Here is a 72,089-nt window from a genome sequence, read left to right as displayed (position 1 = left end):
TGTGTTTGGTTAATGAATGAGTCTTGGTAATGTGGGATCGAGTCCTGATTATTATATGTTGCGATTAGTGTTGCTATGGTTATTGCGAAAGTGGCTGGGAGCTGAGGTTTTGGTTGCCGTCAGTTCAGGTTGAGGCGGAGAGGACTCTGTGAGAAGTCTGGGTTATGGAATTTGCGTTTTGAGGTAGGGGCGCTTTCCAAAATCTATGTTTTATGTATTGGAATTATTACATATGGATACTGATGTGAGATATTGTGTATTTGGTGATTGTATCTGCCTTATGTATTATTTGATTGACTTGAATGATTATGGATGTTGGTTTGGCTGAGTTGTTGTGCGGCTTTGTGAAATATAATGTTTTGAAGTGGATTCTTTAAAGATTTGAAATCTGAGTTTAAACCGTTGAGGATTGGTTTGAATTGAGTCAATTATTTCAATGATGTGAAAAGTCGAATGCACTTTTGAATTCAGCCTGGTTTATTTTAATTGATTTGGTTTTGGACAAATGATTTGTTATTGAACCGTTTCTTTAATGCTTTGGAAATGAGTTATGTCGATCGATATTGAGTTGATTTTGAAATGGTATCCTTGAGATACGCCACTGAGGCGATTGTTGGATTTAGCTTGCTTTAAATTGATTTCTGGTTCTGAGCTGTTGAAAAGGAATGAGAAATGGTTTAGTTGGGACCCGAACCGGGTGGCAAAAGTCCAAGTTTTAGGGGAGGTGCTGCTGAAATTTCTACAAAATCCTACACTTGTTTGTAAGGTTATTTAAAAAGGGTTGGATTTGAGAAATTGTATTATTTGATTTATTAAAAGGATATTTATGTTTTCAAGCTTAATTTATTTGATAAACCTTATACGTTGAGTTCGGCTTATTTAGAACTGAACTATTTTTACCGTTTGAATCACTGAAGGAAAGAATGATGCTTTAATATTGATTTCAATATAAAAAGGAGTTTTTAGTGATTTTTAAAGGAACCTAGACTTTTGATTGAGTAATCAAGTTTGAGGCATTTTGGAAGAGTTGGAAAAATAGGTTCCAAAAAGAAACCTGAAAGTGGTTTGATTCAAATGAACCGGTTCCGTTTCAAATGAGTTGATTTTTGGACCGGGTTGGAACTTGTGATTTTGTATGATCGGTTTTATGATAAATTCAGTTTTATTTACTTGAACCGAGAATTTATGATTTTAAGAGTTTCAATGAATTTTAAGGAATTTACTTAAGTTGACCTTCCCTAAAGACTCGAGACTCTGGCGAGAAACTTTTGTTATAAAATCCCATTGTTGGATGGGTGATTTTGAATGTTCCCAAAATGAATCTTTAACTTTTCATGGTTTTGGAAGTTTTGGAAAGAGAATGCCGAGAGTGGCTTTGTTTTAAAAAGGGAACTCACCTTTAGAAAATTTGGCTTATGAGCCTGAGATGATTTGAGAAATGAGATCCTTTAAAGCCAAGGCTGAAAAGAGTTGAAATTTGATTTCAAAGTGAAATGGCTTGAGAAAAGTGATTTATGGCTTAAATGCCGGTTTTATGAATTTGATGATGTTGAATATGGAAGTGCTGTTTTGTTATGGGCCGGAAAGGCTGTGTATGATTATGAATATTGGCTGGTTCTGGATTGAACCGTGAGCCGGAATAGTTGTGTATGATATTGTTTTATGGCTGATTGCCGAATGAATTGTAGGCCGTATGGCTAACTATGAATTATGAAATTAAGCCGGATGGCTGAGATGGATGTTGATCCATGGTTGGAACTGAATGAATATATGCTTGAGATACCTGGGTAGTAGCAAGGGTTGTGGTTCGTCCCACTTGCTCCAGGTTAGAGACTGTGACGCCTGGGTAGTAGCGGTAGTAGTGGTGATTCCACTCGCTCCAGGTTGAGCTGTTAAACACCCGCCTAGGTAGTAGCCGCAGTAGTGGTTATTCCACTGGCTCTGGGTGGAGCGGGTAGTAGCAAGGGGGTTGTAGCTCAAACTTACTTGCTCCGCGATGGGTGTTTCTGTCCATGGTTAGCTACCAGGGAGTGTCGGGTTGGCTATATAACCGACAGATGATATCATCAGCCACTTGGGACAGGCATGCATCATATGCATCTATGTGACATTGTTTGGGTATGCATATTGTACTTAGTTTGCCTATGTGATTAACTGCTAATTGTTCTACTTGCAATAACTTTTGTTTGTGTTTGCATCTTCCTACTTGTGTTGCATCTGGAACTCTGTTGGATTGTGGTGGATTGGTTTTGTGGTTGGATTGTTTGGGCCTAGGGCCGTGGTTGAATGAGATGGACCGATGGTTGATTTTGGTTTTGTGGTTCTGGTTTGGAATAAGATATGAAAGGTTATTTTGGTTCAGTATAGATAAACCTTTTTGAAATGCTTTGATGTTTTGAGAATTGAACAGTTCCCCTTTTCAGAAAAGATTTCTGACCTTACTTTCATTGTAAACTGTTGTTTTTTGAAAAGAGGCATAAGATGGTTATTAATCACTGGTACGGTTTATCTTCATGTATCCTATTACAGTAATTCCCAAAAACCCTCTACTGAGAACCCTTTCGAGGATGATGTTCTCACCCCCTATATTTTTCCCCTTTCAGGATTTGGGCGCAGAAGTTATGAAGAGTTTAATTATTTGTTATTGAGATGCTCTGTATTGCTTTAGATTATTATTTTGTACCCTCGCCTTTATCTTGATATATTCTGTGAGAGGGATAGGAATTGTACTGGATAATATTTGTAATATTATTTATATATATGTATGTATATATATATGGATGTACTCTTTATGAGTTTCTGTAAGTTGTATGGTATGTATGGATGTACGTTGTATGGCGAAAGTATTTTTGGGAATGGTATTGCGGTTTAAAGTTTTTTAAACAGGCTCATATTTTAGTATTAAATAGTATAAGTGTCGTCGTAATGTCCGAGCTATCAGAGTCGCGCAGCCGGAAGCGTGAGCTTTGGTAGTTAGGGTGTTACATAAAAAAATATCTTATACATAGTCAAATAAAAATAAGTAAAAAATCAAATCAACAAAGCCAAATAAAAATAATAAAGATGTTGTAAAATAAATAAAAGATATAAAATAGAGATGTATAAATAGAAGACTTTTATTATTAATATAATTAGCTCAATAATTATTATATATATATATAATAATATTATATGTTGTATTGTGTATATATATACAAAGATAAGAAAAAGTATTAAAAATAAAGAGAGAGAGATTTGCATTTGATACTATCTCAATATAATAAAGATGGTTAATATTGCTATTAATATTATATGTAAAGAGTAATAGAAAATAGAATTTAAAATACTTATAAAATAAAAGAAGAGAAAGAATTGTAATAGTAATATAAGGAGAAGGGTATTTGATTGCAACATAAAAAGATGATTGATTTATTTGTATAGAAAGGAAGGAAGAATCTGTTGTTATTGTTGTGTGTCCATATCATGCACTGAGGATGTCTATTTATACATGCAAGGAGGCTATAATTTTCAACTATCATTAAATATAAGGACATTGATAATGTAGCCATTCAGCATGGAAAATATGATCTGTTCATGGTCATCCATTTTTATCCTTATCGCAACAAAAGACTTTCTAACAAATAACCATAAAGAGTAATATAGTAAATGATAAAAAAAACTCATGTAAATTAAGAAATAATAAGAATTTTAGAAAATAATAAAAAATAATATAAAAAATATTTATCATATAAATAAAATAAATACAATAAAAAATTAAAATATAAAAGAGAGTACTACAAGTTTTATAATGTCAAACAAAAAAATATTTTATAATTTTTTTAGTAGATGAAGGCAATGTTGCGGTAGAATATGGCAAATTTAGTGTTAGAATGAAATTTGGTTTTAAAGAGTTGGTGATCTCTACAATAAAAAACTACGCTATCTCTTAAATTTAGTATTATTTTATATTATACATTTTTATTATTTATAACTCTATTGTTACTCCTGGTTAATTTTTTATGTACTTTATCTTTTGTTAATGGGATCATAATTTATATTATACAAAATTTTTATAATAAGCATATTATATAAAAATTACAAGCTAAAGTAGATGATTACTGGTACTTTTTTATAGAAAAAAATAAAGGATAAAATTAATAGAAAATAAATAGATTTTTTCTGTTATTTTCTAACTGTAACAAGCTAATAAGGTGAACGTGAACGTCAAAATTACAACTTTTAGCTTCACCTGAACGTGTTTTTAGAGGTGAAATCACTTTCGCATTCAGAGTATAAAAAAATTGTTAAACATAAAAAGAGACTAAAAGATGTAACACCCTACTGTACGAAGCCTTTTGCCTAGGATGTAAATCAAATGTGGTGAGGCGTTACGACATCTAAAAGAAAGACGTATGTAAATATAGTTGAAAGAAATTATAATTAGGAGTCTTGAAGAAAAAGTTAAATGAAACACCAACAGAAAAACGCATCACTCATGATCGGATCAACATAGAAAGGTAGATAAGATCAAACGGAAAGATAAAACATAACTAAAGAGATTAGAGTTCCAAAAGATACAAAATATCAAGCTTCAAACTCGACCTGCGAAAGAGTCTTCAGAATGCTTAGTGAGGTGCCTCTCGACCTGCATCTAAAAAACAACAATATATGTATAGAATGAGAACCTCCGTTTCTCAGCATGGTAAAGGTGCCCGCATAGTTAAACAGTTAGGCAAACCAAAACAATGCACACTTAAGCAAAACATATAAATGCATATCATGTATGGCTGTCCTGTAGCCGATGAGTCTCATCTGTCGGTTATATACCCAAACCCGGAGCTAGTGGTGACAGAACTCAACCTTTGTCTCTTACCCGGTGTCTCGAACTTTTATCCGAAACAAGTGGACAACGCCACCATCTCTTGCCCGATCACATATATTTCAATCAAATTCAAATTTCATTTTCAAATCCATTCTCAATATCATTCAATTCATTCAAAAATCATACTTTAAAATCAATCTTCATCATCCTTCATTCAAATCATTTCTTATTATCACACTCATCTCTTCACACCTCCCATTCTGTTCATCAATAATCCAAACTCAAAACATAATTCATTCTTTTTTAAATAAATCAAACTCAAACCTCAAAACATAATTCATTTTTTTCTAAATAAATCAAACTCAAACCGTAATCATTTTCTTAATAACTCAAAATCAAATCATACAACTCTTAAGTCCAAATCTTTTTAAATAACCATTTCAAAAAAAAACTCCAATTTTTATAAAAATTTCGGCAGCATCCCCTCTAAAACTCGAACTTTGTCACTCTTACAAGTTCTATGAAAACCACATTTTCCAAACTATTCTCAACCATTTTTAATATCAAACAATTATCAAATATCAAATCCTTTCCAATTTTTTTAAATCAATTCCGACATCAAATCAGGTTCAATATCAAATCACCTCCAATTTTAACCATTTTCAGTATAAATTCACTTTTTAATATCAATTCAACTCCAAAACCAAGAAAATTACTTTTCATAATAATCAATCAAATTAACTTTTCAACTTCAATTTTATTAGCAACCACACACTACTCAAACAACCAATAATTCCATCAAACAAACAATAACATCCATAAGACTTACATAATCACATAAATACGTTTTTCACATGAAATTTAGTTATAACAATTCCGTAATAGAAAATAAGTTTTAAGAAAAACCCTTACCTCTATCGCGATTTAATTACGTGACAAGCTGGCGTGCAATAACGACAGCCACAACCACAGCTTCATTCCACTTCCGCAACAGCCGCAAAAACTCTGATCGCTACATGCAACCTCGAAAACTCAACCCTATCGCAAAAAAGCCTCAAATCCCTCAGCACATATAACAAAAATAACAACTAAAAGGTTTGGAACAAGGAATAGCTTACCGGACATGTCAGGTTTGACTATATAACCGACAGATGATATCATCAGCCATAGGGTAGACATGCATCATATCCATTTGTATGCTTTGTTTGATTTTGAATTTGTTTTGGTTTGCCTAATTGCTTATTGGTGATTAACTGCTATCTGATCTATTTGTTGTAATTGCTATCTGTATATGTGCTTCTCTTGTCTGTTTTGTTTGTGTTTATATCTGAGAGACTCCTCATATGGTGGAAGTGTGATGAGGGTTGTTTCACCTGGTGATTAGGAGGTTTGAAGGTGAAGAGTTAGATTAAATTTGGAATCCCTTAGATTACCGAAATTTCTGGTTTAAAATAAGTTTTAAGTTTGAATCTGAGTGTCGGAGTTCTAGAAATGCCTTTAAATTTTTTAAGACCTTATTTTTATCTATGTAGACACCTTTACCATACTAAAAACTCCCGGTTCTCATTCCATATATATATTATTGTTTTCAGATGTAGGACGTGATACACCACATTAAACTTGTTGGAGACTCTTGGAACACAAAAATCTGCCGTTGAGATTTTGTACTTTGTATTTTGTATATGTATATGTATTTATGTTCTCCACTTGTATATATTTGTATTTTATCTTTTTTAGAAGTTGAATTAGAGAAACAAAGTTTATATTATGTATTTTAGTAAACACTTTTGAAATTATATATATATATATATATATATATATATATATATATATATATATTCTAATTGGCATTTGCTTCCCAAGTCGAATTTAGAACTTAATTATATATTTATCTTTTAAAACTCTATTTATATATTTGTTTCTTAAATTTTTTGTATAAGCTTTCTATCTAATCGTTTTTCGAGTGTGACGCGTTTTCAGTCTTGTTTTATTCATCTTTTCTTTTAAAGTTCCCAGTTAAATTATTCTTCATATATATATATATATATATATATATATATATATATATATATATATATATATATATATATATTATTTTAAAAATTGTAGCACCTCATCTTTAATCTACGTTTTAATCGTAAAACAACTGTGTGTAATAAAATATTACATTATATCCAACACTAAATCAAACACATCCTTATTAATCGTTAATTCGTTTTATAGGCTTAGATCTAATACAAAATAATGTCAACGAACTATACATAAAATAATTCCTCATCTATTCAAACTTGACGGAAATTTTTATTATACTATTACTCAATTATTAAATAGCACGAAAATGTACTTTTGTCTATTTATATAATTGGAAAATGCTAAGAATAATGTTTTTAGAAAAAAAATAAAAAATTAATTAATATATATTAATTCAAATATAAAAAAATGCAATACTTTTATATGTCGTCCATATTCATTACGGATAAATAAGCCAAATGAGAATAATTAAATAACAAAAAACTGATAAATGCTCTTTGGAGGGATAATACAAATTCCTTGCAACAAGTTTTTAACATAGGTGATGCACATGATGTACATCTCTTCTATTAAAAATACTAAAATCCGACTGCACCGGCGACGGTGACCAAAAATATAAGTTATATCTTCAGTCAATCCAGTCAATGCAAATAAAATTATTTTTGCCGCCGCCCCCATTTTCAAATCCCACGTGCTACGGCAGAATGTAGTTAAAACAAATAAAAATATTCTATAAGATGATAATACGAATTTTTAATTTGAATATGGAACTAAAGGAAGTGTTAGATTCGAGTATGGGGAGAAGGGGTATTTTATCTCGTTGTGGGATCAGAAGAAGTAGAATTTGGACCTTTCGAGTTGTGTCCCTCCGGATATAAAAAAAAATTACCCAAAACAAACAAAATAGAGGGTCCGAATTCCATGTTTCAAATTTCAATTTTCATCGGCTGAAAATCGGACCATGCGATTTGTGAAGCAAAATTTCATGACCAAAGAACTCGCATAGTCCAAATTGTGTACTCTGAATTTTTTCAATTTTTTAACACAAATCAAACCCTCCGATTCGTATACTCCCACAATTTTAAAAAACACCAAAAATTACCATGTTAAAGTATATCACTTATTTTACTTTTATATCAAATTTTTTTTGCCTGATAATACTATAGGAAGAATTTTACCTATATCAGTGTACTTTACTGGTACACTGGTGTATATTGAATCTGTACCATCAGAATATTAATTTAAAAATATGGATGGATGAGATTTTTCATGTAACATGGGTTTATAATTAAAAGCATTGTGAGGTGTATACCAAATTTTGCATTCCACGAAGTATGATTTATGAAAATTAGACCCTACTGCCCTTTGACACAGACTTCCCTTGTTGGTGGCTTGGTGGCTTGGTAACTGTTTTGATTTGGCTTATTCCCTTATTGCACGGCTAATGAACCTTTTTGTTCTGATATTTAAAAAAAAAAGTAATCCTTTATCATATCGGTATAATTGAAAAGTGAGATTCAACCAAATAATATTTTTAATAATATAAAAATTGTTAGAAATTAAAAAAAAAGATAAATTTAATGTATTTTTTTATAAAAAATACTAGAAAATTATCAAAATTTATTATTTTTGTCATTAATTAGTCATTAATATTTAAAAATATAGAATTAAATATATTATTAGACTATTAAACTAAAAAATTGAATTAATAACTAAATAATGACAAAAAATAATAAATTCTAATCATTTTTAATATTTTTTATTTTATTTTTAAAATAGTCTTTATCATATATATGTATATAGATAAAAAAATATTCTTTTTTCCATTTACAAAACATACTCAAAATTTCTTAATTAAAGAATAAAATATTCATATACACATCATCTTTACTAATCTTGTATTGTAATAATTATATATATTTAATAAATAAAAAGAAATTAAAAGATACTTTTATACCTACTAATTTACTAGTTTATCTATCTATATATCTACTAATAATATATTAAAACAGAATTTAAGATAATTTCTAAATGCATTGTTAATTTTTTAATTTTCTAATATTATGCTACGTCAATTTAAGTGGTTAATTGATACATCTTATCTAATTAAATTACTTTTTAATTCTTCTGTTTTTATTTGAAATATTTTTTATTTTTTTTTACAAAATAAAAAGATCTATTATTATTCTTATATTTATTATGTAATAAAATGATCTGTTATTCTATTTTGATAAATAAAATAGATAATACTAAAAAAGTTCTCTTATTCAAAATATCATTTATATTGTATATTTAAATAAAGTTTTTATTTCTTAAAAAAATATAAAAATTAACACAAGTACTAATATTTTTAAACAAAAATCGTATATTAATCAAGACACTACATAAGAAAAAAATATAAAATATTCAAGAAATATCTTCAAATAAAAATTTATATACAAAAATAAAATAAAAAGGATAGTACAAAACTCAAACAAACTTATATTTTAAAAATATTTCATTTCTACAAAAAGACATGAGAAAAAAAATAAATAAATAACTTCAATAAAAAACAAAAATAAAACGGTAAAACAAACACTACATAAGAAGATTAATAAATATGTCAACTATAATAATACAAAAATAAAAACAAAAAATAAATATGTAACTTTGTACAATTATAATATTAAATACCTATATCTCTTTTTAAAATACATAATATTTTACTTTATATTTTCTTCTACTTGAATAGCTATATTAAATTATATACAAATTATAAAATTATTACTTTGTACAATATTTTTAAATTTAAGATTAATTTATATATTATTTAATCAAAATTATAAATAATATAACTTTTAAATTTATACTATAAATTATTCTTTTTATGCACATAATGTGAATTTTAGTCTAGTTATTATAATGTAATTTATTACTGTTATGAAATTTTTACTATTTATTAATATCATGACTAATTTATTATCAATGTATCTATTTCACTATTAGCCGTAGAAATGATTCTAACAACAAAAAATTAAAAACTTGTCTTTGATAAAATTACTAGTCTTAGTCATAATAAGTTAGTGCTAATTAATTTATGACTAAATCGGTATTTAAGGAAATTTTTATGAAATATTATTTTAGTATTTAATAAATTTTAATTATCAAATCATTTTTTAAACTTTATTTTGTTAGAAAAATTAATTTTTATATTAAATTATTTGTCTATATAGATATTTATATTTTTATTAAATAATAAAAAATATTAAAAAATTATTAAAATTTATTATTTTTTATTATTACTTAATTATTAATGTTTAAAAATATCTGATAAAATATATTGTTCGATTGTATTAAAATACGTAATGTAACCAATTTTAAATACGTTAAATATAAAGAAGATAATTTATCAAAACTTTTACCAATTAGCACGTGCGGTATCTAATTTCTGGCATATTCTCAAAATACTGCTCCATGTATTTGAATTTTTTTAATCCACTATCCAACTAAAACATTTGTTATAATATGTCATTATATGTCATTCAATCAAATAAAATATATTAATTTTTATTTTTTAAATTAGTCTAAATTAAATTATTAGAGATATCTGAGTATATAGGGTATTTATAGAAGAAGAAGCAATAATCACGGTTGAAATAGTTTTACTTCTGATAGTGAATAACCGTCATTTTATCTTAGCGTTGTTGAGATCTTTCTTCTAAAAAATAAAAATAGGAAAGAGATTTACGGAAGCAGTTACTTAGATAATTATTTTGTCGATTTTTAGAAATCGATGGTGGTTCGATTTTTCTATACGAGTACCATTTTTCTAAAAGTGCATCAAAACGTCTTTGATTAGACTAATATTAAAAGTAAAGAATAAAGAAAATTTGTAAATTGATAATGGAAACTTATAAATTAAAGTTTTCGAAGAATAAATGTACGGAAAGTGAAAAAGTTTAAATTGAAATTAAAGAAAAACGATAAAATGCCCTTGATTGGATCAAAGGATTTTGACATAGAAATTTGAAATGCAGGAAGGTAAATTAAATAATAAAAATAGAGAATACTTGATAAACAAATTTACTTGAAATGTTAACAACAACAACAACAACAAAGCCTTGTCCCACTAAGTGGGGTCGGCTACATGAATCAAACGACGCCATTGTGCTCTGTCATGTATCATGTCTACAGAGAGACCGTTTACATGTAGATCTCGTTTGACCACCTCACGGATGGTCTTCTTAGGTCTTCCTCTGCCTTTCGCTCTTTGTCCATCTTCCATCTCATCCACCCTCCTGACTGGATGTTCTATCGGTCTTCTTCCCACATGTCCAAACCACCTGAGACGCGATTCAACCATCTTTTCCACAATGGGTGCTACTCCAACTCTCTCCCTTATATCTCATTCCTTTTTATCCAATCGCGTATGACCACTCATCCATCTCAACATCTTCATCTCTGCCACACTCAGCTTATGTTCGTACTCCCCTTTAGCCGCCCAACACTCCGTACCATACAGCATAGCCGGTCTTATAGCGGTGCGATAGAATTTACCTTTAAGTTTTAAAGGCACTTTTTTGTCGCATATAAAACCAGATGCACTCCGCCATTTTGACCAACCTGCTTGGATCCTATGATTTACATCCTGTTCAATCTCTCCATTATCCTGTATGATGCACCCAAGATACTTAAAATTTTACTTTTCGTAGGATGTTTCTCCAATCTTCACCTCTATATTGGAGTTTTCCCTTCTCAGACTGAATTTACATTCATATATTCCGTCTTGTTACGGCTTATGCGCAGACCATACACTTCTAGAGCTTCTCTCCATAACTCCAACTTCTTATTTAGGTCTTCCCTTGACTCTCCCATAAGGACGATATCATCGGCAAAAAGCATGCACCATGGCACAGGCTCTTGGATGCTCTGTGAGTACTTCCAAGACTAATGTGAAAAGGTATGGACTTAAGGATGATCCCTGGTGTAATCCTATACCAATAGGGAATTCTTCTGTCCACACCACCTGAGTCTTCACACTAGTTTGTGGCCCCATCATACATGTCTTTGATTGCCCGAATATATGCGATCCTTACTCTCCTCTTTCTAAAACCTTCCATAAGACCTCCCTTGGTACCCTATCATACGCTTTTTCCAAATCAATAAACACCATGTGCAGATCCCTTTTATTACTACGATACCTCTCCATCATCCTTCTTAATAGGTATATCGCTTCAGTGGTAGATCTGCCTGGCATAAATCCAAATTGGTTCTCTGTTACTTGTGTCTCTTTTCTCAACCTCCGTTCTATCACCCTTTCCCATAACTTCATAGTATGACTCATAAGCTTAATCCCTCTATAGTTTCCGCAACTTTGTATATCCCCCTTATTCTTGTAGATAGGTACCAAGGTGCTCTTTCTCCACTCATCAGGCATCTTCTTTGACTTAAAATCTCTTAAAAAGCTTGGTTAACCAGTTGATGCCTTTTCCTCCAAGACCCTTCCAAACCTCAATCGGGATATTATCAGGTCCTACTGCCCTGCCATTTTTCATCTGCTTTAGAGCCTCTTTTACCTCGAAGTCTCGAATCCTTCGATAGTAGTCAAAGTTTTGATCTTCTTCCCTTGTGCATAATCGACCAAGGCTCGGAAGAGTCTTCTGTCCCTCATTAAATAACTCGTAGAAGTAGCTCTTCCACCTTTCATTAATCTTCTCCTCTTGAGCCAACACCTCTCCATCCTTATCCTTTATGCACTTAACCTGATCCAAATCTCTCGTTCTTCTTTCCCGACTCTTTGCGATTCTATATATACATTTTTCTCCTTCTTTCGTGCCCAAAGACTGGTAGAGACCCTCATATGCTCTTGTCCTTGCTTCACTTACTTGAAATGTTAAATTTACATAAAATTAAAGTAAATTAAAAGAGAAGAAATAAAGATGGAAGGAACCCTACAAAAAATTTACTCGATTGCAGACTCAGGAATTTCCTGGGATGTGAGTGTGCTTGAGTGTTTTTTTGAGTAAAAATTTCAACCCTTATTCTCTAACACTTCTTGGTATTTATAGGTCATCTTACATAACTGACAATTAATTTACAATTAATTACAATTAAATACAAAATTACAATTTTGAAATGCAATCCCTCTTGGTAACTGTTTCTGCCGCGTGATTGTAGATATTCCCCATGATTTTCTCGTGTGATAGAAGCCACTAACTCTACCACTTTCATAACACATTCGACCAGCTCATCGAAGGCCTTACTCGATTTATCGAATCGAATTTCCTGCCCGATTAGGCTTATTCGATTAATAAAACAATCAAAATCCAAATCGGCGCCAATCACTTCCAAACTCATGCTCATGCGTATATCCTCCCGAGAGACTATACCTAACTCATTCCGAATCAACTCGCTCTTATCGAAAATATTTTTCGATCAACAATAAGTGTTAGGTATCTGCTCACGTTGAGCCCGATCTTTTTGAGGAGGTCGGATAGGCGATGGAGGCCAATTTTATAGATTGGGCCTTTTAGCTTAATTTGGACCCGGCTTATCATTTGGGACAGAATATGAATAATATGTATATTTTTTTACATAGTCATTTAATCGCATTTATTCTTTTAAATAACTATTTATATGATTATTGTAAAAGATAATGTTATTAATTATAATACATAATTAAATAGATGCATAAAATTTTTAATCTAACAGTATATCAAAATCAAATTAAAAAATATATAAAAATTTAATTATTAAAAAAAGAAAAATATTTATAAATTAAGTTTCTATTATTTTATATAAACATATTTTTCATATACAGGCTTAGCTTTTTTGGTATTTGTATATAATTCTAGTTTCAAATTATAAATACTAGTGTATTAATAGACGCTAATGTATCAATTAATTTGTTTTTTTATTATTAAATATGCATACAAGTAAATAAAAGTAAAATTAATAAAGATGATAAATTGTTTATAATTTAATTAAGAGGTTCTAAGTTTAAGTTTTAGAAATAACAAAAATATTTTTTTTATAAATTATATATGAATAGTATTTTAAGATTGAAAGTATTCACTAACACTTTTTAATTTTTATATTTCCATTATATTTTTAGTATAATTAATAATGTTCACAAAATTTATTTTAATATATATATTTTTGCTCTTACTTTTAAAATTTTTTAGGTTTGTCACTACATATTTTATATAGAGAAAAGCTTAGTATACAAGCGATTAGGGCTTGTAATTATTACAAGTTCATTAACGCCTAATCCACTAAAACGTGCTGCAACTTCTACGTCACTTACACGCGCTATACAAAGATCTCGCGTTTGTATAACTACCAAATTTAAAAGATTTGTTTCCTTCTTTGTTTTCTTTCTTTTCAAATTTCATCGTTCTTCTTCTCGCGCGTCTTCCCTTGATTTTTCGATCGTTCTTTTCCTCTCCTTTCTCATTGGTTTGTTCTTCGTCATTGACGTTAGTTTTTCTCTCTGTAACTCCAGCTTCGTTTTGACATGGTATTTTTATAGTTTTTGACATGGTGTATTCTGCAACCTCTCTGTTGTTGATGACCAGTTTATTCCGAAGGTTGGAATGACCTTTACCACCCTTGAAGATGCTGGAAAATTTTACAGGAACTATACCAAGGTTGCAGGTTTTTCTACAAGAGTTCGGAGCACAAATAGAAAGGAAAACGAGATTAAGAATCAATTGATTACATGTAGCAGAGAGGGAAAATGAAACTCTCGTAGCAAAGACTCATTTGATAGGAATTGGAATGATTTTCTGCTAAACTTTGGTCTTGTGGACAACAAGTGGCTTTCATGTAGTATTGGGTTAAAATCTGCAGCAAAGGTGTAAATTTAATTTTTTATCAGGTGTATTTATAGTCTGTGTTTGGGTGTATTATGCAGATCTCTATGCAGACCGTCATATATGGGTTTCAATCTATCTGATCACCACTTCATATTATAGTACCTGTAAATCAGACATTTTGAATACACCAAAGAGAGTTTAATTAATTTTGTGGACAACAAGTGGCTTTCAGGTAGTGTTGGGTTAAATCTGCAACAGGGGTGTAAATTTAATTTTTTATCGGTTATTTATAGTCTGTGTTTGGGTGTATTATGCAGATCTCTATGCAGACCGTCATATATCCAATCTATCTGGATCACCACTTCATATTATAGTACCTGTAAATTAGACATTTTGAATACACCAGAGAGAGTTTAATTAATTTTGGTCTTGTGGACAACAAGTGGCTTTCAGGTAGTGTTGGGTTAAAATCTGCAGCAGAGGTATAAATTTAATTTTTTATCGGGTGTATGTATAGTCTGTGTTTGGGTGTATTATGCAGATCTCTATGCAGACCGTCATATATGGGTTCCAATCTATCTGGATCACCACTTCATATTATAGTACCTGTAAATCAGAAATTTTGAATACACTAGAGAGAGTTTAATTAATTTTGGTCTTGTGGACAACAAGTGGCTTTCAGGTAGTGTTGGGTTAAAATCTGCAGCAGAGGTGTAAATTTAATTTTTTATCGGGTGTATTTATAGTCTGTGTTTGGGTGTATTATGCAGATCTCTATGCAGACCGTCATATATGGGTTCCAATCTATCTGGATCACCACTTCATATGTGTTGGTTAAAATCTGCAGCAGAGGTGTAAATTTAATTTTTTATCGGGTGTATTTATAGTCTGTGTTTGGGTGTATATGCAGATCTCTATGCAGACCGTCATATATGGGTTCCAATCTACTGGATCACCACTTCATATTATAGTACCTGTAAATCAGAAATTTTGAATACACTAGAGAGAGTTTAATTAATTTTGGTCTTGTGGACAACAAGTGGCTTTCAGGTATGTTGGGTTTAAATCTGCAGCAGAGGTGTAAATTTAATTTTTTATCGGGTGTTTATAGTCTGTGTTTGGGGTATATGCAGATCTCTATACAGACCGTCATATATGGGTTCCAATCATCTGGATCACCACTTCATATTATAGTACCTGTAATCAGAAATTTTGAATACACTAGAGAGAGTTTAATTAATTTTGGTCTTGTGGACAACAAGTGGCTTTCAGGTAGTGTTGGGTTAAAATCTGCAGCAGAGGTGTAAATTTAATTTTTTATCGGGTGTATTTATAGTCTTGTTTGGGTGTATTATGCAGATCTCTATGCAGACCGTCATATATGGGTTCCAATCTATCTGGATCACCACTTCATATTATAGTACCTGTAAATCAGACATTTTGATACACCAGAGAGAGTTAATTAATTTTGATCTTGTGGACAACAAGTGGCTTTCAGGTAGTGTGGGTTAAAATCTACAGCAGAGGTGTAAATTTAATTTTTTATCGGGTGTATTTATAATCTGTGTTTGGTTGCCAGATCTCTATGCAACCGTCATATATGGGTTCCAATCTATCTGGATCACCACTTCATATTATAGTACCTGTAATCAGACATTTTGAATACACCAGAGAGAGTTTAATTAATTTGTCTTGTGGACAACAAGTGGCTTTCAGGTAGGTTGGGTTAAAATCTGCAGCAGAGGGTAAATTTAATTTTTTCGGGTGTATTTATAGTCTGTTTTGGTGTATTATGCAGATCTCTATGCAGACCGTCTATATGGGTTCCAATCTATCTGGATCACCACTTCATATTATAGTACCTGTAAATCAGACATTTTGAATACACCAGAGAGAGTTTAATTATGGAAAAAAATTTACTTATAATTGGATCAATATATTTACACCATGTGTTCAATTTCTTAGAACAAGAAGATCAATAAAACCTAGAAGAACATAGAAGAACAGTAAAACATAGTTCTTCGATTTCGAAATCAGAAACAGAAATGTGGAAAATGTACAAGATGAGTAAAACAATAACGTACCTTGAATAATATTTTGTTGATGGTTTCTGCTATTATTCGCGACGAGTTCAAATGTCTCTTCAGTTTGGAATGTTGCTCGAAACTTGAGGATTTGTGTTATCTTTAAAGGAGAAGAGGAAGAGTGAGTCATAACGAGCGGTTTTTTCGAAGCGTAATCGTTCGAGTGACGCGCGTGAAATTGACGCTCCATTTAAAGGGAGGGAGTGCGCGTGGATTAAACCTGAGTTAGGCCAACTTGTAAGGATTGTATGCGTTATTTGCTTGTATGTGTAGCGGGGCCCTTTTATATATCTTATTTATAGTGAAAACAAATTAATTATAAATATGTCACTTTTTATGTATCACAATATATCTATTTTATTATTTAAAATTTATGTCTATAAATGAGATAAGTAATAAGATATTTTATTTTTGTGATCAGATAAGTAATAGGATATAAAAAATATAAACTGTGTCCATATATATCAATAAATAAAATAAAATATTTATTTAAAAAAAACTGTTCCAGCATAAAAAAAAAGCTCAACCATAGTTGAAATAACGATTTTTGTTCACTTTCAATTATACGACCTGCACTAAGTCAGCGCATTCAGTACAAACCAGTCAAAGCCACATTATCACTTCTCATTCACTACCCCTGGCATCATTCTATTAAAATTACAAGGATATTTTTGGAATTATACATCACATGAAGACAAAATTTTGACCAGATACCATATTGTACCTGGTACAGCGCTATACCAATAAAATAAATGGTACATGTGAAAGTTTTTCAATACTATATTAATAAAATAATTAATAAATATTAAATAAAATAAATTTAAAGTATTTTTAATTAATTTTTTTAATTATCAAATATTTTCGTTTATAAAATTTAGCATTTATTATCCAATATCCGATGGCATGCAGGGCCATTTGTCAACAAAAAAAAGTAAGCCACAATGAGTCAACGACCACATCTGAAGTTACAAATTATCATAAATAAATAAAAAGATTATATTATTATATGTATATATTTCATAAAAATTTCTTTTTTATTTTTTTATTAATCACTTTTAATATTCAAAATAAAAGTTTTATATATATGCATAAAACATTACTCTAAATTTTAAATTTTATATGTAAGGTTGACTACTGCACATTGTTTGTTACTAGACCAGTTTTATCTCTTAAGTCTTAATAGTTAAATGTTATATAAAATTTAGATCTTTTAAATTTTAAATTTTATTTTAAAAGATAAAATATAATTTTTTATTATTTATTTTATAGATAAAATAAAAAAAATATAAAAGAAAAATTATTTAAAAGTAAAAAATTAAATTTTATTATTTAAAGTAAAATTTAAAATTTAAAAAATTTAAATTTTGTCATATTTAAAATTAGTAGATACTATTATAAAGATTTTATAATTATCTTTAAGTAAAGATGCATCTTTTTTATTATTAGATAATAAATTATAGAATTTAATTTGATATACTATAAAAATATTTTTTTTAAAAATGTAGCCAAATAAACAAAACATATTTTTAACACAATTTTTTATAAAAAAAATATTTTTAACATCTTCATTTAAATAGATGACTTCAAAATTTAAGCGCCTTATCTTCTTACTTCGTCAACAAGTGTTTTGAGTTCGTTTCATCGTTAATAAGAAGATATTACACTAGAAAAATATTAAATGATTAACTTTTTATTCGTTTTATGTTCAAATTAATATTGGTTAACTTTCATATTTCCATTATATTGTTATTTGTAGTAACTTTTATTTGAGGAAATCTCAAGAATACCCATCAGTCACAGCAGATTAAAACCTTATATATATATATATATATATATATATATATATATAATAGTTGTATAAAGTATGACTAAAACTAAAGTAATATTTTTTAAAAAATATTTTGATTTAAAAATAAAACATAAAAATGTTGCACAAATTTAGAAATAATTCTATTTCTATAATTACCGACTATCATAATAATAGCCACGGTATACTCCATCTATATATTTGTGTGTTATTACTTATTACTATATCTATTATTTCATGTGCAAATAAAATTTCTTTGGCATACTAAATATTAAGATAGATGTATTTGGTTTATATTTGTTATTTTTAATATTTTTTATTTTTAAAATTTTTGTAAAAAAATTTAAAATAAAAAATAAAAGTTTTATTGGTTTCAACTTTTTTTTAAATTAAAAAAAAAAGACAGAAAATGCAAATCCAGCACACATGGTAATTTTTGTATAGTTCATAAAAGGCGTAGGGTTTCTTTGTTACTATTCATCTGGTATCTTTTTTTCTCATTATTATTAAACTATATATAATGACTTTTCAGTCTCAGATTCCCAGATTGAATACAAATAAAGGTACCTTCTATGGTACCTATTGTTTTATTGTACCTATGGTGACTACAAAAAAAATTTTTAATTAATTGTGGACATCTGGTCACTTTTTTTTTTTTTTTAAACGTATCACTAAAAATGTTACTTAAAGAGAAAGTGTTACCCTTAATCGTTAACTTGGCTCTGATACCAAATTTTGAATTTTGAATAAAAATAATTTGTAAATTCTATAGTATTGACCATTTCTACTACTTTGATGTATATTTATAACTTTTTAATCTTATTTTAGTTTATAATATCTTTTTGCATGGATTACTGTATATAAAATTTTATCTGTTGTCTTTTTCTTTAATATAATTTCTCAAATCAATTACTTCTTTTATTTCTACATCTTGTTCTAAATATCTGTTTAATTTTTCAATTTCATTCTCCATTTTTTCTTTCAGCAGCTTTAATTCTTTTAAGTCATAAATGATTTTCCAGGCATTTATAAATTTTTAAGTTTAATTCCAACTTGTTTATAGTTATTCTTATTTCTATCCTTTTTATTATAAGATCTTCAATTTCAATTTGAAGATTATTTAATTCCCTTTTATACTCCTTTACTTTTTAATTTCTCGTCCTATTTCTTTTTATTTTATTTCTGGTTTTTCTTTTTATGCTTCATTATTTAAAATTTCCGCAACTCTATCATCGATTCATCACTATTTTCTAGAGATTCTATTAATTTTCTAGCTCTTCAACTTCTCTTTTAACTTGTATAAATTTTTTTTAGGCTTCAAATGCTCTTTGATTTATTTCAGAAAACTGTAAATAATTCAAACGATTTTCTCTTTCAAAGAGCTCTTGTTTTTTTTTTGTCTTGATAAGTTACATATATTTCTTCTTTATTTATTGTCATAGTTAGTGTTAGGGTCTCATTTAATTTTTCGACCTTTTTGTTAGTTCTTTTATTTCAGAACTTTCTTCTTTAATTTTTAACTTAGATAAACTTAAAGGGCTATTAATTTTAGATTCTCTTATTTGAAAAATTCGATGAAACTAATTTTCCTGATGGTTCTTTAGTAATAGAACTGGATTTTCAATAGCTTTATATTTTGGTATTTCGTTTTTACAATTTTCTGAAATCATCAACATAAATCCTTTCTCTGTTTTTAAATATTATACTATGATGGCTGTTTGTTAAAGCATAATTTATTGCATATGTAATTGAAAAAGGTTCATCGTCTTGTTCCATTAGATTTTCTATGAAATTATAAGCCAAACTTATAGATCTTCCAAGGTTTTCAGTTGATAAAGGTATAGCATATCCAAGATGGGCATTTTAACATTTACGTTTGCCAAGTTTCCATGAACAATTCCAATGATTTGATCTATTGGGTCATCAGTAATTCTTTTATCACAGATTGCTAAGCTTATTGGTGAATTAATTCCTTTCATATATGTAGATTTGATTAAGACTTGTATAGTACTAATATGAATCCATCCAATTTTAGATCTTTTTTGTTGATCCTTAATTTTCTCAATCTGTTTACTCAATTCTTCATCATTTATCAGAGCTATTTCAAGTTCTCCATTGGCAGATTTTATCTTTATAGGGGCTTCAAGTTGAATTTTTTCATAGTATATTACATTTTTCTATTAAAAACTTCTTTTAAAAGATTTGTTTATTGAAATTTTCATTTGATTTGAGATTTAATTCTGTTTTTAGAACAGCCTGTTTTTCATTATCTAATAAAGCAGTTAATCTATAATAATCAGATTCTTCTGTTAATTCTAGACTTTCTAAATAATTCATAACTAAGAAATTAGGATAAAGTCGTACCTTTCTGGAGAAAAACTTCCTTTATTTAGTATATTTTACATAAGATGTTTTTATCTCCAGAGGGGAGATTGTAGATACTAACTCCAGATGGGAGTTTAGAATTGGTTTTTCCTAAAGGAATTCTTCTTCAAACTATAGAATCGCCTTGGCAGCTTCCTCCTTGCTCTCCTAGCATATGAGTACTCGTAGCCTCCTGCTTTCTATGGTTTGATCCCTTCTACAATTGCCTAAGCAACCTATTTATAATGGTTGGGTCTGATGGACAATTCCCATCCTTACCCTTCTTATGACGTCATTGCTTACGTCGTTGTTTATTATCTTGCACCAGCTACATTGTTGGTGCTCTATGACCTAAGCGCTTACGTCACTATGCAATAATGTTGAGAGATGCTTCAGATGTGTTGTCCTCCTCTTTCATTATGTGACATTCATATGCGTTGTCTTCTTCCTTTATCATATGGGTTGATTCCGTTTTATTATTGCTTTCTTCAGATGACTCTGAGACACATAGCTGGCACTTGTGGTCTTCTCTATCTTTTATCAAATAGCAGAGATTCCTCTTTATCCCTTCGGAGAGCTTTTCTAAGAGTCCAGATAAGTTGTAGAATGCTGATTCAAATTCCACTAAGAGTCTCATCTCTCTTTCTTCAATTTCATTCCTTTTACTGGACACAAGCAAAGTATTTCTGCTTTTATAATTGATTCTTGTGTGAGATTCCCTTGTTATCTTTTGAGTTCTTTCGAAGACCCTTGCTAGTGTGCTGGCTAGTCTTCCTTCATGAATGTAGATTGTTAAATCTTGAACTTGATCAATTGGTTGAAAATTTCCTGGGAAGACGGACATGAAGATTACTTGATGTGCTGGAACCAAGTATTCTTCTTCTTCATTAAAAATAGGTTGACTATTCGTAAATTTTAGGGATATATCCCTTGGATTTACATTGTCAATCATATTTTTAAATCTCTTTACTGCATCAATGAATCCTGCAGGAAACTCACTAATAATTTTCAAATCATTAAAAATTAAAATTGTATCAATTAATCCATACTGGAAAAACTGATAGGTGTCAGATGGGGAAGCATCTGGAAATATAACCAGCTTTGTTAGCTGTTTTTTGGCAATAGGATAATATCCCAAGATTGCCCTTTTTTCTTCAGTCCAATTCAGGACTATGTTAAGGGTTTCTCTGAGATTTGATCTACAGACCCTTTTCTTTTCCTTGATTTCAGCCCTTGTAGGAATGTTTCTTATTATTCCTGTTCTCTGGATTTGAATTGGAGCTTTATCTGCTCTTTTTAGGGTTTGCTCTGGATGAAGAGTTTCATATTCCCTGAAAAATTCATTTGCTTCTTCCAGTGTTAAAAATCCTCCTTTATGAATTATCCTTGATTGATGTGTAAATGGTGCTGCTTTTTCCCAGGCATCATATATTCCTTTCATGGGGCCATTATAAATTACATAATATTTTTTATCTTGGGTGGATTTTTTGATAATTTCGGCAATTGTTTTATTTTCTGGAATTTTTTCTTCACCTGATTTGTCCACCATGCTTAGCTGGCTGAACTCTGATGGTTTTGGTTGTTGTGTTGATTTCATTGCTTCGATGGCCTTCTTGAGGGATTGGATCTGTGTCCTTATTTGCTGACAATGCTTGCATTTTTCGAGTTCTTGTTCGTATTTCTGGATTTCTTGATCTAATGCGTTGTAGACGAACTCCATTCTTGTTAATGTATCTGCAATAACATTTTTGTCACCCTTAATATATTCAATTTTTATTGGATATTGTAACAAAAATAATTGCCATCTTACCAATCGTCCATGATTATAATCAACTTTTAAATTATATCGTATGAAACCTGTTAGGTAACTTGAATCTGTCCTTAATGTAAAATCTCTGGGTAGTAAATCAATTTTCCATTTCTTAAGAGATTTAATTGCTGCTAGAGTTTCCTTTTCATGAGTGGTATATCTCTGTTCTATTGGAGTGAAAGTCCCTGAAATATACCTGCAAAGTAATTCCTTTGGGGAATATTTAGAATCTAGTGATTCTTTTTCTTGTTCCAAACTTTTTCTAGCTTTCTTAGCTTTTAGACATCCTGACCAGGTTATGTCTGAAGCATCTGTTTCTACTATTAAGTAGTCATTTTCTTCTGGAATATAAAGTTCTGGAAATTTTTCACAAAGTTCTTTAATTCTTTGAATTTGCATACTATCTTTTTCGTCCCATTTCCATTCTTTTTTAGTACTTATTTTTGGAAATAAGCTTTTAGTGTATTCTGTTATATTCTTTAAAAATCCTTGATCAGAAATATAATTTATACACCCTAAAAATCTTTGTAATTGTTTTCTATCTTCTATTTTATTAGGAAATAAATTTACCTTTTCTAGAATATTTGGTTGAAGTTTTAGCTTACCTTGAGTAGATAGAATTAATCCAAGAAACTCTATTTCTTGTTTTGCTATTCTTGCTTTCTTTTTGCTAAGAACTAATCCTTTCTGTTTACATCTTTCTAAAACTATTAATAATTTTTGAAGATGATCTTCTTTATCCTGTTTTGTAAAAATTAATATATCATCAATGTATATTAAACAAATTCATTTAATTCTTTTAGATTTTCTTCCATAAATCTTTGATAAATACCTGGGGCTTGCTTTAATCCGAATGGTAATACATTCCATTCATAAAGCAACACACTTGTTGATTCTTTTGTTGGGCAAGTAAAAGCAGTTAATTTCTTTGTTTCTTCGTCTAAACGAAGTTGCCAATATCCTGATTTTGCATCAAGAGATGAAAACCAAGATGCTCCCTTGATTTTTTCTAAAATAGAATCTTTTCTTAGAAGTTTATGAGCATCACCAATAGTTGCTTCATTCATTTTCTTATAGTTTATTACCATTCTTCATTTTCCCCTTTTAATTTCATTATTGTTTTCAACGTAAAAAGATGGAGCCGCATGAGGACTTTTACTTAATCTTATAATTCCTTTTTCCAAAAGATCTTTACATTCTAATGAGAACTCTTCTCTATCTCTTGCGGAATAAGGAATTTTATTTGGAACATTTATCTCTTTTGTGGGATCTTTTAATTTAATGCTTACTAATTCGTTATTTGTATTTTTAATATCTAAAGGATTTTTAGCACAAATTTCATCCAAAAGTTCTTCTATCTTTATTTCAAGATTATTTTTTGGAATATTTATCTGAAAGTATAAATTTAAATAACATGTTTCTAATATAGAAAATATTTTAAATTTTAAGATCTTATCTATAGTAGTAGTTGGTATTTTTATACGTTTTGATTTTTGATTTATTGAAGAATCGTGTGGGGCTTTTAAAACTATATATGTTAATTGTTGAATGAATGGATGATATAGCTTTAAAAAGTTATTTCCTATGATAAAATCCATTCCAGAATCTAACATATATATAGATGGAACAATGAACCTATAATTTTGAATAAAAATTTCAACCATCTCTGCTTTTTGGTCAATTTTATGTATTGATTTGTCAGCTATTCTAACTCTTAATGGTTTCTTTAATTTTTTCCAATCAAGTTTTATATTTGAACTAGCAAAGCATTGTGTTGCCCCAGAATCTATGAAAGCATTTATAAACTTTTCTGTTATTTTTATAAATGTAGCATTATTACTCAGTCTCTGAGTCTGTTTCCGAGACATATTCAAAAATATAGTCTAAGTTATTATCAGATTCTTCTAATGGTTCCATGAGACAAGACTTAGCAATTTCTATTTGTTTAGTAAGATCCTTTTTATCCTTCTTTTTCGGGCATTCATTTGCGTAGTGTCCTTCTTCTTGGCAATACCAACATTTACAATTTTCTTTTTTATTCGGGCAATAGTTATTTCTTTGTCTTTTGTTTTTATTGTTATTTTCTTTCCTAAAATATCTCTTTTTTCTCCAGTTTGGATAGTATTTTCTTTTTCTAAATTGATATTTTCTTTTTCTTTGAAAATTTTTATTAAGACCATATTTTTGAGGTATCTCTTCATTATCCTGACAGCAAATTTTGATTATATTTGCAAATCTTTTTTGAGTTGCTTCTTGCATACAACGTTCTTTTATTTCCTCTTTTATTGCAGAGGTTGCTCCACCAAAATTATTTTCAATTATTCCTCTATTTATTTCTCTTATAAATCTTCCCATTATAAATTCATTAGCAGGATATGGAAGTTTTGTTATGTACATACTAAGATAATGATTTTTATCTTCTTCTTTTAATTTGTAATAATGTATTCTATATTCACATATATAAGATTCAACATTACATAAATCATATATCTGGATATTAGCTAAATGGTTTTTTGCTTCTTGATATTCTTTATTATAGACTTCTTGTCTATGATCTATAATATTTTTTCCAAAAAATTCTTTATATAGAATCATCATTATATAATATCTTATCATAAGCTGTTGTTTTTGTTTCTAATTCTTCTATTATTTGGTTTTCTATTGATGTCATATAATCTCTTATAGTTCTTTTAGTATGAAACCCTATGTAATTCCAAATGTCTCTTCCAGATAATTCACTAAGTTTTGGATTAGTAAAGGCTTCTAATAAGAAGGAATTTAACCAGTTTTCGAAAATTTCTTTTTCGTTCTTTTTGCAGTCTAAATCGAGCATTCTTTCTCCTTCCATTTCCTGGATTTTAGGAACGTATTTTGATGGTATTTTTGTATATTTTGAATCTTTATTTATAAACCCTTTTTTAAAAGCATAATTATCAAAACCTGTTTCCCATTTAAATTGAGATTGATTATCCTTAGATGTTCCAGCTTCATTTTTTACTTGTATTGGAATTGCTGGTTCTTCGTCACTTGAATAATCTAGAATGTGTTCTTCATTTTCTATATTTTCAGAATTTACTAATTCCTCTTCTATTTGAAATTCGTGTTCCATAATATTATTTTCTTGAGCCATTTTTAATTGTTTAAAAATCATTGTAACTTCTTCTAATTTTTCTTTTTTCCATTAGGTGACGCTTTTCTTTGTGAAGAGCTACACTTTTAAGTTAAAAGTGTGGCTCTAGCCACCACTAGTTACCATAGACATAGCCACCAGAGACTTGACTACAAATAACATAGCCACCAGAGACTTGACTACAAATAAATAATATGATCTATATATATTGAAACAGTATAATGTATAGATAACATTTTGTTAGATATTATACAATATATTTTTTTAATATTATGTCAAAATATACATATTTTATGTTCACTTATATTAATATTGGATATTTGATCTTTTATTAAAAAAATAAACACGAACACGCATACACGATATTCATCCAATAATAATTTAATTAAACGATCTACTTTCAACAATTTCGAAAAAATGATACTTTATATGAACTTTTAATAAAAGTGATATTAGTCTTAGAGAGTCCTGTAGTACGTAGTACAGTTTGCATGTTGAAAAATCATTTTCCTTTGGGAGCAATATAATTAGAATAAACACAGCAGTATTGTTATATTGAATTGTCTATTTTATTTTGCTTTGGGTGTCCATATTGAATTGAATTGTCTATGCAAACAGAGGGATGGGTCAAAGCCAACATCAATGGAATTTGTCCTTTACGCTGCGTTTGTTTCTAAGAATAGGACAAGACAAGACAAAATAAGATAAGATACTGAAAACAGGATAAAATAAAATACAAAATTTTATGTTCTTGTATTCTATTTGACAATAAATTAAAATAAATTATAAAAATTTAATTTATTCTCATTTTTTTATTTAAAAAATTTGAGATGAAAAATATAATAATAAAAAATATAATTATAAAAAATTAATAAGAATAATAAAAAAAAATAAAAAATAAGTTGTGTCTTTTGTTAGTGTCTCTATGTTCTTCCTATCAGAATGAATACAAAATACACTAATTCAGTATCTTTAGACACATTATCTCTATTCATGTCTTCCCTATCAAACATAATTTTATGTCTCTGTGTTTCTATTTCAATGTCCTATCTCTATAAACAAACACAACCTTATTTCTGATAACTTAGCCTAGTACAAATGCAGCTGTGATGAGAGACAACACACGCAGAGGCAATAACTTTAACTTCAATGTGGAGCCAAATTTGACTTGGCATGCGCAACATAATTTATAGAGAGTTAATTCTAATTATAATAGCAGCCGAAACTAGAGGGAGTTGTCGTTTTTATTACATGCTTGATTAATGTAGCTTTAATATTGATTGGGATTTCTTTGCATATGTGTCCCACTTTTCAAGAGAAAGTGAACCGTACTACCCGCTGCGTACTCATCCTTATGCTTATGCTTCAACTATATATTTCAGTTAAAAATAGGGACTATTTAGAGAAATATGTCTAAAATATTTTTTTAATATTTAAAATTTAATATATATAATTAATTAAATCATATTATTTTTATTAAAATTAGGCCAAATAAATTAATATAATTAAAAAAATAATAAATTCAATTTTAAATTAGTCTAAATTAATATTATTTTTTATAAAAAATGACTATAATATTATATATAATTAAGAGTATTTTAGTCATTTTTTATAATAAGGATATTGTAGTAATTTTTTATAAAAAAATATTAATTTAGATAAGTTCAAAATTTAATTAACTATTTTTTTATTAAATTAAATTGTCTGACCTAATTTTGACAAAAATAGCACAATTTAGTCGATTATATGTATTAAATTTTAATTACAAAAAGATATTTTTAAAACAGACGTTTTAGATGTCTTTATCTGAATAGATCTCAAAAAAGGTGAAAACTTAGATACAGTCAACTTTATGTGAAGTTGATAACTGAAAGTCATTAGATAAAAATTTAGTCAAATAATTCAAATTATTTAAGGGCTCTCGGCTATTAACTTCACGTGAAGTTGATTGCACTTGAGTTTTCATATTATTTATTCTTTAAAATTCAGTATTTGATTCGTTTTTTTAATTTATTATTTTTAATTAACTTAGATATTTATTTTTATTTACCAGTTATTCAAAAAATACAAAATTTATTTATTTTTTATTTTTTGGTTTTACTAAGTATACAATAATTTTTGTGAACAATGCGAATAATAAGCTCTAAAAATAATTCAATAAAATAAAAAATAATCCATCATCCAAATTACCTCCTAAACCCTAACATTAGAATAATTATCCGTAAACCTAATGAATTAAATATTCAATCATTGTTAACTGTGCATGAGTAAACCAAATCGAAAAGAATAACCATTCAATTAAGAATCAACATAATCATATGCATACCTATTAAATTGAATATCCAACATATTATATCTATTGTTTACGTTGTTTTGTATTTTTATTGTCTCCCTATATTTTTTTATTATTTTTTTAAATTAAAATATTAAATAAAAAAATATTTAAAAAATATCTAATTGAACTTATTCCAATTAAACGTTCACGTTTGTTATTGCTTTCACGTAACTGGCAAGATAGATATATTAATATGGCCGAAAAATAATTAATTATTTTTTATAAAATATATTAAAATATAAAATATACCTTAAATTATATGAAAATTTTACCATACTCAATATTTTTGCACTCTTGATATCAAGCACCACGAGCTTTAGCCTCTGAAGCGGCGCGAGAGTAAGTTCTGAATTGACGCAGCGACTCATAAGAGCTTCCAAACTCACACACTGCTTTCTCTGCACTCGCTTTCAGCTCCTTCACCTTTGCCCTCATTGCACCACCTTCTTCTTCCACCATTACCCTTCTCACAACCCTTGCTATCTCATCCCTCCCAACCACACCACCACCCTCCGCTTCACCCCTCGCCCTCACCGCCACCCCGAGCTCCTTCGACAACATGGCGGCGTTCATCTTCTGCTCCGAGTAGAGCGGCCAAGCCACCATTGCCACCCCACCAAAGATTGCTTCAAGCACAGAGTTCCAACCACAGTGTGTCACAAAACCACCCGTCGCAGCATGTCCCAGAATCTCCACCTGCGGGGCCCACATGGGAATCACCAATCCCAATTCCTTCGTCCTCTCCACGAACCCCTTCGGCAAGTACTCCGGCGACCCGTCCCCCGCGCCAATTCCGACGTCGAAATATGAGCCGGAAGCATCGCCCTCAATGGGTGGCCGCACCACCCAAACAAACCTCTGCATGCTGAGCTCCAATCCCCACGCAAGCTCCCTAATCTGAGCCTCAGACATGGTCCCTCCGCTCCCGAACGACACGTAGATTACCGATTCCGTCGGTTGCCGGTCAAGCCACCGCATAACCTTGTTGTCCACGTGTACACTACACGTGTCACGGTCCGCTAACGTCCTCACTAGAGGTCCAACCGGATAAACCGGTCCATTGGTGAACCTTCGCAAGATTCCAGAGTCCCCCAGTGCCTTCGTTGCTGAGGGCTCCAGATCTTGCCAAGTGTTGATCAGGATCCCATCAGAGCCATTTATTACCTTTGAAACCTTGGAGTATCCTTCATATATGGGCCCTAGGGGGTCCAAGAGAGCTTCGAGTGTGTCTTCGAATTGAATCGGTTCGCAACCAGGGATTGGAAGCGGTCCGCGGTTCTTGATATGAGTATTCTCCACCTGGTTGGGGTCCATAGCTGAAAGGTGTATGGTGAGAGCGGAGAACCAGGCGCTGGTGGTTAAGAAGACGAAGGGTTGCATGCCGAGGTCACGTGCCATGGGAATAGCTTCTGTACCGAACAGGTCAACGACAAGAAGAGAGGGAGGGTGCTTCATGGAGAGGATGAAAGAGCGGAGAGATGGTAAGGACTCAGTCATGGTTACGACGATTCTGTCCAATAGGGAAGGGTCTGGTCCCAGTTTGGATGAAACATCTGGTTGCGGCAATTCCACCACGTTTGGGGCAGTTTTTAGATGTGAGGTTTGTTGGTGGATTTGGGAGCGAGCCGTTGCGAGATCGGTGGTGATGAGGAAGATGGTTACGTCGAAGGCGTGTTGTGTGAGGAGGCTCTTGCCAAGCTCCACCTCCGGGATGAGGTGGCCCATCCCTGGGCTGGTCAGAATGGCGGCGTGTGGCTTCTTGTCGTTGTTTGCTGTGGCCATGACGGCTCTGCAGCTTCAGAGAGAGAGAGAGAGAGAGAGAGAGAGAGGGGTATTCTGTCAAATAATAATAACGATAATAAAAAGCTTTTATAAATGTAATCAATATAGGTCATTTTAGGAAGATGCATATTATAAGGTGGTAGCCATCTTGACTACAGTGCATGGACCATTCACCCATTGACATGCCGCAAAGGTTTCAATGTGCTCTTTAATTGGTTTGACTAAACAAAAATATTATTTTATACTAAAAATTATTTATTAAATTAATTATATTATATATTCCTAATTTCCTATATATATATATATATATATATATATATATTTATATATTTATATAAACTGTTTTACATATTTTTAATATGTATAATGTATTGTATTTTATATATATTTTTAAAAATATTAGTACTTACCTAAATATTGTTAACAATGTAAATACTTTGAAATTTAAAAAATAAAAATGAGACAAATATTAATAATAAACATGATATCGTTTACATGAAATATTCTTAGCACATAAATTTGTTTAATTGTCGTAAAAATAATAAGGAGGTGTGTTTATCTTAAGTTTAGCAACAAAAAGATCCATAATTACTTAGGCTCCTCTATACAAATTTTCTATTTGTTAATAGCCTAATTTTTATTTAATATAAGTTTCATTTTTTGGTGAACCATTTTCATACGTATTATCGATTGCTAATTTTCTAATTAACGTCTTTATACCTTTCTTAATAAAATCTTTTTCTTCTTCTTTCAAAAATCAAAAAACACTTTGCAAGTTTTTATTTTCCGGTTTTTGGCTTTCCCTATTTGGGTCTGAGTATAGCCCGTGTTATCAGCTAGTGTTAAGATAGTTGCAAAAAGGCTCCGAGTCTTGATTAGTAATAAACAGATATGTGTTATCCGAAAATAATAACGATATAGTGACAATTCTCCATTTTAGGCCCAAATTTCAATGGATGTCTTTCCAGAAACATCTTTGTTAATTGGATGTCTATATTAAGGAGAAAAAAAAACCGTTTTTGTCAAAATGCAATTCTCCATTTAGCCGCAAATTTAGCTAAGTTTGATATTAAACACATTAAAAGCAGCATTATCTCCATTTGCAGCAGTAGATCCACCTCCATTGTCTCCATTTGCAGCAGCAAATCTACTATTATCAAATTTATCCTCCTTACTAGATGATTCTGATTCACTTTCAATTTTTACTTCTATCAGACCACTAGCTTTAATAGGTACATAATCCTCATCATTTGAAGTTATCTCAACACTATTACTTTTTTTACATCCATCAACAACATATATCCAACAATGCTTAACAGTTTGTGACACTAATAATTTACCCATTCTCATGGCCTCTTTATCACTTATTAATTCTCTAAGATCCTCAGTTGATAGTCTGGTTCACAGTATCAAATCTTAGCATAACCTTTGTACCCTAACCTCTTTAATTCACTAACTATTTCTTACAAACTCCATTCATCAAGTTCAAAGTGCAAGTTTTTCAACACACACCCTCCAAATATTCTAAACCGTGTCTTGTATCATGAAAATTTCCATCTTGATATAGGTCTATGGTAAAATCAGAATCCACATCACTACACCAAAAAGAAAGAAAGAAAGAAAAAACCAAATAAATGCCTTTTTACAGCTAAAAAGCCCCCATTGTTGGAGTCATTTTTAGTAACATATTCATCCTATCACTACAACAACAATGAGGAGAAGATAGCACAGTACGTACCTTCGAGCAGCAACGACTAGGTACCTCCGACAACACAGTGCCTTTGACAGCAGAGAATGCGCTTCAACGAGGTGAGTGGCGAGGTGATCGACGGAGGCCTAGGTCAGTTGAAACCCCAGCAGACCTCAACAAGAAACGAAAAGGGTTTGGACTTTCTGAGAGTGAGAAAAAAACAAGGATGTTTTTGGAATTAACCTCACCAAGTAACCAATAAAAATTTAGCCAAACAAATATTTTTAAATTATATTTTATATTAATTAATTATTATTAATTAATAATTATTTAATTTTTATTTTTAAAAATATAAAATTATTCATTATTAATTATAATGATTTAAAATTAGTTGATTAAAAATTATTTATTTATATTTTTTTAAATTTAAAAATATTAAAATATCTTTAATTAAATCTTGTATCCTTAATTTTAGAATATTCTTTTTTTTAACATAAAATTCTATTATTTTAAACATTTTTGTAATTGTAAGAATTGAATTAAAAAAAATTAAATGATATAAAAATTCAATTAACAAAAAATAAATATAAATACTTAATTAAAATTTCGATAAAATTATAAAAATTTGTAAAATAATTAAATTAAATATTATTTTATACTTAAAATTATTTATTAAATTAATTATTATATATTTATATATATTTACGGTACCCATATTTTTATATATATTATTTTATACGTTTTTAATATGTACTCTATATTAATACTGTTTTTAATATTTGTTCCATTTATATATCTGTATATATTAATCATTATATATACTGTATACTTATTTTTTAAAATATTAATACTTACCTAAATATTGTTAATAGCCTGTTTTTTTTTAACATAAGTTTTATTTTTTGGCGAACCTTTTTCATAAGTAATATCTATTTTCTAATTAACATCTTTATACTTTTCTTAATAATATCTTTTTATTAATAAAATATATTTTTTCTTCTTCTTTTTAAAAACTTTGCAATTTTTTTTCTATTTGCATCCGAGCGTAAGACGTAATAGCAGTTTGAGTGTTAGAGCAACTCTAATGGACATATGTTGAGGTCCTGTTTCTGACAAAAGGAGAACTGGGACTCTTAGAACAAAATAAAATGGGGTCCTTGCACAAAAATCGATGGGACAAAGTCCCTCTGAACGAGACTGAGAGCAACGAATAATAACTTGCCATTTGGCAAGTTATTATTTAAATAAATAATTATATAAAATTTTAATTAATTATATTAATATAATTAAAATAAATAATATAAAATTTAGTATAATTATAATAATAATTATATTAATAATTATATTTTTTTTAATTAATGATTTATTAATTTTTATAATAATTAAATTTTATTTTTATAATTAATATAATTAATTATAATTTTTTTTTAATTAATTTTATATTTTATATCATCAAATAATATAAATATTATTTATATTTATATATTATATTAAATTAGTCGTTGTAAAACTAATTGTTGCAAAAATAGCCGTTAGAAATTAGCCGTTACTATGTTACCGTTATTATTAATAAATTAATATTTTTTTACTCTATATATACCACTTAGATACACTTGTATTCTCACACTCTCTACTACTTTTCTTCATCTTCTTCCAAGTTTACAAATCAAAATTCTGCTACTATTATTTTTTTGTTCGAAAAATGGATCCAAACCAACTCAACTCTTTCTTCAATTACTTACAAAACTTTCCTCAAATTCCAAATACCCAACAATCTCAAACCTCAAACTCTCACGTTCCAAATCAAAACTTCATACTACCAAATACATTTCAAAATCCAAATCCACAAAATCTCTCTAATTTCAATTTTCAAACTCCTTATAATAATCAATTTCCTATATTCCAACTGCAAAATCAAAATTCACAAAAACCCCATTTTCCATTTTCATCCATATTTAACCCCTCTATCGAAAATGTTACTCCAACTTCTTTGCCGTTTCCAACTCAATTCAGTGCATCAAGACATAACTCATCTGGTGTTGGTGGCTCTTCTAACCCATCCTCTCAGACTCCTATACAATCTAGTCCAAATTCGCAATATTCAGATTTTGCCAACCCTTGTGGATTAGATGCTATCGACCTTAATGATGATGATATTGAAGATCGGAGGCAAGATAGTATTCAACACTGGCATTGGAAAGAGGATGAGATGCTGATCAGTGAATGGTTAAATGTTTCAACTGACCCTGTAGTTGGTACCGATCAAAAGGGGGAAACATTTTGGAGCCGAATTCATAGCTACTGTGTAGAATTTTGCACCGACATGACAAGGGGGGTAATTGCATGTAAGAAACGATGGTATAAGATCAACAAGACTGTTGCACAATTTGCTGGTTGCTACGATCAAGCTAGTCGAAACATAAGGAGTGGTTCGAACGCTGATGATATAAAGGAGGTTGGCTTATAAACTTTATTCCACAAAATTATGGTCAAAAGTTCACTTTTGAGAGGCATTGGAACATGCTTCGGTTGGAGCAAAAATGGAGAAGCCAACTACCTACACAGAGTGGCGGCTCAAAGAGAACCAAGGTTAGTGCAACTGGAGCATACTCATCCTCGTCAAACCCAGAAACACCGTTAGCTGACGAACCCGGTGTGGACTCTCCCGTTCACCCACAAGGATCAAAGAAGAGCAAGCGAAGAGGTAAGAGAAAAGCACAGATGTCTGAAGATTTTAGCGAAAAAAAATCATCGGTTGTCAAAAAATTATCTCTCATAGAAGATATTAAAAATGTTAGAGAAAAGAAACTAATGAAAAGGGAAAAAGAAAGAGAAGAGGAGAAGGAACATAGAGCAAAGATGATGGCAATCAAAGAGAAGGAGTTACAAATTCAAGCGGCAATGAAAGAACAAGAATTACATACTCAGAGGTATATTAAAGAAATGGAGATAAAAGCAAAAGAAAGGGAAATGGATATGCAAATACTTAATGCTGACACATCTACAATGAGTGAAAAATGACGAGCTCTTCATGAGATTGCATGTGAGAGAAAATAATGGCCAAGTGGTTTACTTAATGGTTCCTTGTTTTCGTAGAGTTATGTAGTATGTTCTTATTTATTTATTGCGTATTACTGGTATGTGATGTAGTTTATTTTATTTATTTCTGATGTAAGTTTTTAAATTAGTCAATATTATTGTGTCGTTATTGTTCATGAAGTGACCGTTGCAAAACTAGCCGTTAAGTAGACTTTGCAAAACTAGCCGTTAAGTAGCTGTTAAGGAAAACTAATCGTTGCAAAAGTAGCCGTTGCAAAACTAGCTGTTACAAAACTAGCCGTTAAGGTACTTAATGCAGACACACTTATAAATATCAACTATCAATGACTCTACAACTCCACTTCAACTCTTGTTTGTCACCTCGACAGAAAACTAAAAATTACATTTCTCCATATGGCTAGAAATTTTGATGATATGTTCAATGAGGCTTTGTATGGCAAAATAAGACGGCAAGATAACACACTCATAGATAATTGGATCGATGAGTATTTACTCGAAGATTCAGAAGAAGAAGATATCGATAGAAGCCCTATCCCAATTACTAGTAGATGGATCAACAGAGATCGAGAAGCAGGACATGATCGCCTTTTTCAAGATTACTTTGCAGATGAACCGGTGTATAATGCTGATATTTTTCGACGGAGATTTCGAATGAGAAGAGATGTGTTCCTTCGGATAGTAGACGCTCTCTCAAACGTCTATCCGTATTTCCAACAGAGGGTTGATGCAACTGGAAGAAGAGGCTTGTCGCCACTTCAGAAATGTACCGCTGCGATACGGATGTTAGCATATGGTGTAGCAGTTGATGCTGTTGATGATTATGTGCGCATAGGCGAGAGCACTACAATTGAATGCTTGGAAAAATTTGTTGAAGGTGTCATTTTCGTGTTCCAGGATGAATACTTGCAAAAACCCAATCCAAATGACGTACAACGCCTGCTACAAATGGCGGAGGGTCGTGGCTTCCCTAGCATGTTGGGTAGCATTGATTGCATGCATTGGCAATGAAAAAATTGTCCAAAGGCGTGGAAAGGTATGTACATGAGTGGTTATCGTGGGGTTGCAACCATAGTACTTGAGGTTGTAGCATCTTCAGACCTTTGGATATGGCATGCGTTCTTTGGAGTTTCTGGTTCAAATAATGATATCAACGTGTTAGATCGTTCTCCAGTGTTTGATGATATTCTAAATGACCGTGCTCCGAAGGTAAATTATACTATTAATGGTAATAATTATACAATGGGATACTATTTAGCAGATGGTATTTATCCTGAATGGGCCACATTTGTCGAATCAATCTCAAAGCCACAAGGTGAGAAACTCAAGTTATTTGCACAATACCAAGAAGGGCAAAGAAAAGATGTGGAACGAGCATTCGGAGTGTTGCAAGCACGCTTTACAATTATACGTGGTCCAGCTCGTTTTTGGAAAAAGAAAAAGCTTGCCAACATAATGAGAGCTTGTATTATATTGCATAATATGATTGTTGAGGATGAAAGAGACAGCTATGCAGGAAATTTTGCTCAAGGCTTAGAGTATGATGATGTTGAAAATGGCTTATCACAACCTCAGTTGGGAGAGGAAGATTTTGCACCATACCATCAATTTCTCCAAAGAAATTCCCAATTTCGAAATAGGCAGCAGCATAGACAATTGAAGGAGGACTTGATTGAACACATATAGCAATTTCACAATGCTTGTTATCAACTATAGAGTTTAATTATGTTTTTCTTTGTATTAAGTAATTTTACAAATTAGTGTAACCTCGAATTATCTATTGTGTATTATTGTTATATATGAATTTATTTAATATTAATATCTTTTAATAGTGAATTATTTTTAAATTTAAATATTTAAATTACATTATTAAAAAAAATTAATTACATTAATTACAAGTATTTTAATTAATTAATTAAGTGGGACCACAACAGGGACTAAAGTTAGTTCCTCCTAATGGAGAAGAGGGAGATGCTTTGAGTTCCTATTTACTGTTTATGACGCAAAAATTGATGTGGAGTTACTTTTTATGACAGGTGGATCATAAACAGGAATTGGGATGAGTTTCCTACTAGAGATGGTCTAAGAGCATCTCCAATGGGTGGGTTCCCATTTAACTTTTTCTGACATTTAAGGGAACCTACCATTGAAGCATAACCAACATGAGTCCCAGCACGTTATTCAAGAAGAGAGAGTCCCTATTTAGAGGGATTCATTGTGACCAATAATAACTTGTCACTTGGCAAGTTATTATAAAAATAAATAATTATATAAAATCTAAAATAATTATATTTTTATTTGATTAATAATTTATATTAAATAATTAAAGTATAATTAATTTATTAATAATTATAATAATTAATTAGATTAAATAATTAAAATACTAACACTTACATAATTAAATAATTAAATCATAATTAATTTATTAAATAATTTTTAAAATTTAAAATGTTAACTACATTATTAAAATTAACCGTTACAATAATTTTGTTTTTGTATTAAGTAATTTTACAAATTAGTATAATCTCAAATTATATATTATATATTATTGTTATGTATGAATTTATTTAATATTAATATTTTGTAGTAGTGAATTATTTTTAAATTTATAAATTTAAAATATTATTGAAAAAATTAATTATATTAAGTTTAAGTATTTTAATTAATTAATTAAGTGGGATTACAATGAGGACCAAAGTGAGTTCCTTTTAATAGAGAAGAAAAAGATGTTTTGAGTTTCTATTTACTATTTATGACGCAAAAGCTGATGTGGAGTTATCTTTTATGACAGGAGATCATAAATAAAAACTGTGATGAATTCCTTACTGAAGATAGTCTTAAGGTAGTTGCGAGAAAAGCTCGAGTCTTGACTAGTCATAAGCAGAGTTGTCCCTTTTTCTCTTTTTGGAAATCAAGCAAAATTGTCTTATCCGGAAATAATAACGGTCTACTGACACAGTTCTCTATTTTAGGCCCATATTTCAATGGATGTCTCTCCAGAAACAACTTTGTTAACTGGACGTCTAAATGGATATTTTTCCAGATTAAGGGGGGAAATAAACAATTGTTTGTCAAGATGCAATTTTCCATTTTAGGCCCAAACACCACTCACACGCACTAACCTAACTACCGCATGCCTCAGCCACACAGTGCACTGCAATGTTGCATTGTAGTTGTTGCATTGTAGTTGTTGCCTATTGTAATAGTGGGCTTCATTAGTTAACTTGCCTAGACAAAACAAACCCCCTCCCCAGAAAAAAAAAATAATGATTCATGCATTGTGCTTTATTATTAATGATGAGTTATAGTATAACTGTATTTTTAAAGAAGTTAATTAGAAAGTCAATATTTTTCAACTAATATTAACTATTAAAATTATTTTTTATTTTAAATTTTAAATCAACTAATTTTTTAAATAATTTTTTATTTTAGATTTTAAATCCTAATTTTTGAATTCTAAATGTTAAATTATAATTTTAAATTCTAAATTTTATTAAAATATAAGAATTGAAAAATAATTAAAAATTTAATTTTTTATACCTATTATACTTATGTACGTCACAAAAAAAAAAAACATGTAGCCAGGATCTAATTTTTTTGAGAAAATTCGATGGGTTGATTTTTTTAATATAGAGAGAAATGTGGAGTTTAATGTTGAAATGGATGTCTATAAAATAATTACATTAATATGATATCAGTACAAAATGCACGTAGCGATTTGTTTTCTTTGATTTTTTAAATTTGAAGTCTGCAAAATGCAGGTTACGTTTGGTGTTTTAATATTTTTATAAACAGGCAACTTGCAAAGCGCAGGTTGCATTTTACCAATGTATTTTTTTTGAAACCACAAAACGTAGGTTGTGTTTTATATTTTTTAATTTTTTTTGAAAGTTGCAAAAAGCAGCTTGTATTTTGTTTTAAAAAAAATTTTAATCGAGAGTCTTGCCTATAAATACCATTGTCAATCCTTCTATCTTTCATACCTCAGTCTCATTCTTTTATCTTTCATACTTTTGAGTTTTTTTTGGCAATTAGTAGTGTCAAAAAAGTTGGGTGAGACGAAGTTGAAATTATGGAAGGTATTATAAATTTACGGGTATATTATGACCGTGAGATTATATCAAACACACACGAAGGAGTGACTTTTGTTTGTGAATGTCCGTTTTCCTTTGCTATTCCATGCACCATGAGTTTTATCGAGTTGCAAAATAATTTTTGTGCACATTTCAAGAAGGGTGAGCAACATTTTATACAGGAATCTTGTACAAGTATTTGGCGGCCTGATATAATTTCAAATAATATCCATGACTGATGACGCATGTATGCAGCATATGTTCTATATCTATCAACAAACTTGATTTCATGTGCCAACGATAGAGTTGTACGTTGAGTTTGGACAACATATGGAGTTAAACACGGTTTGCGAGGAGGTGAATATGGATGAGTTTGGGGATATAGATTGGGAAGAATATAACAATGATAGTGAATAAGAGTTCGAATCCAACTACAAAATCAATGACAAAAACGACGACAGAGACGAAGCAGGCAATCCGGCGGTGCAAAATGAAGCAGATGCACTTATAAACCAGCACCCCTTTGATGTTTCGTCTTTTATTCGAACTCTAGATCTCGCAGCCATGCATGCCTCAGAATTTTTTGAGTATGCGAATATGGGTATGTTATGTTTATTAATTAAAGTTACCACTACCATTTCTTTATTTAGCATTGACAGACTAATGGTGGTTCGCATTTCGTAGGTGAAGACAATGTTGTGGAGAAAAATGGTGAACTTAGTATCGGAATAAAATTTGGTTCTAGAGAGTTGGTGATCTCTGCAATCAAAAGCTACACTATCTTTAGAGGAGTTGATTAAACTGTGTATGAGTAAGAGTCACAGACATTCTATGAGAAATACAAGGGGTATGGTACAGGGTACGATTGACTTATTCGAGCTAGCTTGATTGAAAAGAAAGGTTGTTGGGAGATCAGGAGATACAATAGCAAACACACGTGCATTATGGGAACGATTTCACATGATCATGCCAAGTTGGACTCAGATACGATTGCATATACTATTAGGCCATTGGTTGAAGCAGACCCATCACTAAAAGCAAAGTCTATTATTGCAGAAGTTTAATCCAGGTTTAACTACACTGTAAGTTATCGCAAAACTTGGTTAGCAAAGAAAAAATCTGTCACAAAAGTTTTCGATGATTAGAAAGTTTCTTACCAGATTCTGCCAATGTGGTTAAAAGCAATGGGTGCGAAGATGCCAAGATCTCGTGTTCAAATAAAAAACTCCCTATTTATCATGAGAGCGATGACTGGTGTAAGAGTTCTCCATCAGGTGTTTTGGAGCTTCTATCAGTGTATTACAACATTTAGACACTGCAAGACATTGGTGCATATTGATGGCACACACATTTTAAAAAATATAAAGGTGCACTTTTAGTTGCGGTGACATAAGACGGGAACTAAAACATTGCACCGATTGCTTTTGCCATCGTGAAAAGTGAGACGGCTGACGCGTGCGAGTTTTTTCTTACTAATTTGCGAAGATATGTTGTTACTCGAGATGACGTGAGTATTATTTCTTACCACCATAACTCTATTGATGCAGCAATAGCTCGCAGTAATGGTGCATGGTCACCACCAAGAACGTGGCACGTGTTTCGTATCGGGCACATTGAGTCCAACTTCTTAAGGAGGTTCAAGGCTCTATACTTGCATAAACTCATGGTTAACACAGGCATTTAAATTTTTTGTTATAGTCTTATTAATTTGTGGTGTTTGCTTATGATTACATAGTTTGTTTTCAGGCTATTTTAGGATAGAATAGGAGTACAACAAAAACTACCAAAGGCTTAAAGAGCGGGGTACTCGATGGTGCGATAAGATTGGTGTTGAGAAATAGGTGTTGGCATTTGACAGGGGTCATCATTGGAGTCATATGACGATGAATTTGGTAGAGTGCATAAATTCTGTCCATAATGGTACGCACAACCTTCCTGTGACTGCCATCGTTAGGTCTACTTTCTATTGGCTAAATGAATTATTTACTCGAAAGAGTGTCGAGGCTCACGAGCACGTTCGCAATGGATTCACATATTCAGAATTTGCCACTAAACGAGTTGAAGAAAGTTTTCGAAGTGCCAGAAACATTATTGTCAGTCGATTTGACATGCGCAATGAGATGTTTGAGGTTCGTAAAATGCGAGACGGTTCTATGTACACTGTTAACCTTGCATAACTACATTGTGATTGTGGCAATTTCTAGGTCAAGAGACTTCCATGTTGCCACATTCTTGCATGCTGTGCTAACTAGCGTCTTGATTGGCAAGTATATATACATGACGTGTACAAGATATCTAAATTTTGCAAGGTCTACAGAGGCGTGTTTGTTTTGATGGATGACCCATCTACGTGGTCTAGATATGATGGAGTGAAGGTGATCGCCAATTGAACATTGAGGCGCACAGCTAAAGGGCGACCGAAGTCAACCTGCTACTTGAATGAGATGGATTCACGGGATATGCGTGCTCCTCACCGATGTGCTGTATGTGGACTAGAAGGACATAGCCGTAGTCGATGTCCTCAGCGTGCAGGTCTAAGCTCTGCCGGAGGTCAATAGTGGTTAACCTTCGTTGTGTATTTGTCACTTTTTTATGCCACTTTTTTACGTATTTATGCATGTGTGTTTTCTTATGTAACTTTTTTACGTATTTAAGCATGTGCACTTTTTTATGTACGTATTAAAATAAAACATAACCAAACTTACAATCATAAAGACGAAAATAAACAGAAACGTATAAATATAAAATCAGCCATACATTAATAAGAAAGACAAGAATAAAGACAAAAAAATAGAACAAACCTATTTCGTCGCCGCTTTCTTCAAATAGTATGATGGAGTGTATTTATTCGGGGGAGCAATCTGTGTCTGTAGATTATACGGACAACCCTCAAAAGCACCAGCATCCTGATAATTAGGTTCGCCATCCCCATAAGCCTCAGAAGTTCTAACATCCAGCATGCTGGCTCCGCCGGTGTCATAGATACCAAAAGCAATCATGTTTGGAGAACTCACTCTACCACAATAATACTCGTGCTGCATATCATCCTCTTTGAATCCCTCTTCTTGCTATGGATATTCATTCAAATCAAACAACTCGGTATGCGATGGTAAGGAAGGACAAGGAGGGTCAACAAGACGCGATGGTCTATCCATCAAAAGGTCACTAGCATGGGCTAAGAGAGAGTGATGACCAACAGATGGTTCAAAAGCAATAGGCCTTTGTTGAGATGACTGAAATAAATAATCTGTGCCTCTTAGTACTTGATACAAACTAATGTCATCAAATCCAACCAACGGACTAAGGTGGCCTTCTGCTAGAATTAACGGCTCTGCTGGCCCCTATGGTTGTGGTTCCGGTTCCAATTCCAGCTCGGGTTCCGACTATAGTATGTACTGTTGTTGCACATAAGCTAGAAACGGTTGTTCTTGCTCATAAATGCAGAAACTAGAGGTGGCAAACAGACCTAGACTTGCCGGATCAGCCCGCGTAACCCGCCAAAAAATGCGGGCCAGGTTGAAAATTTGGGACCACCAAAGAGCAAAAGCCTGCCTAACCCGCACCGCTTAAACCGCGGGCTTTGACGGGGCAGGGCGGGGTGGGGCGGGCTTTCCCAACGGGCTTAGTTTTTTTTACAAGGTGTATTTTTGCAATTTTTTTGCCGAAACCCAACTTCTCTCAACTCAACTTACAAGAGTATGAAGTTGAAAACTGAGTGTTTTGGATTATGTTTATGTTACTTTAGAGACAATATTTATAATTATGTTTTGGATGAAAACTTGTTTATAATTATATTTATTATATATTTATAATTACAAAGACTTTAATGTTTATGAATATAAAAAATATAATTTTTTATGCCTTTTATGGTTGTGAAATTATATATATTATTTAGTAGTTAATAGTAAAAAAGAAAAGAAGAGCTTTGGCGGGATTAGCCCGCCAGCCTGCAGTTTGGCAGGGCAGGGTGGGATTTTAGGACCGCTTCACTAGGCGGGGTGGGGCAGGGCGGGCTTCCCCGCTTGCCACCCCTAGCAGAAACTGATGTTGTTGGCCATAAGCCGGCACCTGAAATTATTTCTCATATGATGGTACCTGAAATTATTGTGCATAGCCCGGTACTTAAAACTGTTGCTCCTCGGCTGGTACCTGATATTGTTGCTCAACAACCGGTACCTAAAAATGTTGCTCATAACCTGGGTCATGAAACTGTTGCTCGGGGGGATTTGGCTGCTGAGGTCTAGGTGGTGGCTAAGGATGGCAACGGGTCCTCATGGGGACGGGGACATGCCCTACACCCCGCCTCCCGCCCCAAATATCTGTCCTCTTCTTCGCCCCGTCCCTGCGACAGGTAACAGTAGGGATGGCAAAACTCTCCAAGACACGGGGATTCCTGCGGAGACTACCCCGAATGGGGATCCGACTATGGGAAATTTTCCCCGTGGGGATGGGGACGGGGAACAAAATTCCCCCGAGGCAGGCGTGGGGACCCGAGCAAGGATCCGTGCCCCATCCCCGCTAATCCATGAAGTTCATAAATTTACTGAATTGTCCTTAATAGTTTATTTCTCATATATATTTTTTACACACACACATACCCAAAACTCCTAATTCTCATTTGCATAACTCTTCTTCAATTCAGAAATCTCTAACGCTGTCTATACTCCATCCAACCTCTCTGTAGCCACCCTCTCGCCGCTCTCCCTTCTCACCATCGTCACACCTCACCATGCCATGATCCTCACTGCGTCGTGCTCTTTGTTTGCGGCGTTCCTTTTCGTAACTTTGTCGTCGTGTCCATTCTCCTCTCTGTTGCCGCGTCTCCCACCTTGTTCATTTCTCTATCCTCTGGCTCACCATTGCGTTCCCCCACTGCGTCATTTCGAAAGAAGTCACCATCTTGTCGTTTAGATTTTTTGTATAAAATCTTGTTATTTTTGTATAGAATGGATACTTACATCTCTATTCATATGGAAATTAATAATTAGTTAGAATTATCAAATAGATGGGGAATAGAGTCCCCGCGGGGAATGGGACCCTATGGGGAATGGAGATGAGGAGCAATATTCCCCCACGGCGGGGAACGGGGGCGGAGACGGAGAGTAAATTTGAGGGTGGGGATGGGGAGCAGGGAGGTATCCCCCGCCTCCGCCCTGCCCCATTGACATTTCTAGGTAATAGGGACCCCGTACCCGCCGAGGACCTAGGTCTTCGCAAATATCCGTGGATTTTGTAAAAAATAATAAAAATTGAAAAAATAAAAAAAATTAGAAAAAATAAATAAACATAGATAATCCTCAATTGTCATTACAAACATAATTTCTATAGTCTTTAAAGACTTAAATAGAAATAACCAACAAACAGCATCCAAACATATCCATAAACATCCAAATATTCCATAAAACAACCAAATATATCCATAAACAACCAAACCAAGTTCATGACTTTGTAAACACATAATTCTCAATCCTCCTTTCATCCCGTAATAGTAGTGATGTTAGATTTCGATTTACTTGAATCCTATATAAAAAAGAAAACAATTTAAAGTTAAAATTGTATAATAACTCAACAATAACTCAATATTATAAAAAATAGTATGTTGTATATAATTTAATAGTTTACTTACATCAACATCTCCTTCAATATTATGAATTGGGTAGCACTCAAATACTATGTTAGTTGTGGTGCCATGTTCATTCCAAAGCCAATCCTGATTACACATTAAAGCCCTTAATGTATCCGAACGCAACCTACTACGATGTGGTGTAACAAATCGACCACCCCTACTAAATGAAGACTCAGAGGCAACTGTAGAGATAGGCGTCGCCAAAAATTCCTAGTAATAGCTTGCAAAGTAGGAAACTTCGCTCCATTTGACTTCCACCAATTTAAGATATCAAAATCATGTTCAGTTTGTGGCACCAGTCTCTCTTCAAAATAATAATCAAACTCACTCTTTGTATCAATAAATGCGGATTCCTCACTTACATGCACAGCAAGGTCAGCTTGCCAAGATTCATGACTAAACTTCCTCCCCTTTGAACCTAAAGGAATCGATGGCGGTGGCGGCATATCTGATTGAGCAGCTTGGTCTCTCTCTCTTTCCTTTATTACATATTCTAAAACTAAAACTTGCACTATTTTTTTTTTCACTTGACCAATTCTAACACATGCCTCAATCTCACCATATATTTTACGAAAAAAAGAAATTTAATAAATACATCTTGTACCTAGGATCCAAAAGAGTCCTAATAGCCATAACTGTATTAATCACACCCCAATACTTTTCAAACTTAGTTATCATGTTAGTAGCCAACATTTCAATTACCTTATTTCCATAATTTTTTCACTCCATCAAAGCCTTAATTAACAAATATTAGGAAAATAAAGATTTGATGTAGGATAAGTTGTTCTAGAAAATAATTCAATCACATCAAAGAACACCCTCAATCTTTGAAAAATTCTCATCCACCATATCCCAATTCCTATCACTAGGCAAAGATTTATATTGACTCTCACTCAATGACAATCTTTCAAACACATCTCTATACATAATTGCAACTTCAAGTATAAAAAAGATTGAATTCCACCTAGTTTTACAATCAAGACAAAGATTTTTTGTGTAAGGTTATTTAAGTTGCTCATATGTTTCCTTAAATTTTTTTTCCTTTTAGGTGTTGCAGTCCAATAATGAACAATATTCCTCACCCTTTCAATAGCATGTGAAATAAGTTGTAACCCATCCTTGACAATCAAATTTAATATATGCGCATAACATCGCATGTGAAACAATTTACCACCCAAAATAAAGTTTCTATGTGATATTTTAGTCAAAATATTCTCAATCATAACATCATTAGTAGTGCAATTATCAATAGTTAAAGTGGACACCTTCCTATCAAGATTCCAATCCATCAAACAATCCACAAGAACCTTTGAAAGTATTCCAATTATATGCACCAACCACAACTGTTTTCCACTAGTTGTTGAAGTTGTCTTCACCATACATTGTCTTATATCTCTAGTGGTGCGAAGCTTACACGTTTTGAAGTGATTACGCAAGTTCAAAGTTCCTTGTTTTGAGTCACCAAGTAGCTCTGATTTGCAATAATTGCATTCAACCTTCAATTTTCCCTTAACTTCGACAATCCTGAAGTGATTTCACACTTCAAAGGTTAACTTCCTCTTTTGAATATCACTTGTAGAGTTTTTTGTTCCTTCCTTGGTAGTTGTTGTATCAGTTGGAGGTTCTTGAGGTTGGGATTGCGGAGTCTCTTGAGTAGTTTGAACTTTAGTGGCTATAGGTTCTTCTGATGGAGTACTTTTCTCAAAAGTATTACTCAATGCATCAGAGGAAGATATTCTCTAAAGTCACATTCACATAAACACATAAATTTTAAAATCATCATAATCATAGAAAATTAAAATAAACAATGAAAATTTCAGAATCAGCATAATCATAAATACAAGAACTTCAAACTAAATAATGAAAGTTTCATAATCAGAATCAATATAATCATAAACATAAATGCTTCAAAATCAGAATCAACAATGAAAATTTCATAATCAAAATCAGCATAATCAGCATAACATAAACACAAATGCTTCAAAATCAGAATTAGCAATGAAAATTTCATAATCAAAAGCAGCATAATCAGAATAATCATAAAAACAAATACCTCAAAATCAAAATAAACAATGAAAGTTTCATAACCAGAATTAGCATAATCATAAACACAAATGCTTCAAAATCAGAATTAGCAATAAAAATTTCATAATCAAAATCAGCATAATCAGCATAATTATAAACACAAAAGCTTCAAAATCGAAATAAACAATGAAAGTTTCATAATCAGAATTAGCATAATCATAAACACAAATGCATCAAAATCAAAATAAATAATAAAAATCTCAGAATTAGAAATTCAAAATCAAAGTAAAATAATAAAAATGTCAGAATCATAGAAACCAGAATCAACAATTCAACATCAGAAATATAAATTATACTTAACCTAACTCACCTAAATTATAACAAATCCATCAAAATCAAAGCAAATAATGAAGAAATCAGAGTTCTGTCTTTTGTGACTTACTCGACGGAGAAGAGGCAATGACCGGCGAGGAGGCGATGACTGGTGAAGGCACGACGACCGGTGAAGAGCGACGACCGACGAACACGCGACAACGGCGAAGATGACGGACTCCCTGTTGCAGTGTGCGTGACGTGACGGTGACCTAACTGACCTCCACAATGGCGACAGTGCGTGAGAGACTGAGAGGTGGCAGTGAGGGATTGAGGGGGTGGGAGGTAGCGGTAAAGGACTGACCGACTGTAGTGGTGGGAGGTGGCGGTCGGCGGTCGGCGGTGGTGGTTGTGAGAGAACAGGGCAAGACTTGAGAGGATGAGGTTTGAGGTTGAGGGACTTCAGAGTTCAATTCAGACTTGATTAGGGATTTAGGGTTTGTGAGTTGTAAGTGTAAGTGTGTAACGGCTAGGGTTTCTCAATGTCCCTCATATGGTATATATGGGGTATTATAGTCTTTTTACATTTACGGGAGTTAAACGGCTTTCCACGGGGTAGGCACCTCTATCCCCGTCCCACCCGGTTTATTATACGGGACCTCATCTCCCGTCTCCGCGGGTAGAAAAACCTCCCCGTATCCGCCCCCATGGGTAAATTCCCGCAGATACCCTCCCCGCCAGGGGGTTTTTGCCATCCCTAGTGGTGGCAGGAGTTGCACCTTTGGTTCATTCACCTCGGGTTTTGCATGTGCAACTCTATCTGACAACCATAGGTAATTTTTGTACTAATGTGTGTACCACGCATAGTACACCGGGAGAAGATGAAAGTCGACAATCTCGTCTCATATTTACAGTGTATTATAGCAATCAAAATTTCACATGTTAACCCAAACTCTATTCCTTTTGTTCCAGTCATAGTTCTGTATTACGGTCAACCGCCTACAATGAGCATCACCAATCTGGAATGGTTCCTCTGGTTGAAGTTGTTCAAGCCCAAACTGGTGTTTTACTCGGTCTGTTGGGTGCCACTCTATACATTCAAATGACGCTAACAGAGATTTCATGGAGCACACTACCAAATTTAAGGATAGGTCCTCAGGAATCACCACTCTCATATATGGCCAGCATATAAACTGGACATCAATAAATACAATGATAATAAGTTAAGTTATTAGACATAATAAACTTCTTAACAGAAATTGTTAAAACGTACGTCATTGACTTCCATGTCATCTAGTTGTTTTCTAAAGTGCTCTGTAGACCTTCGCGTATATCTTGTTAGCTAGCGCCAATGACTCCACCTAAGTAAGTTTAGAATGGTTATAATCAACATATAATAATAACAACAACAACAATAATAATAACAATAATATTAACAACAATAGTAAAAATAATAATGATGATAATCATTAATGTTGTCCAATTAGAACACCAACAACAAAAAGATCATTGGGAGGAATAGGTGTTAAAAATAGCATACATTCCCACACCCAAACAAAAAGCAAAATAAGTGGTCGACCAACTTTTTACAGTTGTATCGCGATGTACGGCACAACTACACATACAGATGTGCCAAACTTATTACCCCCAACTGTAGAGTCGAATGCGATGGAAATCTCGAAGAGGTAAAAATTTCGAGTTTACAAAATTCATCAACTTGTCTGGAAACACAGTCGATCCAAGAACACAAAATATGTGAGTTCGGACATACCGTTCGAATGACTCTTGTGTGTCTAACGGTTCGATGTCTTTGCATCGCTGAACCTATGCAAAATTTACCTTTCCCAATGTATGATCGTCCAGACCGGGCGGCCTACCAAGAACTCATGGCTGCTGTCCATTCAGCCCGTCATGAGCTCCCCATTAACTGAAATTATAATACAACAATCGAAAAGTATGAAAAGTTCAACACAACAAAATAAAAAAAGGTTGCTTCCATTAATTTTTTCAGCAAAGCAGCCAATCAGCCATATTTTGATGTTCTCTAGCAAGATAGCAAAACATTATTCGGCAAACAAAGAACCTGAAATCAGAAACTGAGTTATAATATTAAACAACTAATACAAGAATGTTAAATAGTGATATGAATGCTTAACTAAATTAAACATGTGCCTCTAAATGTTAGGTATTCTCGATTCTCAATCCTCAAATTTTTGGATTATTTTCAAAATTAGAATCATAATAAGTTTCAGCAAATAAACACAGTTTACAAACAAAATCATTGGTTCATTTTATTAAAGCTGTAAAATCGTTGTAGTACAAGGCAACAATCTTAAACCAGAATAAAAAAGTCAAAACAGAAGATAAAAAAATATAAGGATATTATCCAAAAATAAAAACCAACAGCCCACTTTTCATCTGATCTTGAGTTATTATCCAGTATTAATTACATATCCAAGAAGATTGAGACTTTGATTTGGGATGCAAAAACCTCTGTTCTTCCTCCTACAAGCGACTTCAAGCAAAATCACACCAAAGACAAACACATTTAATTCATAGCAAAAAACAAATCAAAACAAAACCAAAACCTTAAACCAAAAATCACAACAAAAAAAATAATGAATTTAGAAATCAAAATAAACACACAAAAAGAGAAGAATAAAATCAGAATAAATCCTAAAATCTAATAAAAATAGAACAAGATCAAAATAAACCAAGAACAGAGGCATAAAACATAATCATAAACAAAAAAAACCCAAATAAGTGTTATTACCAATAATAATAACAAAATGAAAATCATTATAACAATAATCAGAAAATCAAAACCAAGAACCAAGAACCAACATTCATAACTAATAGAAAGATCATCAAGTCACAACATAAAAAAATAGAAGTCAGAACATAGAAAAAAGTTCACAAAAATCAGATTAAACAAGAAATTAGGACAAAATTTGAATAAATCGTTCTTGAGGCCGAGAAACTGAGAACTATGGAGCACAACTGAGAATGATGAAGAACCACGATGCTAAAGACGATGTGGCTGCTGAGATCGACGGTGTTGAGAACGACGACGCGGCTCATGAACGGCGTGAGGCATCGACAGACGATGGAACGAAAACGGCGGTTACTGGACGACAACGGCGGCAGATAGGAGTAGAGGACTGTGATTGAGAGAGGAGTGTGCGTGAGTGAGAGACCGTGAATGAGAGAGAGCAGTTTGTGTGTGAACGAGTATATGTGTATATATATTGGTTCTTACACTTCTTCTTCTTTCCTTCAACTTACAAAATGCAGAAACACATATTACCTCTTCTTCCTTCACATTCAAACGTAAAACGCATATATAAAGACTCTCCTCGTCTCACGTGTCGAACATGCAATCTTGCATCCTGCAAAATGCAGTTTTCGTTTTGCTTTGAGAACCTGTAAAACGTAAGTTGTGTTTAGCGTCTTTTAAAGCGATCAAAGTCCAACTCTAATCTACATGCAGGAGACAGAAAAACACGTTTTGCATTGTGGTTGCTCTTCCTTGCAAAATGTAAGTTGTATTTTGTAGCAACTAATTTATTTTTTCCCTTTTTGACCAATTTTTATTTTATTATTAAATTAATTTCTGAATTGGATGTCATACAGGTAAGAATTCTTTTAAAAAGCTTAAATTTACTGTTCACAATTATATCCATTATATTATATATTATATGGATGTCCTCTAAAATTCTTTATTTATTATCTCTGTTATCTTGTCTCTGTACTCTAACTTTTGCGTTTAGGCTTCTTTCTTAAAACAGCCTATGAAGTTATGATATTGCGGATAACAATGGCCCACTTCCCATGTCGTTTGGTTGTATGGGGTACAATCAGCACATGGATACAAATTACACATGATATATCTATTCCACTTTAAGGGAACATTGACACAGGAATATAGAGGTTTAAAATTATATTTAATAGCTAAAATATAAATAAAAATATTATATCAAAAAATATTAAATTAATATATTTTATATTTATTTTAATAAAAAATATAGAAATATTAATAAAAATATAATTTATTTTTAATTAATTATTAAAATAATATAAAAATATTAATAAAAAATATAATTTTATTTTTATTAATTTTTTAATTATATTTTTTATTTAAATTTGTTTGATAAAAAATAAAAATAAATTAAATTTTTATAATTTATTCTAATTATGATCAAATAGAATATAAAAAATATAAAATTTTATATGTTTATTATTTATGTCTTATTCCCATTACATTTTCCAACCTTTCTCATCCCGTCTTTTCTCTCTCTCCTCATTTTCTTACTCTAATTATCAATTCGTACTAGATACTAGAGTTGAAAGTGAATCGAGTTAGACTAAATTCAAGTTTGGCTCATAAAAATTAAGCTTGGCTCACAACTTGTCTCATTAACAATCGAGTCTATTTCGTAAGTTCAAGTTCGATTCAACGAAAGCTCACGAGCTGACTCGAATAATAGGAACATAATCTATAATTCTATATCAATAAATTATAACTTATATATATTAAAAAATATTTAAAAAATGAATTTAATATATTATCAATCTATCAATTATAAATTTTTTATTTATGTTCTACATCAAAATTATATATAAAAAATATCTATAAAATTTTAAACAATTAAAAACATATATATATATATATATATATATATATATATATGTGTGTGTTAAATTATTAATATGCATATTCTATATACATTTAATCTATACTTTTAATATTATATATATAATATCGAGCTAACTCACGAACTAATGAGTTGAACTTATCCAAATTCAAATTCAACTCATTTAATTTATGAGTTCAAATCCAATCCTACTAATAATAATGACGATAAAACATGTGCAAGGGGGTAGATAACAGGTGTCGATCATTCGGTCACTCACTCCTCGCCACCACTTGAGCAAGTGCGCCTCCTCTGGACAAAGCTTCCACCGCACTTCGCTGTATGGCTTTCACTCCCTCCCTTATAGGGTTCTTCTTCTTCACCTTATTACAATCTTCTTCAACCACCATGATCTCCCTCACCATGCTCGCGATCTCATCCCTGTTCACCACCTTCTTGGTCGGCAGAACCCTTGGCCTCACAGCCACCCCGAGCTCCTCCACCAACAGCGTTGCGTTCATCCTCTGCTCGGAGTAGAGAGGCCAAGCAACCATGGGCACCCCGTTAGTGATGCTTTCAAGAGCGGAATTCCAGCCACAGTGCGATAAAAAGCCACCGACGGAAGGGTGCCTCAAAATATCAACTTGTGGGCCCCATTCCGAAACCAAAACACCAACGTTGTATGTCCTCGACGAGAACCCTTCCGGCAAGTACTTTGACAGCTTACTGCCGCCTTCATCGCCGTCATCAGACCCAGTGGTGAAAAAAGCTGCGTCCGCAGCGTCTATGGGTGCGCGAAGCACCCAAATAAACCTCTGGCCGCTCAGCTCTAAACCCCAAGCCAGCTCTGTCATTTGCTCACACGACATCGTTCCACCGCTCCCAAATGACACGTATATCACCGATTCCTCCGGTTGACCGTCGAGCCAATGCGTGAGCCATTCAATCCCTTGACTCATTTCTGAATCGGGCAGCCTTACTAGGGGCCCCACAGCATAGACCGGAGCCTTCAGGATCCCACCCAATAAGTTTCTGTTTCTCAGTGATTCAAGATCTTTCTGTTGAAGAGTCTCCCAAGTGTTCACCAGCACCCCGTCACCTATATCATTAATTAATAGGTTTAAAATAGTAATCTATTATTTTATACAAGGTTTTGACATGTCTATAAAAATATTTAATCATCAAACATTTAAAATGGACACTACTCATATAATTATAGCAAAAAAATATATGTTTTTTAAACTTTTTGTTTGGACACAGTTAAAAAATATATTCTAAAAACATAGATTAATAATAAAAATATAAATTATGAATAAAATTAAAAATTAAAAAAATAATTGTACTAATAATTCTAAATGATATTAATTAAAATATATTAAATTTCTTAATTAATATAATGTTTTTTTAAATCTCAATTTTATAATAAATTTTTTAAAAAATTTTAAAAATAAATAAAAATTATTAGACTTAAAAATAGAATAATTAACAATAATAATTGATAGATTAAAATATAAATTTTTAAAAATAAAAATATTTAAAAAATTATAAATAAAAAATCAACTCGTAAAAAATTATTAAATTCGTAAAATAAAAAATATCAAAATATAATAAAATGAAAAAAATATTATAAAATTTATAAAAATAATAAAAATATAAAATAATTCTTTAATAAAATTATTATTAAAAAATTAAATTTTAAATAAATTAACAAATTAATATCAAAATCAAATTAACGATATCAAAAATATAGTAATATTTTTAATCTATACTATATGTCAAAAATTTAATACATGATAATCTCTTTAATAGATAAAAAATGTCTTTATCTCACCGTTTAAAATTAAAAATATTTTATAAGGTTGAATAAAGTTTATAAATTAAAAAAAAAACTTTCTACTATTGGATTCTTAACTTATAACCTTTAATTAATTTGATATAAAGACTACTTAAGAGAACTTTTTATAAAAACTGTCTTTTCTTGATTATTACTTGTTCCTCTTCCTTTTTCAACTTCTTTTAATATTCTTTTTCCCTTTTCTATTCTTCGTCTATACATGAGAATTACAACAATATAGTATACAAACATACATATGAAACAACCAAGTAATAACTTTAAACTTAAATATGTATTACTCATAATGAATTTTTATTTTATACTTGTAAAATATGTATGAAATTTTGTTAATGAAATATATTTCTATGCTTATTTATTTTATTTCAAATACGTATTGATGCCTTTTTTTATTTAGGCAATTCTTTTTGTTTATTTATACTAAACATATTTGTCATGAAGTGATTTCTCTTATTTTTAGATATATGTGGTAACTTTCTGCATAATAGGAAAGAGAAAGTTAGGGACCAGCAATTTCGTAACAATTCTAGAGAATTTAATGCACGGTATAGTGTCACCTTTGGGTATTCCGTTGCAAAAACCTAGGTATTCTTGGTACTGCTTGTCATTTCGGTCCAACATGGGGTCAACCACGTCTTCGGGTCGAAGCGGAGTGCAACCGGGGATCTGGAATGGTTCTTTCTGGTCAACATATTGACCCTGAACTTGTTTGTCAAGAGTTGGAGCGTATATCAACAAGGAAAGGAACCAAGCATGGGAAGCCACGAACACGTACTTACGCATCTTCAATTCTTCTGCAACACCAAGAGCCTCCGTCCCAAATATGTCTACGATGAGTGCCGAAGGTCGCACCGTGGCCGTACCTGCCAGGTTGGAAAGAGCGTCACGGATGGCAGGGACGCCTTCACGCATCATGACACAGAGGCGGGTGACGATGGCGGCGTCGGGGTCGATGACGGAGGATATGTCCGGCGGGGGGATTTCTACGATGTCGATGAAACCGCCGGACGTGGCAGTCTTGAGGACGCGTTTTTCAGCATGTGAGGTATGCAAAGTGAAGGCGATGATGGTGATTTTGAGGTTGTGGTGGAAGACGAATCGTTTTCCCAGTTCGATGACTGGTATGAGATGGCCAAGCCCTGGACTTGAAAGTAACACCATGTGCTGCTGATTCTCCATGGCTGTGTCTGAGAGAGATAACTTGAAGAAGAAGAGGGGGTTGGTTGCTTGGTTAATTTGGATAAATCTCTGCAAAAAATGCTCCCTCCAAACGCTGTATAAATAGGCAAGAAAAAGTTTAAGTAACTGCACTTTTATTAAAATTTTACTAATATTTAATCAATAAAAAAATTAATAATTTTAAATTATTAAAATAATTTTATATTATTAAAAATATTAATAATAATTAATTAATTATTACAAATCACAAAATTTATTCTTACTGACACTCCTCAATAGCCAATGCCGGCTATTTTTTTATATAAAAAAAATTGTGTATAATTCATCATTATGAATCATTGGTGTGTTTTTTTTAATATAAATTAATTTTTTTTTAAATTTTGAGTAACAAATTATATTTTTTTAAAAAAAATTTAAACCATAAATCTGACCCTTAAATCTATAGTTATTAACAAAAAAAAAATAAAACACCACAAATTTGATACTCAAATTTATAGTATTTATATAAATTAAAAACACACAAAATTTTTACTTTATTAAAAAACACCACCTTCTACCCCAATATTAAAAATACAAAGCGGCCAATGCCAAGCAGGTGTATCTAAATATCTTAAAGCATGTGCGGATGAAGATGGATTAAGAAGCGGGGTGTACACATCGAGGTATACGTATAAATAAAAATAGATATTCAAATATAATTAACTTTGTCTCAGATTGATAATTAAAAGTTACAGATAATAATTTAATTAAATTTATTAAATTAGTTAATTATTTTTAATAATTAACTTTACATAAAATTAACTAACTGAACTTAAATTTTTGAATTTTTACCATAAATAAATGTATTCAGTTAAGGAAAGGGGTAGTGATTTAATGATAGACTCGATATGAATCCGACACACTTATTAAGAGGGCAGAGAGTCTGCACATTGTACAAATATATCACTTTATTTATAATATTATTAATAGTGTAGGTGTCCGTGCGGGGAATATTTACTTTTTATTTATATTTAAAGTATTTTTTATAAAAAATATTTTTAAAATATTTAATTTTAAATTAAATTAAATTTATTATTTTTATTTATGTAAATATTAAACAAAAATACATAACAAATAAATAACAAAGAATTTCATAAAATAGTTGGATCAATTTAAGAAAAAGACGTAGTATATAATAAATTAATATTTTAATTTTTATAAAAAATTGTATATATATATATATATTTTACAAATAATCAAAATTTTAGTTTATATTTCTAATATTGATCGTTGTATATTCACCGTTTGTATCTCTATTTGAATATTGAAGTATTCTAACTTTAAATTTTTAAACTCAAAATTAGAATATAACCATAACCATGACAATTATTAAGAAAAATATAAACCTCAAATATAAAAATTTACAATCACATAATACACAAAAAGGCATATATATAATGTAAGATTAATCTACTTTAAATTAAAAATAAAGATATTCAATTACTACTAAATTAATTTAATTACCTATTTTCAGAACAAATAATAGATTGATTTAATTTGTAAAATTAAAAATTTACTCTAATTTTTAATTAATAATTTAATTTCTTATTTTATGTATACGTGCTAGTTTTTATAATCTCATAATATATTTGTTTTGTTTAAAAAAATTTAGATATTTTTTTATTTATATATACATATATATTAGCTATAGATAAATATATTTAAGTCACACACACACACACATATATATATATATATATATATATATATATATATATATATATATATATATATATATATATTAATTATTTTTTATTATGATTATTTATTTATATATGATATTATTTATGAGCCAACAATTATTCAATAATTTTTTATTTTTTATTATTAATATTATTGTATGCGTCATTTTTATAAATTACGTCAATCTTTGTTAATCACAGTAATCTTTATAGATTACGACTAAAGACAACGAACTTATATGCTAATTAATTATAGCTAATAAAATATTAGATTAATTAATTATTATTTTAAAATTATATAATAAAATAAATAATTTTAATTATGCATATTAATGAATAATCTAATTAATATATAATAATTTATTTTTAATAATGCATTCATTCAAATAGGGGTGTAATAAGAATAATAATAATCATGGATAGTATTATGATTATATAAAATAATGTTAATTATAATTGTAGATTTATTTAATAATAATAATAATAGGATTGATTTATTTTAAAATAAAAAAATAAATTTTTAATTAATACTAAATTAATTTGATATATATTAATTATAGTCATTAATTATAATTTATTTTTCTTATACCTATAATTAGTATTTATTATTATTTATTTATATATCTAAACATATATTATTGTACAGTAAAATTTTATCACGATAGTCCTATTCATGATAGGTTAATCAATTTTTTAGGCATGTAAAGTATATTCTTTGGATATATTTATTAAATTCTTTATATATATATATATATATATATTAATTGTACGTAAAAATATGTAAGTCATATGTCATTTATATGTTTTTAAATGATGATTATTTTTGAATCTACAATCATTTAATAATATCTTTATTTTTTTATTAATATCATCGTATGCATAAATTTATAATCTTCATAAATTACTAATCTTCATAGATTACTATTAATAAAAAATTAGACAAATTAATTATCACTTTGTATACTAAAATATATAATTTTAATTATAATTTCCTTCTGATAATGCATTCATGTAAATAATAGTACAATAGAAATAATAATAATTAGGATAAAACATATAAACAAAGTAAATAAAAGCCAATGCAATATCGTTACATAGTTGTTTTGATTGTGTTTATATGTAAATCAAATTTATTACACATTCTCAAGGTAAATCGAATTAATAAGATTCGAATTAATAAGAATATATATATATATATATATATATATATATATATATATTGAAACTAGTGATTTCGTTTTACTAGGGAAGTAAATCGAATAGAATCAATTCGATTTATAGGCATTGCTAAAATTGTATAGCCAAATCTGTTTTTATTTATTACAGAAGTCCAAATATATATATATATATATATATATATATATATATATATATATATATATATATGCTATACAAAACATCTATCATACCTAAATTATAGTAACAATCTCCTAAAAATCAATAGTACAAATATTTCTATATATATAAATAACAATTCTATCCTAGTAAATCACTAATAGTATCAATCTAGAATATTGCTAATATTAATTAAAATATTTTTAGATTGGATTATCTCTCATTATCCCCCCTCAAGTTGGAGCATGCAAATTTTGAATGCCCAACTTGTCAAGAAGGAAAGTAAACTGTTTCAACCCAAGGGCTTTGGTAAATATGTCTGCCAACTGAGTGCGTGTGGGAACATAGGAGGAAAGGATGATCTTCTGAGCAACGGCGTCCCGAACTAAGTGGCAGTCGACTTCAATATGCTTGGTTCGTTCATGAAAGATAGGATTCCTGGCAATATAGAGTGCAATTTGACTATCACAAAAGAGACGAATGGGCTGACCATGTGAGATTCGAAGATCAGAAAGGAGTTGCTTCAACCATTTGAGTTCACACGTAATGTTGGCCATGGAACGGTACTCTGTCCCGGCAGATGACCATGACACTGTTTGTTGTTTCTTCGTTTTCCAGGACACTGGAGAGTTGCCAAGGAGGATAAACCATCTTGTGAGTGACCGTCGAGTAAGGGGCAGCTTGCCCAATCAGAGTCACACCAGCCTGTTAAGGTAAGATTGCTACCTCGTCGTAAGAGAATTCCTTGACCAGGTTGTCCTTTGAGATAATGAACCACGCGCAGGGCTGCTTGCCAATGCTCTTCTTTGGGCTGCTTCATGAACTAGGACAAAACATGCACACTATAAGACAGCTCGGGGCGAGTGAAACACAAATAAATGAGGCGCCCAATTAAGCGGTGATAGCGACTAGGATCAAGAAGCAGCGGCCCATCCGCCAAAGCAAGACGATGATTTTCTTCTAGAGGAGTGGAGGACGGTTGTGAACCAAGCAACCCAGTTTCCATAATAATATCTAAAGCATATTTCCCAGATCTTTCATGTGAAAGCAATGATTAAGGTACTTTTTGAACTGATGAATAACTGAAGAATTATTACCAGCTATGATGAGATCATCAACATATACGTGCACCACAAGCTGAGCCTGTTGAAGAACAAACAGTGAATGATCTGCAGAGGACTGCTAAAAACCGTATTGGAGAAGGGCAGTGGAGAGTTTGGCAAACCAACAACGGAAAGCTTGGCGTAATCCGTAGAGAGATTTACGGAGCTTACACACTATATCGTTGTTTTGTACAAGAAATCCAGGCGGTAACTTCATGTAAACCTCCTCCTCAAGGTCACCATGTAAAAAAGCATTGTGGACATCCATCTGGTGAAGTTCCCAATCTTTAGCAGCAGCGACAGTGAGTACAGTGCGAATAGTAACCATTTTTACCACTGGTGCAAAAGTCTCATTGAAGTCCATCCCTTCAACTTGATGATTTCCCAAGATGACCAAACGTGCTTTGAACCGTTCAACGCTCCCATCCGAGTGATATTTAATACGGTAAATCCACTTGCATCCAAGGGCTTTCTTACTAGGAGGCAGGGTGGTGATATCCCAGGTGCCATTCTCTTGAAGGGCTTTAATTTCATCAGCCATGGCTCCTCTCCAACGAACATCGCAAACTGCCTCATTAAAGTGTCTGGGCTCCTGTTCATCGCCCAATGCCGCAAGGAAGGCACGGTGGGTAGTAGAGAAATGTGCACACGATACATAATTACCGAGTGGATAGGATGTACCTGAGAGATGCGATTGGGGAGGGTAGCAGATCGATGGGCTAGCAGCACAGATGGTGTTGGTGATATACTCGCGAAGACGTACAGAGGGTTGTCTCACTCGATGCCCTCTGCCCAATAAAACTTCAGAAGGTTCTGCATTAACCGTGGAGGAGGATGCGTTGCCGTTAGAGGAGGAAGGAGGGTTGGGCGTTGTGTCGCGCAAGGGCAAGGCAACAACAGTGCGGTCATCGTCGACTATAGCAAGACTGTGTTCGTCTTGTTCATCTTGGTTCAAGAAGGAACCCCCCTCTCTTCAAAAATGTAGTCATCGTGCATGTTAGGCTCAAGTAGTGAGTCATCACATGCATTGGGCTCAATACTCTGGACAGGACCAGTGAATGTTTCTGAATTACATAGGGAAGCAAAGGGGAATGTATCTTCTATGAATTTTACATCACGAGACATGAAGAAAACATTTCTTTCTAAATCATACAATCTCCATCCCTTTTTCCAAAGAGGATATCCAATAAAAATACACTTACGACTTCTACTATCAAATTTGTCGCCCTTGGTGAGTTGGTTGTGTGCATAACAGAGAGATCCAAAAACCTGCAGATGATCATAGCTTGGAGGCTTTTCATGCACCATTTCATACGGTGTCTTTCCTTGAAGAACTGATGAAGGTGTTAAATTGATCAAGTGTCTAGCAGTTAGTACGCACTCACCCCAAAAGCGAATGGGTAGTCCTCCTTGAAATCGTAATGCCCGAGCCATATTAAGAATGTGTCTGTGTTTTCTCTCCACTCTTCCATTTTGTTGTGGTGTGCTAACGCAAGACGTTTGGTGAACAATTCCATGTTGCAAGAAATATGGACTTAAGCACATAAACTCTGTTCCATTATCACTTCTGACCCCTTTCACACATTTGTTGTACTGTCGTTCAACGAGAGCAAAGAAATCAATTACAACCTTAGACACCTCTTTCTTTTCACACAACAAGTATATCCACACTGCTCTAGAATAGTCATCCACTATCGTCAAAAAATAAGAAGCTCCACAAGAGGAGGGTGTTCTATAAGGCCCCACAAATCACAATGTATTAGATCAAAAATAGTTGTTGCACGATAATCACTTAAAGGAAATTTGTTTCTTGTTTGCTTTGACATTTCACACACTTCACAGTCCTTACTTAAACTTTCAAGGTTACAATCACTACTTATGGCAGGCAGCATTTGAATTACTCTATAGGAAGGATGCCACATACGCTTATGCCACAATTTAACTTGATTCCCCACATTGACCTGACACGCTGCTGCTCTTTGAATCCCATGAAAGAAATAAAGCCCATCTTTTCGCTCACCCGCTCCAATCAGCATCCTCGAAGTGAGGTCCTGCATCACACAAAACCTTTTAGTGAACAACACTAAACAATTCACATCATCAGTCATTTGTGACACTGAGATCAAATTGCATTTCAACTCCGGTACACACAACACATTCTTCAGTTTGAGGCCTCCGTCAAGGGTCACAGTTCCCTCTTTATTTGCCATAACTTCTTTTCCATTCGGCAGTCCTACTGCACAAGCCTTCACTGTCCTATGTTCCCTTAAATTATTTGAGTTTTCTATCATGTGGTTAGTTGCTCCGCTATCTATAATCCATAAAACATAACTTTTATTACCTGTCATCTTTTTTGCTTTATTTTTCTTGACATTAAGCATTTCAACCAACATTTTCCACTGCTCATTGCTGGGTTCCATCACTGCTCTAGAGCTGTCTTCTTTTTCTATTTCAGTTTCGACATGTGCAGCATTTGCTTGCACAGCCCCACCTTTCCCACGTCCACCTTGTTTCTGGGAAGTTCTGTTGCTGGTTCCTCCTCCACATGGACGTTCACCCCACCATTCTGGGTAACCAACTAGTTGGAAGCACTCCTTAACTTCATGTCCAGATCTTCCACAATGTGTGCACACTTGTTTGATATATGCTCTTCCTTTATTCCTGTATCCTGTTTGCACCAACAATCCCATCGCTGCACTTCTGCCGTCCTCTATTTTGATGATCATTTTCACTCTTTCTTTTTGTACCAAAGTTGCGTACACTCGGTTGAGAGAAGGCAAGGGGTCCGTGGCCAGAATGTTGGAGCGCACTGTCTCATAACTCACATCGTCCAAGTCCATAAGAAATTGATGGACTATTTCTTCTTGTCTTCTTTTCTCCAGCAGCGTTCTAATGTTGTACTTGCATCTTCCACAGGTGCAATTTGGAATCTTCTCGTAGTTGGCCAACTCATCCCAGATGGTTTTCAACTTTCCATAATACGAGACCATGGCTATCCCATGCTGTTTGCACTCAGCTAACTCGACTTTTAGCTACTGAATTTGTCGTCCATTCACCATAGAGAACCGCTCTTTGATGTCGTCCCAAAGATTCTTTGCGTTTTCCGCATACGTAATGGTGGAATGCAGGCTTGGTTCAACAGTGTTCAATATCCAAAAAACGAGCATGGATTGAACAGTCCACCAATCTTCCATATCTGCCTCACCCTCTTTTGGCTTTTTGTGGGTTCCATCGAGGAATCCCCATTTTTGTCGAGCACGCAACGAGACTTTCATAGCTCGTGCCCACTCATCATAGTTCTCGCCATGCAATTGCACTTGCGTGATCACGTTCCCCGGATTGTCATTTGCATTCAGATCATAAGGCGAAGCACCCTTCTTGGTGTCATCTCCCTGGTTCTTCTCGTCCTTACTTACATCTGCCATTTTCTGCAGCAGAGGTTTGCCTACACGTTGATGTCTATCAGAACCCTCGCTCTGATACCATGCTAAAATTGTATGGACAAATCTATTTTTATTGATCACAGAAATCCAAATATATATACAGGCTATACAAAATAGCTATCATGCCTAAATTACAGCAACAATCTCCTAAAAATCAGCAGTACAAATATTTCTATATATATAAATAACAATTCTATCCTAGTAAATCACTAACAGTATCAGTCTAGAATATTGCTAATATCAATTAGAATATTTCTAGATTGGATTATCTCTCATTAGGCATTGTACACTACAGCTAAATAGAATGTATTAGCTTTTATTTACTATATAAACACCTATATATACAATTCGGATTACACATATAATATTCAAAACTGCAGACATGGAGGACTACCCGGATCGTATCTATCGACTGGACGGAGTTACCCATATTGCTGGTGGCATTAATGAAGAGGTTAGTGAATGGAATTTTTTTTTCAAGATAGACTAAAAATGTTAGTAATATTAAGCCGCTTAGAGTATTTGTTTATAATCGTCAGTTAGAAATGAGACTTTTTAAAACTACAAATGGTGGTTAGAGTAGTTTGTTAGTAAGTTATAAATGTTAGAATAAGTAGTGAAAATTAGTTTAATTACAATTTAATTTAACTTAAAAGTGTCAGTGATTACGGATTGTGATATGTGTTACATTAAAATTATTTTTCACTAGAATCTTTCGTGCTAGGTCCATTTAGATTTAGCTCATATTTTTTGTTTTTAACTTGTAAGATTATTTTTTTGGGTTTAGAGCATTTATTATTTAATATTTTTTTAGTAAACTGTTTTTGTAATGTAGGGGTGTTCGCAGTGCGGTTGGATCGGTTTTGAGTAAAAAAAACTCATCTGATTCGAACATTAATTTTACTTGCGGTGCGGTTTGGATTGGATTGAATTTGCAGTTTTATAAATTAAAAAAATTAAATACATATAACAAGTCTCAACATCAAATTTTAAATAATCAACAATGACATAACAAGTCTCAACAATATCTTAAAAATTCAACGACAACATAATAATAGAAAAAAAATTATAGGTTAATTAAAATAAATAAATAAATAATATTTTAAACATAAAATATTTATTAAATAATAATAATACATGAATAATATAAAAAAGTATAAAAAATTGAACATATTATAAGGATAATTGTAAATATAACAATAAAATAATAATATTATAGCACATTGTGCGGTTTGGATTGGATTGGATCGGTTATGAAAAGTAGATCCACAATCCGATCCGATCCAGCGGTTTGCCAAAAATAGAATCCAATCAAATTCAAATTAGTGCGGTTTTAATCGGTCGTTGGTTTGGATTGGATGAGCGGTTTAAGTTGGATCGGTTTGAATTTGAACACCCCTATTGTAATGGTTCTTAGAAATATTTTTTTATCGTTATGCAATCCCATCGATGTGTTACTAGCATGAGAAGGCAACATGGTATGCCCCTAGACGATAAGATCATACCGTATTTGTAGATGGCAGATTTATACCATCTTGCGAGGCTGAACGAGACCTGGTTTAGGTTGGATGAGCCATTAGTAAGTGCATTTGTGGAGAGATGGTGTCTGGATATGCATACTTTCCATATACTATTCGAGAAGTGCACGATAGACTATAGGATGTAGCATACCAGTTAGGGCTCCCGATCGATGGTGAGTACGTCAGTGGATGTCTGACGGATTTTAAGAGATACTTCGATGGTGGCCGACCAGCATGAGCTTGGTTTGAGGAGCTATTGAGTATCTTACCTCTTGCGAACTACATCGACAAATTCATTGTGAAGTAGCACTTGAATGCAAGACACATTCAGTGAGCTTCCACAGGGCGCGGACGATAATACGATTAGAAGGTATGCAAAGATCTACATCATGATGCTGTTATCCATTCATCTTTTTTGAGACAACTCTGGTACACGTCTTCACAATTTTTGACTATTGTACGTAGCCAGGCTAGAGGACATGGGTAGATATAGCTGAAAATTCGCTGCTCTTTCATGGTTATACCAGTACATGTGCCGTATGGCCAACAAGAACGTGGTAAAATTGGCTGGTCCATTGTAGCTCCTTCGATCATGGATCTTCTGGCGGTTTCTTAGTTTCAGGCCTGATGGTTTTGACACCTTTCATTGGCTGTTGGCGTCGAGGTACTTAATGCTTATGGTTCTTATGTTTGTTAATATTTTTCGATATATGGCCGTTGTTGATAACTTGTCTTGGGTTGCAGGTGGTCAGGTTATCAGCCAACATTGAGTGAGAAGGGGTCTCAAGTCGCGCATTATAGGCTCAAGATAGATTTACTTCAGGTTAAGGATGTGAGTGTTTAAGCTTTCAAGTTTTTATTGTTAAGTTATTTTGGCTTTTCACTGTTTATAATGACATGCGAGAACCATTTATCTTTACAATTCGCGTGGATACCATATAGCTCGTCAGAGATCATTCAGGTAGTGCATCCCGAGATACTAGAGCCACGACATATGGCATTATGGAGGTTTGTGACGAGATTGATCTATTTTTCTATCATAGAGTGGCATCGGGTGGATTGTGTGCTACCATAACTAGGTGAAGTACAGCATCAACCGCGTGCCGCACTTAACATTGATTTCTTGATGTCGAAAGATGGCAGAGAAAGAGATCGGTGATTTCCACTACCTTACAAAGTCGGCACATTCATTAGACTAATAAGGCGCAAAATGTGTTACGATTTAAAATCATTCCAAACCCAGGACCGTCATAAGCATACTTGGAGTGGTGGCATGCGCATGGTAAAAGATTCTTATCGCCTAAGCTCTTCCTCGGTAACTCCAGAGTAGTTGTAATCCTGGCCGAGGTAATGCAGAGAGGTCCAGGACAGGTTCCTGATATGGATTAAGTACATGATGTTCCAGATAAGTTTTGTGGAGATGTCGTGTCAGGACACGTTCGAGTCAACGTGAGTGGAGGTAGATCGACAATGCAATTGATGCATTTGAGGGGAGGGGTAGAGACCATAGAGGAGCTAGGGGTTTTGGACGACAGGTAGGAAGGGTGGTGGTTGAGGTAGAGGTCGACGTGGAAGGAGAGGCGGAGAGGATGATGGTGATGGTGGAGACGAGGGTGGTGATTGTGAGGATGATAGTGCAGATGGAGGAGGTGGCAGTGGATATAATAGTGGTGACGATGGTGGACATGATGGTGGAATGGGTGGTGGTAGTGGAGGAGGTGAGGGTGGTAGTGGTGGAGGAGCTGGCGGTAGTCTCAATGAAAATTGTTATGGTTATGGTGGTGGTGGAGACAATGGTTATAGTGGTGGCGGATTAGCTGGTGATGGAGGTGGCGGTGATGGTGATTATTTTTTTAGCAGTGACATGGCGATGCACGAGAGCCAGACGCATTAGCCCAGGTGATATGCTATCAAACTTGCCTGGTAGTGAGGGCCTTGATGCGGAGTTTAGAGGGTCACACGTCCTTGATGAGATTAGCATGCTCATGCAGGAGAATGACTTGGAGAGACGTAGATCTCAGGTGGCCAGACCCCAGACACACCTAAATGTGGATCTGAATGATCCTCCTTTTGGACCTTTGGATGACACATTTGTATTGGGCGGGACTCCCCCCTCAGCATTCACTACAAATCCCTTGGCACATCCTGGTCCATCTATGTCACCCGAGCGCACACCAAACAAGATGGAGCATGATGGCAACAGAGATGAGGATGAGATTTCTCTGGCTTAGAGAGCACAGCGGATCAGGCGTCGCAAAAGCGTTGCCTAAAATTTTAGGAACGATTTTTCAATCTACGGCAATGATTTTTGACCGTTGTAAAAACCCTTATTTGTTGTCGTGCGCCTTCATTTTTTGATGTCATGATCCATTATCGATGGATGTACCCTATTGAGAGGTAAATATTATTTTATCATGTAATTTTGTAGATAAAGTGTTCAATAAATTACTTTACTTATATATTGTCCCCTTTTGAACAAAGGTACTTACGTAGCTTAAAAGCTTATGTACATAATTGAGCTCATCCAGAAGATTCAATTGCTGAAGGATATCTTGCAAATGAATGCTTATTATTTTGCTCAAGATACCTCAATGGTATTGAAATAAAGTATAATCGAGTTGGAAGAAATTGTGATGATGCAATAACTCATGGTTATAAAGTTGAAACAAAGGATAAAGTATTACCGATTTTCAAACAAAATGGAAGACCCACAAGAAATTGTAAAGTGACAAGAAGATTGAGTCTAGAAGAAATAAAGCAATCTTATCTTTATATTTTGAAGAACTGTGATCAAGTTACTCCTTTCATATGGTAAGCATAGTTGTATTTAGATAATATTTAGCTTTTATTTTAGAAGTATTGCTTGAAATTTATTGGCCTTTATAAATGCAGCAAACATAAAGAAATATTAGAAATAGAGAACCCAAAAAATGTTCAAAAACGACATGATCAAGAATTTTCATATTGGTTTGAAAGTCATGTATGTTTTAAATATGGATGAAATATTACATACTATTTTTTAATCAGGTTAGATACTACTTTTTAAAGTTAAGTAAGAATTTCTTTAACTATATCTTTTCTTTTTCAAATCAGGTTACATCTTTGTACAACGAAAAAGATGAACAAGTAACCCCATCAACTTTTATGTTTAGCAAGAGGTCCAGCAAGAGAAGCTATATGCTATAAAGGATACAAAGCAAACAGTTTTATCTTCCACACAAAAGATTGTGGGAATTATAGAAAAACTCAAAGTAGTGGAGTTATGGTAAAGCTAAATTGTGAAAAGGAGTATTATGGAGTCATTGAGGATATTGTAGAGTTATCATATATGAATGAAAACAAAGTTGTAATGTTCAAATGCTTATGGTGGGATGTGGACAATTATGGTAGAGGAGTGAAAGTATATGAATATGGTGTCACCCTGGTAAATAAAGGTCGCACTTTGAAGACAAAAAAAGTATTTGTTATGGTATGTCAATATGAGCAAGTATTCTATGTTAAAGATATTTGTAACTCCAATTGGCAATGTGTTGTAAAAGTAACACCATGTGACTATTTTAATATGCCCCTAGAAAAGGAGAAGGAGGAGGAAGTGGCTGATGATATGTTTGATGAATAAATAGAGTAAAGATAGATTTTCTTTTTTTACTTGAAACCTTTTCTAATAGAAATTAATTGCAATTATGTTTTTAGGATTTTAATGTTTCTATTTAATATTTTTATTGAAATCCTTTTGATGTGTTGTTGTTGGTTTTAATAATGAATATTATTTGTTGATTTAGTCAAGGACCTCAAAGATTGTTAATAGTGTTGCTGCTAGAAGAAACAAAGGGATTCAGAGTCTTGTATCTAAAAGAAATTTAGCTCTATCAAGTCACTTACAACAAGCTGATTTTCTTTATAATAATGATAGAGTGTATGGACAAAAATCAAGTTCATCAAGTCACTCACAAGTTAAATTTTCAAATATGCCTCAGCTTTTGGACTTTGTTGATTAATTAATGTATATGCATTAATACAGAGTTATACATAGCAAACATAATACAGAGTTCTTAGCATTACCGAACAATAATAAACAAGAAAAATACATTCTAGAAGACTATAAATGACCTTAACAATTACAATTCACATAAATTGCAGCTGAGGGAACAAATGTAATCATGAATATGCTAAAAATTCTTTAAGTTTAACAAAGAGTAAGTTTTAATAATAAAAAATACTTGCCTCAACTAGTTGACTTTGTTTCTTTACCAGCAATTTAGAAACCATTAATAAAATTGTTTGACCTACATTATGCAACTAAGCAAATAAACAGTATCACTAATGCAAACTAATATATTATAGAAATTCAAACTCTCAAAGTAGAAGACACACACACATAGAAATCCAAGTTCTCAAAGTAAAGTTAGATACTCCAATTTTATATGAACCTGTGGTTTAGGAAAAAGAACAAACACGTGGTATGCAAAAATTAGGCACGTGTACAAAAATTAGAAAAAAAATAAAGGATTAGAAGTCAAATTAGATAAAACGTAAAATGAATAGAACTCTGAAATAGAACAAACAATAGCATTGCATCACCAAGTCACAGTTATCTTTCTCTCGTTTTCTTATTATGAATTAAAAAAATAGAAAAATCAAATGAGAAAGAACAAAAACTTTATCAAAATTACCGATCAATTTACACAAATCAGATATGAGGAACAAATTCAAGAGCAATTAGATATGACGAACAAATAAAAAAGTATGAATTATATAGAACAGCTCAATAAGAAGCCAAATCAGAAAATATAATTTAGGGAATAGATATGAGAATATGAACTTACCTTAATACATATTAGTAATAAGAAGCTTGAATGGAAAAATTTTGAAATCTGAAGCATCAAAACAAAAATTAAATCAGATTTATGAAAGAATAAAAAATTTTGAGCGAGGAAAAAGAAATACCTAACAAGATGAAATTGATTTTGGAGCTGAAGAATGAGATGAGATCTTGAAACTGAAGAATAAACTGAGATTTTGAATATGAAGAATGAGTAGTGTGATCCCAAACTGAGAGCCGGAGCCAAGGGAAGAAAATGAGCAGGGTCGTCAAGGGAAGAAGAGGAATAGTGAAGTAAGCTGAAAATAAAAGACTGTCAAAAGTGAAAAGTAATTTTTTTTACTGTCAAATTATTTATAAAAAAAATTAAGAGAATTTGACATTTGTAATATTTATCAAATATAGATATTAATTTTTACAGATAAATATAACTGTTAAAAAATATTAAAATAGCTCTTTTTTTTACAGTGTGTATTACTGTCAAGATTTGATGGTTTTAAGTTTAGCAATGCTATTGTTGTAGTATGTTTAATGTGGTATCGTAATGTCAAATTCTCATTTAGTTGTTGTTTCGTTACGCTACTATTTATCTAGAACAACGACATGTAATTTACTTATATTTTAGATTTCACCATTAAAATTGAGAAAGTATTCGCAGCTAACATTACACATTTAACGTTTAATATAAAAAAAATCTAAATTTTTTTAAAATAAAAACATTGAAAATTTCAATTAGATGAAATATTTAAAACTTAAATTTAACAAAAATTTATCGTTAGTGAATTTTATACTGAATTTGTTTGATAATTTGTTATGATACTAATAAAAACCTAAAATTAGTTATTATAGTATTAATTCTCTAATATTACTAAATAAAATTTAATTTAACCAAACACTAAAATCGTCGTTTTTCTATTGGATCAAGTTTGATTCACTCAGTGTCTAATTCAATAAATAAACTCCTTTACACACAATTTAATTTATTTCATCTACATTTAAGAATAATTTTATTAGTAGTGTTAGGTCAATACATTTTATAATTTATAGTCATTATTAGTATTTTTAATAATATAAAATTATATTTAATGATATAAAATTATATTTTTTAATTATTAAATAATAACTAAATTTTAATAAAAATATTGATTTTTGAAATTTTTTCATGTTATAATTCAATATGAACATCAAACCTTGTTACGTAAAATGGTACGGATGTATTTTTTATTATTAGAATAATATTACATAACTAATAAAAAATTTTATTTTTTATCATTAATTTGATTGACTCTAATATGAAAATACTATATTTTAAATACTATCACGATAAATTCTAAATTTTAATAATATAAAAATAATATATTAATTGAATAATAATAATAATAATAATAATAATAATAATTTAATTCGAAAAGACCTTATATCTATGTACGAAAAATGAAACATTTTGTAATTCCTAATTAATAGGTAAAGCAATTCAACTGATAACTATTTTTTTCAGTCAAGAAAAAAAATAATTTTACTATGCGTACATATTTTATAATAAATATTTTTTATATTAATATTTTTTAATAATTATATACAAATTTTTTTTGTTAATTAAAAAATAATTTAAATATATAATTAATTAAAAATAAATATTAAAAATATTTGAGGTATGAATAATTTTTTTGCAAAAAATTTAAATATTTGTTTTTAGTCAATAAAAAATTAATATCTTTAGATAACCAATAATTTTCGTACCCAATAGTCAATAGATCCAGCCTACCAGCCATCACTTTCCTTATGTCGTTCCATCGCAATAGGAAGACTTATTGGTCATCATCATATCAGTATATCACATCAAAAGGAGATATTATTAAGGGGAAAAGAAATGATGATAGTAAGCATATTGTTATGATTCGTTGTTTTCAGTATATACGATAACCATTATCTTAGAAGGTTTATCTTTCAACTTAATCGTTGTTTTGAATGTATAATTGTATGACAACCATTAACTTCATGATCTTGATTGTGAACAGATATTATTGTATTATTTTAGGTTCCGGTTCTAATAGTTGGCACATGGATATGCGACTATATGACAAATTTGGATAATCAACTTAATGGAGTTTTATAATTTGTCTGGATAATAAGTGAGGAAGGGGATAGAATAATATAAAAATTTGATAAATTAGGAATTTATTCTATTAATTTATTTGTGCAGGTTTTGTAGGTTGAGACTCTCTTAAAAGACATTATAAGTTATAATTTTATTAGATCTATATAGAAAGGATTAGTACCACTAAAAGTTGAGCTATTCACCTGATTTGTGTTAGTTGATAGGATCAATACTAAAAAAAGATTGATTAGATTGAACATTATTGATCATAAGAATATTATTTGTGTTTTATGTAAAAAAGAAACTGAGAATGATTTTCACTTATTCATTAGCTGTGAGTTCACGTAGCAGGTGTGGTGTACTTGGTTATGCCTATAATAAACTTTGGTCTATTCCAAGAATCATTAAATAACACTTTGAGAGTTGGACAGGAGCTCCTGTAAGAAAAGACGAATGTAACAGGTGGTTGATTGACTTTTTTGCTATCATTTTGAATATGTGGTTGGAAAAGAATGCCAGAATTTTCAAGAATCAAGAAACAGTCATTGTGAAAGTTATTACCAAGTCGATTAAGAGATACAAAGAGTGGGTCGATTTGGTTCCGTCTAGTTGTTGATGGCAATGTTGGAGATAACTACGGTTTCTTTTTTAGTGTTTGTATTGTAATTTTGGACTTTCTAAATGCTCCACGTTACTGTGTTGAACTTTTTGTTTCAAAAAAAACTGTATCTGCATTAATAGAGTTGGTAATTGGTAGGGTAGGATAGAGTTTGGACTCTATCCTAACTACTCTACTCGCAGTTAAAAATATTTTTAAAATTTTTTTCTATTTTATCTATAAGTCGAAAATTTTTTAACATCAACCCTATCCGTACCTTAAAATTCTAAACCCTACTCAACTCTATTCGTAAAAAATAAAAAAATTTTAAGTAAATATAAAATTCAATTATTCCAAATTTTATACATATTAATAAAATAAAAAATAAAAAACTAAGTTCAAATTAAAATTAAAAACAATAAAATCTTAAAAAATTCTAACATAAAATTATAAATAATATAGTCATCAACTAACTTACTAGTTATTTCAAATTTATATAAGAAAAAGATTGTGGGTTCAACACTCACTTTCTTCATTACATGCATAACTTTCAAATATATATTTCATAATATATTAGGGGTACGGATATGGTAGGATACGGTATGCCCTGAATCTGTACGCTATCCTACCAGCAAGCAAACTCGCACTGCACCCTACTCTACCCGCAGCGGATCGAGTAGGCAACCTTATCCAAATAGATTGATTCAGATTGAATACCCATGGATAGAATATATATTGTCAGCTCTATGCATTAATATTATAATAGTGTCTAATTAACCTAGTATGATGGAGTAAAAAAATCTTTATAAGAAAATTTTTTTTGAAATTATGCTTTAAAATGAGACTGAGTGAAAATATACCTTGATGTGGAGGTTAATTTGGGCTTCTTGCATTGTGCGAGAAGCATTTTTATTTTTGTTTTAAAAATAAAAAAATTGCTTTTAATTAAGAGTGAAAATAGGTCAAATAATCTGTTAATGTTTGTAATTTATTCTATTTTTAGTTTGATCTGTCATAAAATAATTTTAAATTTAGACTGATTTAAAAGTCTAATTTTATTA

General features: G+C 31.7%; 5 protein-coding genes across 5 annotated transcripts; 3 read left to right on the top strand and 2 right to left on the bottom strand.

Moving 5' to 3' along the window:
- Positions 1 to 26,301: 26,301 nt before the first annotated feature.
- On the bottom strand, positions 26,302 to 30,022 carry LOC130979623 (UDP-glycosyltransferase 72E1-like). The gene is made up of 2 exons (XM_057903099.1): positions 28,408 to 30,022; positions 26,302 to 26,496 (listed from the first exon to the last, which is right to left on the bottom strand). Exon 1 carries the CDS (start codon positions 29,938 to 29,940, stop codon positions 28,459 to 28,461), a length of 1,482 nt encoding a protein of 493 aa, XP_057759082.1. The 5' UTR covers positions 29,941 to 30,022; the 3' UTR covers positions 26,302 to 26,496; positions 28,408 to 28,458.
- A 3,310-nt stretch (positions 30,023 to 33,332) lies between these two features.
- On the top strand, positions 33,333 to 34,651 carry LOC130980407 (glutathione S-transferase T3-like). Its single transcript, XM_057904093.1, has 2 exons — positions 33,333 to 34,085; positions 34,127 to 34,651. Exons 1-2 carry the CDS (start codon positions 33,333 to 33,335, stop codon positions 34,649 to 34,651), a joined length of 1,278 nt encoding a protein of 425 aa, XP_057760076.1.
- Positions 34,652 to 35,083: 432 nt separating this feature from the next.
- LOC130980406 (uncharacterized) lies at positions 35,084 to 36,373 on the top strand. Its single transcript, XM_057904092.1, has 3 exons — positions 35,084 to 35,617; positions 35,714 to 35,896; positions 35,996 to 36,373. Exons 1-3 carry the CDS (start codon positions 35,084 to 35,086, stop codon positions 36,371 to 36,373), a joined length of 1,095 nt encoding a protein of 364 aa, XP_057760075.1.
- Positions 36,374 to 51,266: 14,893 nt separating this feature from the next.
- On the bottom strand, positions 51,267 to 54,472 carry LOC130979150 (anthocyanidin 3-O-glucosyltransferase 5-like). Its single transcript, XM_057902515.1, has 2 exons — positions 53,767 to 54,472; positions 51,267 to 52,456 (listed from the first exon to the last, which is right to left on the bottom strand). The coding sequence occupies exons 1-2, from the start codon at positions 54,386 to 54,388 to the stop codon at positions 51,630 to 51,632; spliced, it is 1,449 nt and encodes a 482-aa protein (XP_057758498.1). The 5' UTR covers positions 54,389 to 54,472; the 3' UTR covers positions 51,267 to 51,629.
- A 9,352-nt stretch (positions 54,473 to 63,824) lies between these two features.
- Positions 63,825 to 65,404, top strand: LOC130980405 (glycine-rich protein DOT1-like). Its single transcript, XM_057904091.1, has 4 exons — positions 63,825 to 63,880; positions 64,255 to 64,342; positions 64,916 to 64,959; positions 65,071 to 65,404. The coding sequence occupies exons 1-4, from the start codon at positions 63,825 to 63,827 to the stop codon at positions 65,402 to 65,404; spliced, it is 522 nt and encodes a 173-aa protein (XP_057760074.1).
- The last annotated feature ends 6,685 nt before the right edge of the window (positions 65,405 to 72,089 follow it).

Source organism: Arachis stenosperma, chromosome 5 (assembly GCF_014773155.1).
Source record: "Arachis stenosperma cultivar V10309 chromosome 5, arast.V10309.gnm1.PFL2, whole genome shotgun sequence".
NCBI lineage: Eukaryota > Viridiplantae > Streptophyta > Magnoliopsida > Fabales > Fabaceae > Arachis > Arachis stenosperma.
Note: the sequence above shows the minus strand (reverse complement) of the source record. Positions and strands in the feature narration are given on the sequence as shown.

Excerpts from the sequence above, each read along its gene's own strand:
- LOC130979623 (XM_057903099.1), bottom strand. The coding sequence starts at position 29,940 with ATGGCCACAGCAAACAACGACAAGAAGCCACACGCCGCCATTCTGACC.
- LOC130980407 (XM_057904093.1), top strand. The coding sequence starts at position 33,333 with ATGGATCCAAACCAACTCAACTCTTTCTTCAATTACTTACAAAACTTT. Across the intron at positions 34,086-34,126 it reads ACGCTGATGATATAAAGGAG|TTCACTTTTGAGAGGCATTG; the intron begins GTTGGCTTATAA and ends TATGGTCAAAAG.
- LOC130980406 (XM_057904092.1), top strand. The coding sequence starts at position 35,084 with ATGGCTAGAAATTTTGATGATATGTTCAATGAGGCTTTGTATGGCAAA. Across the intron at positions 35,618-35,713 it reads AAAAACCCAATCCAAATGAC|GCGTGGAAAGGTATGTACAT; the intron begins GTACAACGCCTG and ends AATTGTCCAAAG. Across the intron at positions 35,897-35,995 it reads TAAATGACCGTGCTCCGAAG|CCACAAGGTGAGAAACTCAA; the intron begins GTAAATTATACT and ends TCAATCTCAAAG.
- LOC130979150 (XM_057902515.1), bottom strand. The coding sequence starts at position 54,388 with ATGGAGAATCAGCAGCACATGGTGTTACTTTCAAGTCCAGGGCTTGGC. Across the intron at positions 52,457-53,766 it reads TTGCAACGGAATACCCAAAG|GTGACGGGGTGCTGGTGAAC; the intron begins GTGACACTATAC and ends TTAATGATATAG.
- LOC130980405 (XM_057904091.1), top strand. The coding sequence starts at position 63,825 with ATGCAAGACACATTCAGTGAGCTTCCACAGGGCGCGGACGATAATACG. Across the intron at positions 64,343-64,915 it reads ATTTACTTCAGGTTAAGGAT|ATAAGTTTTGTGGAGATGTC; the intron begins GTGAGTGTTTAA and ends ATGATGTTCCAG. Across the intron at positions 64,960-65,070 it reads CAGGACACGTTCGAGTCAAC|AGGTCGACGTGGAAGGAGAG; the intron begins GTGAGTGGAGGT and ends TGGTTGAGGTAG.